Here is a 72,089-nt window from a genome sequence, read left to right as displayed (position 1 = left end):
TACTCCATGCCCAGGCTCCTTTCCTGCCAGCACACTGGTGATCCCATTTCATGGAAGAGCACGGGGGCACGGGGAGGTGGGAATCCATGAAATGGCACCGGGGTCTGTGCCCCCCCCAGGTCCTGGGGAGCCCTGAGCTGAGGGTGCCTGGGGGCTGAGGGCGCCCAAGCCAGTAAACGGAGGCCCAAGGGGCCCACACTGACTCCTTTCAGCTGGGACCAGCCGGGAGGCCTCAGGAGTGTCAGACCCACCCCTCACGAGTTCAGCCTTGACCTCTGCTGAGTCACTAAGTGACTCCCGGTCACTTAGTGGGGAATGGCTGGGCTGGGTCCCTGGGTCCACCGCCACCCTGAACCTTCAGCACCATCATCAGCCCCCTTCCCCAGCAACACCAAAACAGGGTGCGTCTCAGCAGCTGGACTTGAGCTGGGAGCTCCTCAGCCCTGCTTCCTGGATGGTTAGACACCTCCACCTGGGGCAAGGGGCACCTGGGGCAAGGGGCTCCTGGGAGACAGCAAAGGCCACGGTGGTGCCGGGAGCCACCACAGGCCACGGGAGGAAATGGTGCAGGCTGCCCTGTGGCTTCGAGTTCCCCTGCTGCACTCACGGTGGGGCTGGGCTGGGCTGGACTGCGGCTCCAGCTCCCATTGGGATTAGCGTGCTGGGCATAAATAAATGCTACATAAATGTCGCCTTCAGTGTCCCTGCTGCATTTTGCCCCACACTTCAGCCTGTCTGCAGAAGAGCGACCGCTGCTGTCCGTGTAGCCTTCACAGCCCACGCACACTTTCTGCTACGATGGAGAGGGTGCAGCATCACACTGGAGTCGAGGAAAGACAGGATTCTTCAGTGAGCACCTACTGTGTGCTGGGGGCAAGGGAGAGGTCACCTGGAGGGGCATGCCACCGTTGGACGGGGGAAGATGGTGGGTGCTGTGGGATTGGGTCAAGCCAGGAGGGAGACACCCAGGAGAGGGTAGGAGGTAAACCTGGGGGGATAGAGGGTGGGAGTGAGGCTGGAGGCTGTTCCCCCTTCCATCCTTCTCCTTGGGTCAGGATTTGGGTCAGCCCTTAAAATCCCTGGGCAGGGCAAGGATTAAAATGTGGTTGGGAAAGCAAGAATTCAGATTAGGGTCAGGATTGGGGTCGTCTCCTATATTTGCTGACTGCATAGACCACACTTCAAGGGACTTCCTGTCAGAGCTTTCTCAGCTGCATCTACAGCTACCCCAGCTGCCTGGTCTTCCCTTCAGGTGGCCAGGGCACCTCCCAGAAGGGACAGAGCTGGCCAGGAGGCCAGGTCTCTGCGCCTTCCTCCTTCACCTGCAAGTGGCACAGCTGGAAGTGGGTGGTGGTACATGGCCCCAAGCTGGGTATCCTAGAGGCATGACTGCCCCTTGATGCCCAGCCGCCACCCCCAGGCAAGCAAGCTCATCTCCACAGGCTCTGCCACCTCGGTGCCTTATCAAAACCTGGATGGCTCCAGGTGTGATTCCAAATGGGCACTTTGGAGACTGAGACACCTGTGAAGGGGGCAGAAGGGGGCCTGGCACACAGTAGGTGCCACCTCAGTGTAGCCAGCACTACACCTGCCCTCACTTTCTGTGCTTCTCTGTGACTTGACAGGTGAAGTACCTTGCCCAAGTGTTTCTGACGTGGGGCTCCTGGAGCCAAGCAGGTACTCTTCGGTGGGTCTGACATGCAGGCAGTGGGCAGGGAAGGTGGAATGGGTGAATCCCTCAGTCTCTCTGTCTGCAAAAGGGGACAAGACAGTAGCTACCACCTGAGCTTGTGGAGAAGATTTTAACAGTTGGTGAAATGGTTGACCCAGAGACAAACACTAGGAAACAGCATTAAAAACATGACGGAGTGAGTGGGTATCACATGTTTGCTGGGTCAAAATGTAAAAAGTACTTCTTCCCAGCGTGAAGATGAAAAAGCGTTGGAAACCACTGACTTCAGGGTCAGAATACAGGGTCCCTGAATTCAGAAACCCACTAGGACTGTGCAGTCCCTGGTGGGGTGCCCCTTAATGCATCATTGGGTAACCTGACAGTCAGGGACAGGGCAGCCCTAAGGGCTTCAGTACTGAGTCTGCTGTGCTCTGTCTGTGAGAAAGTTTGCACTGGGTCAGATCAAAGAAAACCACATAGCAACAGCCCTGCATGCAGGGACACCCCCGACCTCATGGCCCCTCCCTGCCCCTCATCTGTAAGCACTGCATGCCATCTTGGTGTGTCCAAGGGCTCACCATCCCCATCTCCACCCCTGAGCCAGCACACAGTGGGTGCTCAGGGTGTGTGTACTGGGATGACATCACCCCCAGAGGATATGACAGCAGCAGGGAGCTCGTTGAGAAAGTTGTAAGTGGGCCACAGCATTACACCCAAGCAACAGTGGAGGCAATGGTGTGTTCCAGAGGGGACAGTGGGTTTCTGTCTGCTTCTTCTTTTTTATTTTTTTTGAGATGGAGTTTTGTTCTTGTTACCTAGGTTGGAGTGCAATGGTACGATCTCGGCTCACTGCAACCTCCGCCTCCTGGGTTCAAACAATTCTCCTGCCTCAGCCTCTCGAGTAGCTGGGACTACAGGCTCATGCCACCATGCCTGGTTTTTTTTTTTTTTTTTTTTTTTTTTTTTTTTTTTTTTTTTTTACAGATGTCCAGGATGGTTCTAATCTCCTCACCACGTGATCTGCCTGCCTTGACCTCCCAAAGTGCAGGGATTACAGGTGTGAACCACCGCACCTGGCCCACACATTTGTTTATCTGCAATTTAAATCTTAAATGGACATCCTGTATTTTATCTGGCCACCCTACTCAGGAACCACAAGGACCACCAGGGTGAGAGGAACAGCTGGGTCAGGTCAGTAGGGACCCAGACAGTTCCACTCCAGAGCCATGGCATCCTCAGCAAAACCTGGGCCTGGGAGGCCGAGGCTCTGGGGACAGTAGCCAGGCCAGGATCATCAGCTTTGGGCAACTTTCTCCCAGCCCTATTCCCCCTGACAGAAACTGTTTCAGGATGTTCCATCTCCAGCAATGCCCTCGCTAAGGCCTGCTCCCTGGCATGGCGACTAACTCTGTTCAGAACAGATTTCCATATTTGATTAGCAGGTAGGATGTCACATAAGACCTTCGTTTTGGGGATTTTCCTATAATCTTGGATTACAGGCATGCACCACCATGCCTGGCTAATTTTGATATTCTTAGTAGATACCGGGTTTCACCATATTGGCCAGGCTGGTCTCAAACTCTTGACCTCATGAATAAAAATTCTCAACCTTTTCGTAAAAGGAAAGCATTCAATAAACTAACACAAACAAATAAGAACTTTTCCTTATGGCCAGCGATGTCCATACAAGACAGCACAAACAGGAACGTTCTTAGTCAGCCAGCAACATCCACACAGGGTGCCATGAAAAGGAACATTCTAGTCAACACATGACATCCCCTAAGTGAGCAATGGTCTCTCCTGGCTCCAACTTAATATTCCAACCAAATCAAACCTCCCTGAAACATGTCTCCCTTCCAGCTAAAAAAAGAAAAAAGTGCTAAGGCTCCCCACTGCCGTCCCCTGGTTTTAGATTTCTCAGCCTAAGAGGGATGGCATTCCTGCACTGCCCTCCTGACCTCACTGCTCCCCTGACCTCCCTGCTCACCCCACACATACAGGATGCTCATGCCTCTGGGTGGCTGCACCTAGCCAGCCATGGGGTCCTCCCTCTTGCTGTTCCTTCTCCATGAGGCCCACCCTGCTACTGAAGTGAACAGGGACCTGGGCCTGGCCAACCAGAAAACCCCTTCTGTTTGGCAGCTCCTGATTCAGGTGTGAGAACAAGACCCAGCAACCAGGTTTACCCAGGAGTTTTCCTGGAACCATTGGGCAAGACTCAGGCTTCCCACAGAAATCACAGGTGTCAGGTTGTGTGCCTGGGGTTACTGGTGCCACCTCGGTCACCACAATGGGAACCACACCTGAGAATAAGGTCAGTTTGAGTAGCAGGGAAATAGAAGCATCAAAATATCGTAATGTGCATCATGACACCTGAATCCTGTTTCTAAAGGCCCAGGCATCCCTGAACTGGCTCTTAAGAGCATAACTCCTGGGCTGGGTGTGGTGGCTCACACCAGTAATCTCAGCTACTCAGAAGGCTGAGGCAGGAGAATCTCTTGAGCCCAGCAAGCAGAGGTTGCAGTAAGCTGGGATTGCACCAGTAAACTCCAGCATGGGCAACAAAGTAAGACTCCATCTCAAAAACAACAACAAAAATAAATTATTCAAACATTAGCATAGAGACAGAAAATAAGAGAACAAAGAGAGACCTGTGCAATAACACCCAGGCCCATCACACATGACTGCAGAGACCTGTGGGACACCATGGCCATGATACAAGTGAACACAGAGACCTGTGGGACACCGTGGTTGTGATATGGGTGAACACAGAGGCCTGTGGGTAACATGGCCACAATACAGGTGAACACGGAGACCTGTGGGACACCATGGTTGTAATACAGGTGAACCCAGAGACCTGTGGGACACCATGGCCATGATACAGGTGAACACAGAGACCTGCGGGACACCACGGCTGTGATGCAGGTCACTGCAGAGACCTGTGGGTCACCATGGCCATGATCCAGGTGGATGGAGAGACTTAAGTGATGACACCCAGCACATGGCACATATACCAGAGACCCAAAAGGAAGACAGAGCAGAAAATCACAAAAATTTGAAAAATATTCTCCCAGTAACTGAACTCTAAGGAAGAAAAAGAAAACAAACATTTTCAGAAATAACGATCAAGACTTGAAAATCTGTTAAAATGCACCCACCCTCAGGCTGATGTCACTCAGTTCAGAAAACTAGGCCCAGGTACATCACAAACTGTCAAAGTCTGAAAAATACCATAAAATCATGTATACGGTCCACAGAGATTTCATATTTATAGGGTCCAGCCCTATAGGGTTCGATGAGCCCCTCCCTGCAGGTGCAGAGATGAGAAACTGTAGAAATAAAAGACACAGACACCGAGAGAGAGAAGAGAGTTTGGGGGTCCATTGCCAGCTGAACTGTGGAGACTTGCAGTGGCCCCAAGTGCCTGAATGCTCTGACTTAATTTATTGAGTACAAAGCAGGGGGAGGGGAAGATCAGGGGAGGTAATGGTGGCCAGTGACAGAGTCAGGTAAATCTCGTGTCTTGGAGACAGGTGGCCCAGGACTTTCACATAGCCGAGGCCAGGAGAAAACTGAATGTGTCAGCCCTCTTCATGTGTTTGTCAGAAATATGAAGGACATTAAGATTATGTTACTATTATTCTTACCTTTCAAGAAAAAGAGCAACCAGGTGCAGAAGCAGGGTGTCAGAGTGGATGTGGAATGTGATCGCTGAAGCCAGCATCACATAGAGACAATTAAGCTGCTGGATGTCTGTGGGTGTCCCTGACAGACATCAGGCCCACCGCAGGAGCTTGGGGGAGTGGAGTTTTCTCCTGCCTTCCCCAGGAAGGAGACACCATGGCCATTTTGAATGCCTCCTCCCCTAGCTGGCTAAACGGCAGGCACTTCCCCAGCATGGGCAATTCCCCAGCGCGGGTGCTGCCACAAAGCCGAGGTGCCCTCCAGCAGCCCTATGTGGGCATGACAGAGGGCTTAGGGCATCATGACTTAGGGTCACTTTGTTCACAGTGTCATCTCAGTTCCATGCTTCGTAACCCGAGAGTAAGATTAAAGATTATATTGAATATATATATTTATAGGTAACTGTAAGATTATATATGATTATATGAAGGAATAACTATGTGTCTACCTTTCTAATTCTCTTCTAAATCAGTGTTTATATGAGAACAGGCTGAGGCTCCAGATCCTTGCCAGAGCATTTTCAGGGTTTACTCCTACATATATTAAGAAAAACAGAAGAATGAGAAAATTCCTCATCAGAAACAATAGAGAGCAGGCATGAATAGAACTTTAACACACCAAAAGAAAAAAATTGTCCACTCAGAATTCTGTATCCTGTAAAAATCTACTTCAAAAGAGAAGGAGGAGCGGAGTGTGTTGACTCATGCCTGTAACCCCAGTGGTTCAAGACCAGCCTGGCCAACATGGAGAAACCCCACCTCTACTTAAAAGTACAAAAATTAGCCAGGTGTGGTGGTGTGTGCCTGTAGTCTCAGCTATTTGGGAGCTGAGGGAGGAGAATCGCTTGAACCCAGGAGGCAGACATTGTGGTGAGCCAAGATTGAACTGCTGCACTTCAGCCTGGGCAACAAGACGGAGACTCCATCTCAGGAAAAGAAAAGAAAGAAAGAAAGAAAGAAGCTGTTGAACCACAAAAAGATATGGAGGGGCCTGAAATAAATATGGAAGAGGCTGGCCTCAAAGGCTACACACTGTCAGTGTCCACCACAGAACGTCCTTGTCAAACTGCTCAAAACTAGTGGGACCGAAATGTCATCAAAGCTAGCAGAGAAAAAAACCAAGAGAGGACTAAAGGTTTTCCTTGCGAGGTAGGGTGAGCCAGAAGACAGAACACCTTCCCAGTCTGAAGGGAAATGTAAACCAGGGCAGGGCATGGTGGCTCATGCCTGTAATCCTAGCATTTTGGAAAGCCAAGACATGTCAATCACCTGAGGTCAGGAGTTGGAGACCAGCCTGGCCAACATGGTGACACACTGTCTCTACTAAAAATACAAAAAGATAGCTGGGTGTGGTGGTGGGCACCTGCCATTCTAGCTACTCCAGAAGCTGAGGCAGGAGAGCTGCTTGAACCTGTGGGGTGGAGGTTGCAGGGAGTTGGGATCATGCCATTGCACTCGAGCCTGGGTGACAAAGGGAGATTCCATTTCAAGAAAAAGATGCTATACTGAAAACCATAACATTGCTAAGATTAAAGCTGTTACGAGAGAGGTAAAAACCCACAGAGTGGAATATTAATTCTTGCCAAACTGAAGATTCAGTGCAAACCTAATCAAAACCTTAGCAAATATTTTTGAGGTGACTGACAAGTTGTATATCTACCTAATTTTTAAGATTAAAACTTGTCAGGGCTGAATGTGGTGGCTCACACCTGTAATCCCAGCACTTTGGGAGGCCGAGGCTGAGGCAGGAGAACCACTTGAACCTGGGAGGTGCAGGTTGTGATGAGCTGAGATTGGGCCATTGCATTCCACCCTGGGCAACAAGAGCGAAACTCTGTCTCTAAAATAAATAAATAATAATAAAACCTGTCAGTTGCCAAAAAAATAATTTTACTCAAACTTATATACATACTATGAAAACTTACAAAGCTGGAAGACTTGCATCATCTCGGACTTACATGTAATGTGGAACAATTGTGACAGTGTGGCATGACTCAGGGTGAGAGAAGGGAGACACTGCACAGACACTTGATTTATCACAAAGGCATCACTGCAACTCAGTGAATGGACTTTTTTTTCTTTTGGAAACAGAGCCACCATGCCTGACCACGGTCTTCTCAATGTGTGGTGCTGGAGCAACTGCATGTCAGTATGGAAACACAGTTCCCCAACCCACACTTCATACCTTCTAACACCATACACCAAAATTCATTCATTTATTTATTTATTTATTTAAATTTTTCTGAGATGGAGTCTCTGTGGCCCAGGCTGGAGTGCAGTGATGCAATTTCAGCTCATTGCAACCTCCACCTTGTAGTTCAAGTGATTCTCCTGCCTCAGCCTCCCTGTATCTGGGACTACAGGCAAGTGCCATCACACCTGGCTATTTTTTTTTTTTTTTTATTTGCAGTAGAGACAGGGTTTCACCATGTTGGACAGGCTGGTCACAAATTCCCTACCTCAAGTGATCCACCTGCCTCAGCCTCCCAAAGTGCTGTGATTACAGGGTGAGCCAAAGCCCTGGCCACCATACACCTACATTTAAATTAAGTTTGATCACAGTCTTAAATGTGAAAGGAAAACAATAACGCTTCTAGAGTGAAATATGGAAGAATACCTTCAAGAGCCTGAAAGTAAGCAAAGACTCTTAAATAGGACAAAAACACATTACTTTTAAAATGAAGAGCGGTAAGCTGGACTTTACTGAAGACACCACCAAGAGAGTCAAGGGGAAGCCATGAACTGGAGCAGACAGCAGCAGTGAGCAAAGCCCACAGACGACTTGCTTCCAGAATGCATGAGTCACTCCACAAATCAGAGAGAAAGACCACCCAAGTCAGAAACGGGGAAAGCTTTGGGAATTCACAAAGAGAATATCAAAATGGCAAGCACACTCTCCAGGGAAATGTCAATGAAAGACATGATGCGACAAGAGTTTATCTCAACTCAGGCAAGTTCACGATTGGGTTCAAATGCTGAGAATGTGAGCGACTCCCACATGTAACCCCAGCACAAGCCTACAGTGCGACTACCTGCTGTCCATAGAGAACTGAGCGCTCTATCCACAAACCAGGAACAAGGGCATTCATGGCCCACAATTGGACCCAACCATGACAACAGCCCACGGCAGGAGGGGTGGCCAAACGTGGCACCCAAACCAAGCACCATAGTGCAATATACGAGACACAAGCACACAGATGACTCCAACAGCACAGACGTCACACAGAGTGGGAGCAGCCAGCGGTGTCCCATGGCTGCAGTGCTGGCTGCCAAGGACGGGGCACCCTCATGGGTTGAGTCAGGGTTGGGAAAGGGCCCTGACAACAGGCTCCGAGTCCAGGGTTCCACCCAGATTGTGACTGCAAGTGCCTTTTCTGGGTGAGGTTCCCAGGTCCCCTTTGACCCTGTTTTCTGAATGTCCCAGCTTGGCTGCACCTACCTGCCTCCATCCTCCTCTCACACAGGTCCATCCCAGCCATGGAATCACGTTGGAGAAGGCTCTTGAGCTAGGAGCACTGGTCCAGGGCCTCTGAGGGCTCCAGGGAAAGATAAGACCCAAGTCAGTGGGCAAGTGAGTCCATGCCTGGAAGGGGCCAGAGAGGCTTGGCTCTGAACTCTAGTGCGAAAAAGATGAAGTTCAGGTCTAGGACATGGCATGCCCTGCAGAGGTGGGGAGGCAGGCAGGGGAAGCCGTGCAACACCCAGCAGGTCTCTCTGGAGAACCCATCTGACCCGGGGCTCCTGAGGAGGTGCCTTGGGGAAGAGAGCTGGTGAAGGCAGTGGCCCTGGCTTGGGGGAGATGGCTGGAGTCAAGGGCAGGACAGGATGGACTGCTGAGGGTTTGGCTGCACAGGTTGACAGGAGCAGACCCCAAGAGACAGACAAAGCTGGGCAGAGTGGGCAGGGCCAGTCATCGACAGGCCCACTGCAGTCAAGAGAGCCTCCACTTCCTGCAGCCACAGGCTCTGCTGCCCAGCAAGCCACAAAAGTCGGGCACCTGACCAGGCTGGGCCCCTCAGACTGCCCAAATATCTGCCATCCAACTGGACCACTCCCCTGCAGAAGTAAGTTCCCAGCCTCAGGCCTCAGGCACTCTTCTCCCAGGGCCAGTTCAAGTGCAGGCTGCTGAGGTCAGCTTGGAACTGAGGTTCCACCATAATCTCCTGCAAACAAGGGCCTGGGAATCAGAACACTGAGGAAGCATCCAGCACAGGAGGGAGGCTGGCTGCCACATGCTGTGGCCCACTAGGACAGAGAGGCCACCATTCAGACCCAAGGCCTATGTGTGTGATTGACTTGCTAATGCCAGTTCTGGGGTATGAGGATGAGAGGTAGAGGCCTGTGTGAGTGAGGGGAGGCTGTGCCCTGGCACTGGCCTGGCAGGCTCAGATAGGATGTCAGAGGGGAGACACTCTTAGCCAGCAGAAGGAGCCGGGGCCCCGGTCCTGGCCTACTCCGGGGTTGAGCAGCACGTCCCTCCTCTGAGAAGGGGCACACAACCAGGGACAGGGCTCAGCAGGAACCCACTGTGGTGACTGCAGTTGATACAAGGTTGGGGAGAAGCAGAGCCACCTACCTTCTTACATTTGTTGGCAGGAAGGGAGCCCTCCTCAGTGTCAGAGGAGGCAGAAGAGCCAGGCAATTTGACTTTATCAGCCAGGAAACGAGCTTTGGGAAAATGGAGGCAGGTCCTCCAGGGTCTCCACTGCTGGCAGCCTGCACAGCCCGTTCTCCAGGCAAAGACCCTTCACTCTCACTCTCCATCCACCTGATCTCCAGGCTGTGAAGCCCTCCCTGGCCAGACACTGGGACATGGATGGGCACAGAACCCAGGACCCGGGGTGCATTCCGAAGAAAGAGGCCTTCCATTTCCTTCCCCTCCACGTAGCTGCTGTACTGCTGGGCCCCAGCCGTCAGCTCCCAGGAAAGCCAGTGCACAGGCCTGTGGGGGAGGATGGCTATGGGGATGCTGTTTCTAGATCTGCTATGGAAACCAACACATTACCTGCTTGTTTAAACTGAATCTCTGACAGTCCCAGCTCACTGGCGAGGATGGGGCAGAACAAGGCACCCCCAGCACTACCAAAGCATCCCACCACGCAGATCCCCTCATCTGTGATGAGTTCTTGGCCTGCACCAGCCCCAGGACCCTTCATAAGCATCACCCCTGCCTGGCCTGGGGCCTGGGCACGGGAGAGGATTGGAACAGAGTCACCCACATCCACACTGGTTTGGGAAGAGGTCACAGGCCTCGTTGGAGGTCATGATTGGGGTGAGGTCATCAGCAGATGGCTGCATGTCTTCTTCTTTCCCTGAAAGCAAATCCTTCAATATTTGTTCCTTTTAACGAAAAAGTAAAGAACATTTTACAGTTTAGCAGTCTCGGGATAACATTAACGATAACAACAGTGAAGAGGCTGGGGGCTCCCTCAGGCTCACGTGGGGCCTATGCCCATTCTGCAGAAAAGAAAATGAAGGTGGCTGAGGGTGCACAGTGTTGAGGGGAGGGAAGTGGGAGTGGGACTGGACATGTGTGGTGCTATTTATATTACACAGGTAAAGAGCTGGAGGTACCCAAGGGTGCACAACGCAGGGAAGCTCACACCCAGCCACCAGTGCTGGGAACAGTCGTAGACACCACTGGACACTGCCAAGAGCACGTGGCTCTTTCTTGGCCGTGCATTTGCTGTTAACCTTCTGCAGTGCAGCCTTCCCCTGCTCCAAACGCCCAGGCCTCGAGTGGTGACCTATGGGTACCAAACGTCAGAGAGCTCAGTCCTGGGGAGGCGGCCAAGTCATGGTTCCTCTGCCTTCCCAGGTGCACTTCTCCATGATAACACCCACCCACACTAGAAGGACACGTGGTGTGGGGTTAAGGCTAGGGTCCAGCCTCACATCCATGGCCATTCCAACCTTGGCAGAGTGGTACAGGTGGCCACATTCAACTTGTTCTGGGAACCTTTGTGCTCCTCTCACTGAATGCCCCGTGCTGAGAGGCAGCCCCAGTCTCCGCACCTCTGCTGGGGGCCAGTTCCAGGAAAGGTACTCAATCACCATGTCCAGGGTCATGTCCGGGAGGTTGGGAGTCACATCACCACCCTCACTCTCCTGATCTGAGGTGGGGTCTGAGGCCTCATAGCCATAGAGTGCAAGCAGCTCATCGAAGGGCATGTTGCTGCTCTGAGTTAGGGAGGGGAACAGGGCCCTATCAGGAGGGACTACTCAGGGGGCTCCTGTACACTCTCCCTTACCTGAGCCTTGCTGGCCACAACCAGGGCTACTCTGACACACCCACAGCAGCTCCTGACATGCAGCACTCCCCAGCCAGACCTCAGGCTCAGTCCCTCATTCGAGAGTTCCTTCACAATCCCTCAGAAAGACATTGTAACACAGGGGTCACCAGCTGAAGAATAGGGCACCACCCTGCCTACAGTGCCTCCTCGCACAGGGTGAATGACAGGAATACAAGGATGGTACTATTTTAACTCAACATCAGTTTATCAAAGGGGAAAAGCATAACCTGAAAGCCATTTGGTAAAATCTGACATTTATTCCTGATTATATCTATCTATCTATCTATCTATCTATCTATCTATCTATCTATCTATATTCCTCAGAAAACTACATAAACAGGTCAGACACAGGGGCTCACACCTGTAATCCCAGCATTTTGGAAGGCCAAGGAAGACAGATCACTTGAGGCCAGGAGTTCAAGACCAGCCTGGGCAACATGGCAAAATGCCATCTCCACTAAAAATAAGTTACATGCCTCCTATCATCCCAGCTAATTGGGAGGATGAGGCAGGAGAATCACCTGAACCTGGGAGGCAGAGGTTGCAGTGAGCCAAGACCGCACCACTTCACTCCAGCCTGGATGACGCAGCGAGACTGTCTCAAAATTAAAAATTAAGAAAAAAAAAAAAAAAAAAAAGAAAAGAAAACAAGTAAGCAAACAGAAGTATGCTTCATAAATACAATGGAGAAGCTGTTGATTTACACTGGGTCAAAAATGAGTAACCAGATAAATCTACATCACGAATGGGAACAAGAACCCACTGATGAATACATACCTTGATGTTGAGCCCGTGTAGGCTGCAGGAGGTAGAAACAGGGCATGTAATTCCCCAGAAGGAAGAGACGTCACCCTCTCCAGAACTGCTTTTAAATCCCCAGGCCCCCATCATCAGAGCCTCTTCACCACTGAGGTTGCAGCTGCCTGCTCAGACTCCACCCAGCCCTGGGGTTCACTCTCAGCATCCACCTTCCTGAACTCTTCCTCTCATTCTCTCAGAATGTCAGCATTGGCCTCTCCTCCACCCCAGCTCCTGCCCAGACTGCTCCTGGGGCTTCAAGTACACAAACAACCTCCTGGCCCATTTGCAGCTCTCGTCCCCAGGTGAGACGTCCACAACAAGTCCCCATTTAGTTCTCACAGGACCCGGCAGACAGAACAGATTCTGTATGCCCATGACCACCAGGAGTGTGCGGGTGGGAGGGCTGACACGGTGGTCCCAAGGCCCCTGGGTGTCCCAGGTGAAGCCCTGTCTGAAGAGCACTAAGCCCTGGTCTCTGTGCTGAGCCTCACTGACTCTCACACTAATGGTGCTGCACCAGCAGCCAGCAACAGCCCATCGCCCGTGGAAGCCGCCCCAGGTGTGGCACCACTGCCCATACCTCACAGACCAAAAGCAAACTCCCCAGTTTCACTTCAGAAGACGGTGGGCACATTCTGTGAAGTTGCATCCTGAGCACACACCTCCATGTTCTGTGTAAGGGCATGGGAAGCAGAGCAGCTGCCTACCAGGATGAGGGGCTCCTTCAAGGAAGCATGCGTGGAATGGGTGTTGAGGCGAGGGGGCTCTTCCCGAGGTGGCTCCTTCAGGGAAGCAGGTGTGGAATGAGTGGTGAGGCAAGGGGGGCTTTCCTGTCCTTTCACCTCAAGAGTGCTGGCCGACTACAGCCACTCAAACAGGAGCCTCACAGGCAGGCAAGGGGGGTTGCTACTTCAGAGGAAACAGTTGACCTAACTGCTGCAACTGTAGAACTCAAGACTTGGCCAAAGAGTTTGACAACATAAACTTGCCAAATTTCCAACGTTTACAAAACTTGTGATGAGGTCGGCAGTGACATTAACGGTTACAGTCAACTCTAACCCCCAATGCGACTGTATCTGGAGAGGAGGTGTTTAGAGTGACTAAGGTCCAATGAGGCCATGAGGGTGGGGATCTGATCCAGTAGGATTAGTAACCTTTTACGAAAAACACCAGATGGCTTCCTGGGGTTCTCTGTCCACCACGTGAGGACAGAGAGTAGCACCAGAAGCCACTCTGCGGGACCTGTTCACGGACCTCTCTGCCTCTGCAACCGTGAGTTTCGCTGGTAACGGTCTCAGACTGCACTCCACAAAACTACCATTTGCTGAGTTTTGCTGTGGCATCAAAGAACACCCCGTTATCTGAAAAACTATTAGATACACCTTTCTTTTCCAACAATAGTTCTGTATGAGGCTGTATGTATACTTCAACCATAACACCTTATCACAACAGACTAACATCTCCCTTAAAAGGCAGAAGTGGGCTAGGCATGGCTCACCCTGTAATCCAAGCATAAAATGCCGAGTTGGGCAGATCACTTTAAGGTCAGGCATTTAAGATTAGCCAACATGTTGAAATTCCATCTCTACTAAAATCACAAAAATTAGCTGGGCACGCTGGTGGGCACCTGTAGTCTCAGCTATTCGGAACGCTGAGGCAAGGCAAGCACTTGAACCTGGGAGGTGGAGGATGCAGTGAGCTGAGAATGTGCCACTGCCCTCCAGCCTGAGCAAAAGGTCCCCACTCTGTCTCAAAACATAAAAGAAAGAAAGAAAGAACTTGAGTCATGTACGGTGCCTCACACCTATACTCCCAGCACTTTAGGAGGACTAGATAGAAAAATTGCTTGAGGTCAAGAGTTTGAGACCAGACCTAGCAAAATAACCAGACCTCTACAAAAAAAAAAAAAAAAAAAAAAAAAAAAAAAAAAAAAAAAAAAAAAAAGTCAAATAAAAAGGTTATGCCAGGCCCAGTGGCTCACAACTGTAATCCCAGCACTTTGGGAGGGTGAGGTGGGTGGATCATGAGGTCAGGAGATCGAGATCATCCTGGCCATCATGGTGAAATCCTGTCTCTACTAAAAATACAAAAACAATGTTAGCTGGGCATGGTGGTGTGCACTTGTAATCCCAGCTACTTAGGAGGCTGAGGCAGGAGAATCGCCTGAATCCAGAAGGTGGAGGTTGCAGTGAGCTGAGATCACACCAGTGCACACCAGTCTGGGTGACAAGAGCAAGACTCTGTAAAAAAAAAAAAAAAAAAAAAAAAAAAAAAAAAAAAAAAAAGACTGAAGCTGGACTTTCATATATGCTTCTATATTCAAAGAGATTTGGAAAACTAAAAATTCATTCTTTGCACTAATTGTTTTTTCTTTTGGAACACAGAGGTTTTCTTTCATTTTCAAAAAAGTATCTATATTAACATGTAACTGACTTGTTCAAGCTATTTTATTCATTTATTTATTTAACTTTAATTTTTTTTTTTATTTTTCTGAGACCACTCTGTCACCAGGTACCAAGCCGGAGTGCAGTAGCACAATCTCGGCTCAATACAACCTTTGCCTCCTGGATTCAAGCAATTCTCCTGCTTCAGCCTCCCAAGTAGCTGGGACTACAGGCACATGTCACCATACCTAGCTAACTTTTGTATTTTTAGTAGAGACTGGGTTTCACCATGTTGGCCCGGATGGTCTCTAACTGTTGACCTCATGATCCACCCACATTAGCCTCCCGAAGTGCTGGGATTACAGGATTGAGCCACAGCACCCAGACGTATTTTTATTTTTTTGAGATGGAGTCTTGCTCTGTTACCCAGGCTGGACTGCAATGGCACAATCATGACTCACCGCAACCTCCATCTCCTAGATTCAAACAATTCTCCTGCCTCAGCCTCCCAAGTAGCTGTGATTACAGTCATGCGCCACCGCGCCTCACAGTTATTTTTAATTTTTTAATTTTTAATTTTAATTTTTTTTTTTTTTTTTTTTTTTTTTTTTTAGTAGAGACAGGGCTTTGCCATGTTGATCACGCTGGTCTTGAACTCCTGACCTCGTGATTCTCCCGCCTTGGCCTCCCAAAGTGCTGGAATTACAGGCATGAGCCACTACACCTAGCCTATTCACGTCATTTTAAATGAGTTATGAAATAACATTCCTACATGTCAATTTTAACTTTTCATGTAGTAAAAAAGCAATAGATAAAACCCATTAACAAAGCTCCTTAAAACTCTGAATATATGCATATATATATATATATATATATATATATATATTTTTTTTTTTTTTTTTTTTTTTTTTGACACTCTGACAACCCAGGCTCCAGGGTAATAGTGCCATCTCAGCTCACTGCAACCTCCACCTCCCAGGTTCAAGTGATTCTCCTGCCTCAGCCCCCTGAAGAGCTGGGACTATAGGCCTGTGTGACACGCCCAGCTAATTTTTGCAATTTAGTAGCAGTGGGGTTTTACCATGTTGGCAAGCACTGGTCAGAATCTGTTCGGTGAGCAGGGAAGAGGCTTTGTCTCTGCCTCTGAGGGCTGGAGAGCACTGTATGCAGCACATGTGTGGGGCCACCACAGGTGCCACCTCCCACCCAGCATTGCTTGCAGGGTGAAGGCTGTTTCACCCCAGGCAGGACATGCATTGTGTGACACTGAAAACAGCCCACAAACAGACCTCTGTCCTGACCCCTGCTGCAACCTGATGAAGCTCAAGAACAGCATGCACTGGTGGGGAAGCCAGACACTAATGGCCACGGCAGAGGGTCCACTGATACATAACGTTCAGAACAGACTATTCCACAGACAGAAAGAGGCTCATGGGGGCCAGGAGCCAGGAAAAGGGACAGAATGTTTTCGATTAGAGTCAAAACCTGCGTGATCATAGATACACTAAAAATCAATGAATTATAAACTTCAAAGTAGGCGTATTTTTTGTTTTATAAATTACCTCAATTTTTTTAAATACAAAGGCAAACAAAACCATAAGTTATCATTATTACAATGTTCTCTCTCTCTCTCTCTCTCTCTCTCTCTCTCTCTCTCTCAGGCAGAGCCTTGCTCTGTCACCCAGGCTGGAGTGCAGTGGTAAAATCTCAGCTAACTTGAACCTCTGCTTCCCAGGTTCAAGTGATTCTCCTGCCTCAGCCTCCCAAGTAGCTGGGACTACAAGGGTGCACCGCCATGCCTGGGTAATTTCCGTATTTTCAGTACAGATGGAGTTTTTTTAGTTGTTGTTTTATTTTTCTTTCTTTTTCTTTTTTTTTCTTTTCTTTTTTTTCTTTGAGATGGAGTTTCACTCTTGTTACCCAGGCTGGAGTGCAATGGTGCGATCTCAGCTCAACGCAACCTCTGCCCCCTGGGACAATTCTCCTGCCTCAGCCTCCTGAGTAGCTGGAATTACAGTCACGTGCCACCATGCCCAGCTAATTTTTGTATTTTTAGTAGAGAAGGGGTTTCACCATGCTGACCGAGATAGTCTTGATCTCTTGATCTCGTGATCCACCCACCTCAGCCTCCAAAATTGCTGGGATTACAGGCGTGAGCCATTGCACCTGGTCCACAGATGGGGTTTTACCAAGTTGTCCCAGGCTGGTCTTGAACTGTTGAACTCAAGTGATCCACCCACCTCAGCCTCCCAAATTGTTGCGTGAACTGCCACAGGAACCCACGACATTGCTCATGTACATACAAAAACCCTCAATAAAATACTGGCAAACTGGATCCAGCAATGTATAAAGATGATCATATGCCATGAACCAGTAGGATTTATCGCAGGAATGCAAGGTTGATTCAAAACCAAAACTCCATTACTATAATACACCACATCAATAAAATAAGAAAACCAAAACATGGGATCATCTCAACACGTCGAAATCAAAAAAATCCAACACACTTTCATAACGAAAAATACCCAATGAACTCAGAACAGAAGGGAACGTCTCAACCTGACAAAGATCATCTAGGGAAAATCATACTCAGCACTACCCTCAACGGTGAAAGGCTGGATGCACTCTCTAAGCCACCACGCGTACAACCACATGTACTCTCACCTCTGATGCACCACGGAGAGTTGCAGGATGCAGTCGTGCAACAACATGAAATAAAAGGAACCAAGATTGGTAAGGAAGCCAGGCACGGGGGCTCACACCTGTAATCCCAACACTATGGGAGGCCAAGGCAGGTGGATCACCTGAGATAAGGAGTTCAAGACCATCCTGACCAACATGGTGAAACCCTGTCTCTATTAAAAAGAAAAGAGAGAATAATCCAATAGATACAATAAAAAATGATAAAGGGGATATCACCCCCAGATTACATAGAAATTCAAAGAATCATCAGAGATTATTACAAACAACTCTATGCACATAAACTAGTAAACTTGGAAGAAATTGATAAATTCCTGGACACTTGCATCCTTCCAAGCCTAAATTAGGAAGAAGTCGAAAGCCTGAATAGACCAAAAGCAATGTCTGAAGTTGAGGCAGCAATTAAGAGCCTTACTACCCCAAAAAAGCTCAGGTCCAGATAGTTTCACAGCCGAATTCTACCAGACATACAAAGAGGAACTGGTACCATTCCTTCTGAAACTATTCCAAATAATCCAAAACGAGGGAATCATTTCCAAGTCATTTTATGAGACCAATATCATCCTGATACAAAAACCCAGCAGAGGCTCAGCAAGAAAACAAAATTTCAGGCCAATATCCATGATGAACAGAGATGCAAAAATCTTCAATAAAATACTGGCAAGCCGATTGCAAGAGCACATTGAAAAGCTTATCCGCCATGATCAAGTAGGATTCATCCCGGGAATGCAAGGCTGATTCAACATATGCAAGCCTATAAACATAATTTACCACATAAACAGAAGCAAAAGACAAAAACCACATGATTATCTCAATTTATTCAGAGAAGGCCTTCGACAAAATTCAACGGCCCTTTATGCCAAAAACTCTCAATAAACTAGGTATTGACAGAACATATCTCAAAACAATGAAAGTTACTTATGACAAACAAACAGCCAATATACTGAATGGGCAAAAACTGGAAGCATTCCCTTCAAAATCTGGCACTAGACAAGGTTGCCCTCTCTCACCATTCCTATTCTATATAGTACTGGAAGTTCTAGTCAGAGCAATCAGGAAAGAAAAAGAAATAAAGGGTATTCAAATAGAAAAGGAGGAAGTCTAATTGTCTCTATTTGCAGGTGATATGATTGAATATCTAGAGGACCCCATCATCTCAGCCCAAAATATTCTGAAACTGATAAACAACTTCAGCAACGTCTCAGGATACAAAATCAATGTGCAAAAATTACAAGCATTTCTATACAGCAATAACAGACTTAAAGAGAGCCAAATCAAGAACGAACTGCCATTCACAATTGCTACAAAGATAATAAAGTACCTAGAAATATAACTAACAAGGACCTCTACAAGAAGAACTACAAACCACTGCTCAATGAAATAAGAGAAGAAACAAACAGATGGAGAAATATTCCATGTTCATACTTAGGAAGAATCAATATCATGAAAATGGCCATACTGCCCAAAGTAATTTACAGATTCAACACTTTCCCCATGAAGCTACCAATGACCTTCTTCACAGAACTAGAAAATCCACCTTAAACTTCATATGGAACCAAAAAAGAGCCCACATAGCCAAGTCGATTCTAATCAAAAAGAACAATGTGAGAGGCATCACACTACCAGCCTTCAAACTAAACTACAAAGCTACAGTAATTAAAACAGCATGGTACTGGCACCAAAACAGAGATATACACCAATGGAACAGAAAAGAGACCTCAAAGGCAACACAACTTATCTACAACCATCCGATCTTTGACAAACCTGACAAAAACAAGCAATGGGGAAAGGATTCCCTTTTTAATAAATGGTGTTGGGAAAACTGGCTAGCCATGTGCAGAAAGCAGAAACTGGACCCCTTCCTGACACCTTACACTATAATTAACTCCAGATGGATTAAAGAATTAGGCATAAGACCTAACACTATAAAAACCCTAGAAGAAAATCTAGGCAAAACCATTCAGGACATAGGTGTACGCAAGGACTTCATGACCAAAACACCGAAAGCATTGGCAACAAAAATCAAAATAGGCAAATGAGACCTAATCAAACTCCACAGCTTATGCACAGTAAAATAAACTGTCATTAGAGTGGATCAGCAACCAACAGAATGGGAAAAATTTTTTGCAGTCTACCCATCTGACAAAGGGCTGATATCCAGAATTTACAAAGAACTGAAACAGATTTACAAGAAAAAAACAAACAAGCTTATTCAAAAGTGGGTAGAGGATATGAACAGACACTTTACAAAAGAAGACACACAGGAGGCCAACAAACATATGAAAAAATGCTCATCATCACTGGTCATTAGAGAAATGCAAATCAAAACTATGTTGAGATACCATCTCTTACCAGTTAGAATGGCAATCATTAAAAAATCTGGAGACAACAGATGCTGTAGAGGATGTGGAGAAATAGGAACATTTTTACAATGTTGATGAGAGTGTAAATTGTTCAACAAGTGTTTAAGATAATGTGGCAATTCCTCAAGGACCTAGAAATAGAAATTCCACTTGACCCAGCAATCCCATTACTGGGTATATATCCAAAGTATTATAAATCGTTCTACTATAAGGATACATGCACACGAATGTTCACTGCAGCACAGTTTACAATAGCAAAGACCTGGAATGAACCCAAATGCCCATCGACGATAGACTGGAAAGGGGAAATGTGGCACATATACACCATGAAATATTATGCAGCCATCAAAAATGATGAGTTCGTGTCCTTTGTAGGGACATGGATGAACCTGGAAACTATCCTTCTCAGCAAACTGACAAAAGAACGGAAAATCAAACATCCTATGATCTCAGTCATAGGCAGGTGTTGACCAATGAGAACACATGGATACAGGGAGGGGAACATCACACCCTGGCATCAGTTGGGGAGAAATAGGGCAAGAACAGCAGGGGTTGGGGAGTTGGGGAGAGATAACATGGAGAGAAATGCCAGATATAGGTGATGGGGAAGAAGGCAGCAAATCACACTGTCATGTGTGTATCTATGGAACAATTTGCATGTTCTTCACATGTATCCCAAAACCTAAAATGCAATTAAAAAAAAAAAAAAAAGAGAAAAGAAAAGAAAAAGAAAAAAAAAGTACATCCATTCAATGAAATGTTTTTCATCAAGAAAATTGAGTGACCTACAAAGCAATGAAAAAACATAGATGAATCTGATATACATATTACTAAGTAAAAGAAGCCAGTCTGGGTGGGATGTGGTGTCTCACGTCTTTAATCCAGCACTTTGAGGCCGGGGTTGGTGAATCACCTAAGGTCAGGAGTTGGAGACAAGCCTGATCAACATGGTGAAACCCCGTCGCTACTAAAAAGTACAAAAATTAGCTGGGCATGGTGGCGGGTGCCTGTAATCTCAGTTACTCAGGAGGCTGAGGCAGGAGAATCACCAAACTCTGAAGGCAGAGGTGGCAGTGAGCCGAGATCACACCATTAAACTCCAGCCTGAGTGATAGAGTGCTGCTGCTTCCTTTCTTTTTCCATCTCAGAGGATGAAGAAAGGAGGAGGAGGAGAAGGAGAAGGAAAAAGAGAAGGAAGGAGAAGGAGAAGGAGAAGGAAAAGGCGAAGGAGGAGAAAGAGAAGGAGAAGCAGGAGCAGCCACCAGTCTGAAAAGATCACATAAGGTATGATCCCATTTCTGTGACATACTGGAAAACTGCAACGATGCCTTGTTGCAGGCTCAAACTCTGGGCTCAAGCAATCCTCCCACCTCAACCTCCCGAGTAGCTAGGACTCCAGGCAAGTGCTGCCACATCCAGCTAATTTTTTTTTTCTTTCTTTCTTTCTTTTTCTCTTTTTTTCTTTGAGACAGAATCTCCCTATGTTCCCCAGGCTAGTCTTGAACTCCTGCACTCAGGTGAACCTCCCAGCTTAGCCTCCCATTAGCTGGCACTAACACCATGGACCACTACATCCAACTAATTTTTTTTAGAAAATGATAAAGACGAGCCCTAATATGTTGCCCAGACTTATCTCAAACTCCTGGCCTCAGGCAATCCTCCCCACTTGGCCTCCCAAAGTGTTGGGATTACAGGCATGAGCCACCTGATTTTTTAAATAAGTTCTATTTTTATTGTTGAGCTATGTGACTTGTTTTATACGTTTCTGGATATTAACTCAGTTATATGACTGGCAAATATTTTGTCCCATTCCATAGGTTGACTTGTCACTCTGTGGATGGTCTCCTTTGCTACACAGAAGTTTTTAAGTTTGATGTGCTCCCACCTAATTTTGCTTCAATTGCTTGTGCCTTTGGTGACATGTCCAAGAAGTCACTGCTCATTCCAATGTTATAAACAGTTTATTAATTTTTTTTCTTGGAGTTCTATACTTTTAGGTCTTAAATTTCAGTCTTTAATCTGAGTTAATGATAATAGATAATGCATTATGCGGTAGTATTCCATATAATGGAATTATATGGTTTGGATTTGTGTCCATGTCCAAACCTTATGTTGAAATATAACCCCCAGTGTTGGAGGCGGGGTCTGGTGGGGGTGATTGGATCATGGAGCCAACCTGTTATGAGCAGTTTAGCAGCAACCCTCTTTGGTAATGTGTAGCGGGGTACGGTTAAAAGTGTGCAGTCCTGCCCCCAGCATATTTCTCTCCTCTTCCTCCTCTCACTACGTGAGTGCTGATTCCCCTTTCTCCTTCCACCATGAGTGTAAATTTCCCAGGAAGCCAAGCAGGTGCCAGCATCATGCTTCCTGTACAGCCTGCGGAACAATGAGCCAATTACATCTATGTTCATTAAATATTACCCAGTCTTGGGTGTTTCTTTATAGCAGTGCGAGAATGAACTAATACAGACTCCAATTCCCCAAGGCTCCGTTATCTCCTTGCAGGAGGCTCTGGCTGCAGTTTATCTGTGAGCCAGGAGAGAGCAGGGGCAGCTTCCTTGTGGAACTTGGGTGCCTCTGTTCTGCAAGTCCTCCTGCCCACTGGCCTCTCCCAGGGCCATCGCCAAGTCATTGTGCAAGAGCAGGTGCACCCTGGAGCCTCTGCAGCCCAGCCTGAGTGCACTTCTCCACCTGAGTATCTTCCCCATGACCTAGGAGCACATTGGACTCCCCAGAACAGCGAGAGCCCAATCCCAAGCCACAGGAATTCCCAGTGTTTCTAGGACTGCGATACAAAGCTAGGGATACCTAGGGGGAGATCTGACAGCCAGCACTTGAATGGGGGAGGAGACCCCACTCTCAGAGCACTGAGAGGAATGAGACACATGGGCTCCTGGGCAGTGGAGGTTTGAGGCATGCCTCCCACCGGAGGGCCAGTCCAGAAAGGGAGCGACCTATTCAGCCTCTGCCCAAGGGAGCCCCACAGCCGAGAACAACTAAGGAAAGAAATGCAGGCAGGCGTCAGTGATCACAGTAGGCTCCCCCAAGGTCCAGGACATGATGAGGGTCCATCGCTCTCTGGTATCACCACAAAGCAAGCCTGAAAACGAGAAGTACAAAAAAAGCCATGCAGCAGGGGGTTAGCGTTGCTGCCAGGGATTAGCCTAGCAGCCAGGATTAGCCTTGCAGTGGGGGATTAGCCTGGCAGCTGAGGATTAGCCTTGGAGCCGGGATTAGCCTAGCAGCCAGGGATCAGCCTAGCAACTGGGATTATCCTTGCAGCAGAGGATCAGCCTTGCAGCCAGGGATCAGCCTTGCAGCCGGGGGTCAGCCTTGCACCCAGGGGTCAACCTTGCAGAGAGGGATCAGCCTGGCAGCTGCTCCTCTTAGGCGCCATTTATTGAATCACAGCCCTAACTAAACACCAACACTGACCTGCTAATAAAGTACCTGTGAAACGAAGCACAGGTCCCCACACAGAAGGGTCCCGGACGGAGCCCTAACTCCCTGTCTAATGCAGGAGCGAAGCAGCTGACTAGACCCAATTTACACCACAGCGAATGCAACACCAGCCCTCCCGCATGAGACTGAGCGTAAGAACGCTAACAATCCAAAAAGACGCTGTAACCCCTCAGAAGACCCAGGCCTGCGGAGGGACGTGAGGCACAGCCCCGACCCCCAGCTCAGTCGCATACACCTGGGCTGGGGAAAACGGAGTGACGAAAACCGCGAAGCTGCGTCTGCGCGCTGGACGATTCCAGTCCCACACATAAAAGCCAGGCCTCTCCGTGACCTCCTGAGCCCGGAACCGGGTTGTGCCTATGACTGACAGGCAAAGCTCCGCCCTACTCCCCGCCCCTTTAGCACCTCTTGACTGCCGATTGGAGGGATCGCCTTGGTCTCAGCGCTGATCGGCAGCTTGTGCCAACTGAGGGCTATGGGCTGGCGCTTCGCCCTCCACCACGTCTCACACCCTGAGGGGTGCCGAGAGGACTCCCGGCCACAGTGGACACTGCAGCAGGAGAGCACGAGAGACTGTGAAGAGCACGGGGAGCCTTTGTCTTGCAGCGTGAAACCCTGTAAACCCTCTGCCCGAGACCTTCATATTTTAGCCTGGAAGACCCCCAATCCTCTCACCCTGAAAAGTTCCAAATCCTCTCAGCCTCCAGAGACACCAAATCCTGTCACCTTGAGGGACATTTTTCTTTTTAGATGGAGTCTCGCCCTGTCGCCGGGCTGGAGTGTGGTGGCACAATCCCAACTCACTGCAACACCTTGAGGGACTTTAAATCCCCTCAGCATAAAATTCCGATAAAGTACCTTAGCTCAGAGACCCCAAATCCCTTTACCCAGAGGAACACCGAATCTCCTAATGATTAGATCCCCAAATATTCGGAGCCTGAGGAGCCGTAATTCGCCTCACCCTAAAGCACCCCAAACCGCTCAGCCTGAGGAACCCTAAATATCTCACCCACAAAGACCAAATTTCTCCAACCTCAGATAACCTAAATACTCAGCCTGAAAATCCCAATCCCTTCAGCTTCAAGGACTAAATGATCTCAATGTCAAAGACCCTAAAGCCCCTTAATGAGAAACCCAAATCTCCTTAACCTGATACCCAGAATTTCCTCAGCCTCAAACATCCCAAATTCTTTCATGCGGTGAAACTCCAAATCCTCTTAACCTTTCCAAGACTCAAAGATCCCAAAGGCTTTCATCCAGAGGAACCCCAAATCCCCTCAAATCCTGTCAACCTGAGCACCCCCTTCCTCCTCCTCACCCTCTACGTCCCTCCCCTCCCACATCTCCTCTCCTCTCCCACTCCACTTCCCCACTCCGCGCCAGGCGGGATCCACGGCCACGTGACCCGCGGCCAGGCAGGGATGCGCAGGGCACAGTGTCGGGGACCGCGGGCATGCAGCTGAGGTGGGTCTTCGTGCTGCTGGATGTGCTGTCTTGCTGGTCAGTAAGAGCTGCGGGGCCCCGGGTGTGGGGACCGTCCCAGGACGGACACTGCCCCGGCTCCAAGAAGGTTCGCAGCGACTGGGAGGCTGCTTGCCCTGGTCCCTCCGCGGACCTTGGAGGCCGCACCTCTCGCCACGTGCTGCGCTGTGCTCACCTGCCATTCCTAGGGGTCCTGGTTCCCCGCGTCTCGGGCCCAGGGGGCTGGAGGGTCTCGAAGCACCCGGGTCGCCAGGGCTGCGTCCACCGCCGGCAGCAGGAAATGGCCGTGCAGGACCGCGCGCACCTCTCTCTCGCTGCGCCTGGCCTGGGCAGTGATTCACGCAGATGGCGGGCCTCGGGGGTGGGAGCCACCGCGGATCTCCCAGGACGTTCCCGCCTCCACCCCTGGGTGGGCGCTCTAGTTGTTCGGCGGAGGGGCTGACCTGGCCTTGGCGCCCAGCGCGTCTATGGTATATGAACCCTAGTCCTAGGGCGGGAGAGACACTTCGAGAGAAAAGCTGGGTCCCAGACTTCAGGGCCTCGGGAGACCCAAACCTGTCCTGCAGGTTTTTGGACCGGATAGGGGAAGTGGCGCCCCGAGGTCTCCACCACCAGGGTCCCCCGAACAAAGGCTGCGTGCTTGCTCTAGTGGCTGAAGGGACAATGGCTCCGCACTTAGGTCACTGCGGGGGGCGGGGGTGTGCTCCTCCCCAGAGCCCTTTCCTGGTTCTCTGACCAAGCCCTCTGACCTCTGAAGTAGACCGTCATTGGGGGGTCCAGGGGACAGCACCAGGTCCCTGTGGGGTGTCCTGAGCAGCTATGCTGTCAGTTACTTAAACATGTGTGTGGCACTTTCTGGCTGCCAGGCGCTCAGCGGCATACAGATAACCGAAAGCGTTCCCTTAAACGGCCTGTGAGGGAGGTGCAGCCTCATGGAGTCACCTGCTGGAGTCCACACAGCCGGGAGGTGCTGCCACGGTGGGGTTGGGTGTGGCTGTTGTGTTCCAGGGGTGGCGGCCAGGCCGAGGGCACCTCCATCTGGAAGCTCTGGCCCCTCACAGTGCAGTCCGCAGGTTCCAGATGGGGCTGTGGGGGCAGTGTGAGGGCGGAAAGGCCCCCGGGGGTCAAATGAAGAGAAGGTGCCTGTTCCGGGGACCCCAGGATGAGCTTTCCAGGCAGAGGGAAGCCCGGGGTCGGTTGTCATGGGGGTGTCTGTCTCTAGCTGTAGTTACTGGGGCAGGGAAGTCAGAAATGGAGGCCAACCGGTGTGAGCCTCTGCCTGCTGAGAGCTGCGGGGAGCAGCTGCAGTCCTGTGATCCTAATCTTCCACAGAGCAGCATTTGCAGGACCCTCCTCCCTCATGTCTGCCCTCAACAGCGGCGCCAGCCACCCCTGCGCCCCAGCATAAGCTGGGCTCTTACATGACAGCCCCCTCTGCCCCAGCGCTCGCCTCTCCAAGCACTGTCCTGGCTCCGGGCCCCTGCACTGCCCGTTCTGTTTTGCATTCCCTCTGCCTTTTCTGCCCTGTGAGGCAGACCTCTGCTGTCTTCACTGCTTTATTTTCACAGACTCAGCCAACATCGAAGGCATGCCATGTTCTAGGACCCTTGCAGCTGGCATGCAGGAGGAGTGTGAGGCTCCCTGTCCCTCCTCAGACTCTCAGAATTCAGAAGAGCCACACTTTTTTGTCTTTGCCCTGCTGGGCCAAAGGATGCCCCTGCCTTCTTTTCTCTCTGGGGTAGACACCCCACGCTTTTGCTGTGCACCTGCCACGTGGACCAGGGAGTGGCCCCTGCCCCGGCTCTCTGTAGCTGACTACTGCTTCCCTGGCCACCCTGGGCTCAGCAGGGCCCCAGGAGACCCAGTGCCATGTGACACCTTCTGTAACTGTGGAATTCAGGAGAATGTGCTTTTGATCCCTGAGTCACTGCCTAGCTGGCATGTGCCCTGGCGTGAGGGTCATTGACAGGCAGGGGTGAGCATGAAGTCACCTCCACTATGCCCCTGCTTTGGAGCTTTCCTGACTTCTTTGCGCAGCTCTTAGGTTGAAATAAGTCCTGCCTGTTTTAAAAGATGTTTATTAAACATCCGCCCTGGCCAGGCCCTGAGCGGCTTCCGGGGTCTCTGTTCTGAATACAATAGGCCCCTCCTGGTGTTGGCAGGCTGAGGGGGGGAGATTAAGCCCAGTGTCCCACAGGTGACTGCGTAATTCCACATGAGACAAGATGGAAAAAGAGCAAAACTTCCCTTTATTATTTATTTATTTATTTATTTGCTTTTTATAAACTGAGACAGAGTCTCATTCTGTCACCAGGCTGGAGTGCAGTGGCACAATCCTGGCTCACTACAACTTCCATGTTCTGCTTTTAAGCAAGTCTCCTGCCTTAGCCTCCTAAGTTGCTAGATTACATACATGGGCTGCCACACCAGGCTAAACAGACTTTTCCTTTTGTGAGAGGGACACCTGTGTGGATAGCTGGGAGGGGAGATGAAACTGAGTAGAAGTGAGAGTCACTTTGGTGCCCGGCACCTTGTCTCACACCTGTAATCTTGGCACTTTGGGAGGCTGAGGCTGGGGGTTCAATCCAGCCTAGGAGTTTGTGACCAGCCTGGTCAACATGAGACTCGTGTCTCTACTTTTAAATATAAAAATAAGATATTTTGGGCAAAGAAGTGCCTGTGCAAAGGCCCTGAGGTGAGCGTTTGCCTGGTTTGTTCAAGAAGCAGAGGGAGGGTGTGAGGAGGAAAAGGCCTGGGGACTTTGTGCTCATGTGAGGGCGATGGGAAAAAGGTGTCACTTGGGCCTCTCACGTTCTGTGTGAAGAGCTATTCCTTGCTGTTGGTGGGAACAGCGGTGAGAGGCCTCGAGGCAGGGCAGTTGTGGGTTCCCCACAGTCCAGTTGGTTGGAGAACCTCGCAACTCCCAGGCTCTTCTCCCCCTCCAGCCTCCCTGCCCTTTGCTGCCCTGTCCTTGGTTGGTGAATGCCCGTATAAGTGAGGATTTTGCTGCGGGTATGATTTCATCCAGTACCCCTACCAGCCAAACACCATCACCCATGGGCTCATGGCTGGGGTCACCATCATGACCACTGTCATCCTTGTAAGGCAGGAGGGGTTCAGAGGGACAAGGAGGGTGACAGGTTGGGGTACAGCCTAACACTGGGTTCCTGATGGGGGTGACCTGGAGGTCTGTGGTGGGCTGGGGGACACTGCCTTGCCCTGAGTGGTACTTGTGGGTAATAGGAACTCACTTTTGTTTTTTGAGATGGAGATTCACTCTTGTAGCTCAGGCCGGAGTGTGATGGCAGGCTCTCCGCTCACTGTAACCCCCATCTCCTGGGTTCAAGTGATTCTCTTTGCCTCGGTCTCCCCAGTAGCTGGGACTACAGGCATGCACCATCACACCCAGCTAATTTTGTATTTTTAGTAGAGACGGTTTTCACAGTGTTGGTCTGGCTGTTCTTGAACACCCGACCTCAGGTAATCTGCCCACCTCAGCTGGGATGGCAGGCATGAGCCATCGAGCCTGGCTAGGGCACCTTTAGAGTTCCCAGCTCTGCAGCAGCCTTGGGGAGGCCTGTGGGGAGGACTGAGGCTGAGTTAGGGCCCATAGGCTGACCAGGACCCCCGCTGGTCACTGTGGCTGTCTGACGTGCAGATCTCGGCAGGAGAAACCTACCTGGTGCACACGGACCAGCTCTATTCCCACTCCGAGGTCAACAGCTACGTGGCTGTCATGTACAAGGTGTTGGGGACCTTCCTGTTCAGGGTGGCTGTGAGCCCGTTTCTGATGGACTTGGCCAAGTACACGATCGGCCGCCTGTGCCCCAACTTTCTGGCCATCTGTGACCATGAGTGGAGCCGGGTCAACTGCTCGGTCTACATGTGGCTGGAGATGGTGTGCAGTGGAAATGCTGTTGATGCCACCAAGGTCAGCCAAGTGTGGACAAGCATCATTCACAGTGGGAGCTTGTGGGAGCTTTCTTGGGAGGCAGTGGGAGCTGAAGAAGCAGCAGAAGCCAGATGGTGAGGATCCAGCAGGCAGGTGGTCAGGCAACAGGGAGGCCTCAGGTCTCCCAGCACCCTGCAGACAGCAGGAGGCTGGGGGGAGTGTGCTCTGTCTCCCCCGCATCTCACCCCTGCCCTGCTCTGTGCTGTCTTCTTACCATCTCTACTGATAGGTCCTTAAATGTGTCAATTCATCGTTGTCCTTTTACAAAATCAAAATATTGACTGACAAGCTTAGGGTAATATCAGACCAAAAAAAAAAAATAAATCAAAATAAAATTTGTGTAAGATAAAAGTCACCATTTCATCAATTTTAATGTGTACAGTTCATTTTTAGTACATTCACAATGCTATACAGCCATCTTCTCTACCTAATTCCAGAATATATTAATCTCATCAGAAGGAAACCCGCAGCATGGGTAACATGGCAAAACCCCATCTCTATGACCAATCAAAGAATTAGGCCGGGTTAAGTGGCTCACGCCTATAATCCCCGCACTTTGGGAGGCTGAGGCAGGCAGATCACCTGAGTTTGGGAGTTCGAGACCAGCCAGGCCAACATGAAGAAATCTTCTCTACTAAAAATACCAAATAAGCCAGGCATGGTGGCACATGCTTGTAATCCCAGCCACTCGGGAGGCTGAGGCAGGAGAATCACTTGAACCTGGGAGGCGGAGGTTATGGTGAGCTGAGATTGTGTCATTGCGGTCCAGCCTGGGCAACGAGAGTGAAACTCCATCTCAAAGAAAAAAAAAATTAGCCAAGCCTGGTGGTGGGCACCTGCAGTCCCAGCTACTGGGGAGGCTGAGGTGGGAGCATCACTTGAACTTGGGAGGTAGAGGTTTCAGTGAGCCAAGATTGTGCCTACCTCAGGCTGGGTCTCAGAGTGAGACCCTGTCTCAAAAAAAAAGGAAAAGAAAGGAAACAACCCTTGTACCCATTAGCTGTCACTCCTCCCCCAGCCCTTGGCAACAACCACTATCCTATTTTCTATCTGTAGATTTGCGTGTTCTCAATATTTCATATAAACGGAATCATACACTATGTTGTCTTTTATGTCTGCCTTCTCTTTTTCTAATTTTTTTTTTTTTTTTTTTTTTTTTTTTTTTTTTTTTTTTTTAAGATGGAGTTTCACTCTTTTTGCCCAGACTGGAGTGCAATGGTGTGATCTTTGGTTACCACAACTTCCACCTCATGGGTTCAAGCGATTCTCCTGCCTCTGCCTCCTGAGTAGCTGGGACTACAGGTACCCACCAACACCCCTGGCTGATTTTGTATTTTTTACTAGAGACAGGATTTCTTCATGTTGGCCAGGCTGGTATCGAACTACTAACCTCAGGTGATCTGCCCACTTTGGCTTCCCAAGTACTGGGATTAGAGGCATGAGCCACGATGCCCAGATTCCTTTTCTAATTAAAAAAAATTTGGAGGGCTGTGCAAGATGGCTCACACCTGTAATCCCAGCACTTTGGGAGGCTGAGGTGGGCAGATCACATGAGGTCAGGAGTTCCAGACCAGCCTGGCCAACATGGTGAAAACCCATCTCTACTTGAAATACAAAAATTAGCCAGGTGTAGTGGTGTAGCCTATAATACCAGATGCTCAGAAGGCCGAGGCAGAGAATTGATTGAACCGAACCTGGGAGGCAGAGACTACAGTGAGCCAATATGGTACCATTGCACTCCAGTCTGAGTGAGAGACTGAGACTCTGACAAAAAAAAAAAAAAAAAAAAAAAAAAAAAAGAAAAATTGGTCAGACGTAGTGGATCACACTTGTAATCCCAGCATTTTGGGAGGCTGAGGTGATCAGATCACTTGAGTTCAGGAGTTTGAGACCAACCTGATCAACATGAAGAAATCCCATCTCTACTAAAAACACAAAAATTAGCCTGGACTGGTGATGGATGCCTGTAACCTGAGCTACTCAGGAGGCTGATGTGAGAGAATCACTTGAACCTGGGAGGCAGAGGTTGCAGTGAGCTGACTGTGCTTCACCCCAGGAGGCATGAGACTCTGTCTCAAAAAAAAGTTGTTTTTGTTTTGCTCAAAGCTACAGGAAAAAGACAAATAAAAAGAAAAAAGAGGATAAGTGAATAGAATAAAAACAAAAATTGTTTTTGTATGTTTTTACTGTTTGAACACAGTGCATTCTTGTGTTTTGGAAGTTCATGTTGTAATGTTCTGTCCATTTTTGCTTTATGTATTTTGCAGTTCTGTGGTTTACTACATTTACCTTTATAATTGCTATATATTTTTAATAGACTATCCATTCATCATCGTAGAATGATACATATGAGTTTTGTCTCAACAATTTTTGTCTTGATGTCCATTTTGCCTGATATTAGTATAGCTATTGTGGCTCTCTTTTTGTTACTGTTTGCATAGAATATTTTTTTTTTTCCAATCTTGTACTTTAAACCTATTTATGTCTCTGACTCTAAAGTAAGTCTCTTACACCTAGCATAAAATTGGGCCTTTTTTTTTTTTTTTTTTTTTTTTTTTTTGAGACAGAGTTTTGCTCTTGTTACCCAGGCTGGAGTGCAATGGCACAATCTCGGGTCACTGCTACCTCCACCTCCTGGGTTCAGGCGATTCTCCTGCTTCAGCCTCCTGAGTAGTTGGGATTACAGTCATGTGCAACCATGTCCAGCTAATTTTTTTGTATTTTTAGTAGAGAAGGGGTTTTCACCACGTTGACCAGGATGGTCTTGATCTCTTGACCTCGTGATCCACCCGCCTCGGCCTCTCAAAGTGCTGGATTACAAGTGTGAGCCACCAAGCCCGGCTGGGCCGTATTTTTTATGTGTTGTCCGGTCTGATTTTTTTCAGACAGAGGCTCACTTTGTTGCCCAGACAGAAGGACAGTGATCTCAGCTCACTGCAGCTTTGCACTCTCAGGCCAAGCCATCTTCCAGCCTCAGCCTCTCGAGTGGCTAGGACTGGTCACCACGTTCAGCTGCTGTTTATTTATGTTTTTCTGTAGAAACAGGGTTTTGCCATGTTGCCCAGGCTGGTCTTGAACTCCTCAGCTCAAGCGATCCACCCTCTGTGGCCTCCCAAACTGCTGTGATTATAGGTGTATGCCACCATGCCCAGCCAGAACTCTGACTTTTTATTTTATTTTATTTTATTTTATTTCCAGCATATGTTAATCTTTTTATTGAATTAAGGCATTTAACGAATCGCTGACTTTCAGTTGGAGTGTTTAATCTATTTATAGTCAGTGTAATTACTGATAAGGAAGGCCCGCTGATTTTCTTTAGGGTTGCCTAGGTTATGTCTTCCTTTTTCAGTTCCTTGTCACTGTGTGTGTGTTTTTTTTTTTTTTTTTTTTTTTTTCTTTTTACTGTTATTTTTCTCTTTTAGTGATGAGTGTCTTGCTATCTTGCCCAGGACTTGAACTTCTCGACTCAAACCATCTCTGCCTTCCAAGTAGCTGGGACTACAGAAATTACAGATGTGTATCACGGCACCTGGCTAATTTTTGTATTTTCATTTTTATGATTTTTATTTATTTATTTTTTAAGACAGAATCTCACTCTGTTACTCAGGCTGGAGTGATCATGATCTTGGCCCAGTGCAACCTCTACCTCCTAGGTTCAAGTAATTCTCCTGCCTCAGCCTCCCGAGGAGCTGGGACTATGGGCATGTATGGGCATGTACCAGCACATCCTGCTAATTTTTTTGTATTTTTAATAGAGATGGGGTTTTGTCATGTTGGCCAGGCTGGTCTCAAACTCCTGATCTCAGATGACCCACCCACCTTAGCCTCCCAGAGTGCTGGGATTACAGATGTAAGCCCCTGCGCCTGGCCCAACTGAAAAATCTTAACTGATCTATTTTCTTTTCTTTTTTCTTTTTTCTTTTTTTTTTTTTTTTTTTTTTTTTTAGATGGAGTCTCACGCTGTCACCCGGGCTGGAGTGCAGTGGTGCGATCTTTGCTCACTGTGACCTCTGCCTCCTGGGTTTAAACACTTCTTGTGCTTTTTTTTTTTTTTTCTGAGTGCCGGGATCACAGGCATGCACCATCACACCTAGACAAGTTTTATACTTTTAGTAAAGACAGGGTTTCACCATGTTGGCCAGGCTGGTCTCAAAATCCTGGCCTCAGGCAAGCTGCCTGCCTCAGCCTCCCAAAGTGCTGTGATCACAGGCATAAGCCACCAAACCCAACCTGTTTTATTCCACTCTGGAAATAGGAGTTTCCCTACTCCTAAGGGTGTGTTCTTGCTCTTTGTTGCAGTGGTTTTTTGTTTAATGACTTTTCTGATTGTGAAGTCTCTATCTTTTGTTATGGGTAGTCATTTCCTTCTGTTCTTTTAGCCTGGTGGTCAGCTTGTCATATGACAGAGATTTCTTTAAACATCTGGAACCAAAAAAAAGAAAACAAAAACAAACAAACAAAAAAACTGACAACACCCTCCTGAGTCAGTAGAAGGGGTCTGTGTGCCTGTGGGGTCAGCCCTTCCACAGTGAAACAAGCCTTCTCTGCCTTCACTTTCACTTCCTGCTTGTGCAGAGCTGGAAGGCCAGCCTGGGGCCCTCGGAGGCCTCTTCCAAGCTCCTGAACTGCTCTGGTCTTATAGGTTACAAGCCTTCATTCCCCAGAGTGTTTTATTCCCTGGCCTTTCCTCCCAGCTGTTTGGCTCATCTATTTTTGCTTCATCTGCTCTCGTGGCCCCAGGCCACAGAGACTAACAAATTTGTTGTGAACGTTTCCTACAAATGTCCTCCAGGTAGCACTTCCGCACTGGTAGAATGTCCAGTCAGGTGAGATCAAGATCATCCCTGGAGACGTACCCTAGTCCACAGTTGCAAATAAGGCCCCTTCTCAGAAACTGTGCTGGGTGTGTGGTCTGTTACCCTCAGGCCACCACAGCTAGGCCATGGGAGAGGGACCAGGATGAGTTAAACCACCACAAAGCTATTTGTTTTGTAAAAGGATTATCTTTTTTTTTGTTTGTTTGTTTTGTGATGGAGTCTCACTCTGTCACCCAGGCAGTGGCATGATCTTGGCTCAAACAACCTCCAACTCCCAGGTTTTCAAGTGATTCTCTTGTCTCAGCCTCCCGAGTAGCTGGGATTATAGGCATGTGGCACCACGCCTGGCTAAATTTTGTATTTTTAGTACGGATGGGTTTTCACTATGTTGGTCAGGCTCAATCTCTTGACCTTGTTATCCACCTCCCTCGGCTCCCCAAAGTGCAGGGAATACAGGCATGAGCCACTGCACCCTGCCTCAACTGGATTATATTAATCAAGTGATCCTCTGGTTCCTGCAAGCTTTTGATTAGTTCCAAAAAGTTAATTGTGACTTTTTTTTGCCAGTTTTTTGTTGCTTCCTATGTTCTATGTTTCATTCATGTCCTTCATGAGATCTCAAATTTATATGAAAAGAAATATTCCCTCAGTTCCATAGATGGGAGAAAATCCTGAAAAGAAATTCAGTGAAAATAAAACCGGTGTTGCCTGCTTGCTGGACACTACTGTCTGCTCTGGGTGTTGGGTTCAGGCCTCAGAGTCTTCATGTGTGAGGCATCTCATGCCACAGACCCAATTGGAGACTCTGATTCCATCATCAGATAACTGGAAAGGACAGAGGGAGCAGCCTCTGCTCCTGGGATTTGGTGGCCTGTAACATTGGCAGCTCTGGTGTTGAACCCTTCCTTCTGTGGGAGGAGTGGGGGCAAGGCGAGATTGGAAGATGCCAACTGAGCCATCTGCCCTCTGACCTGCTGCCTCTCCTTCCCCATGTTGTCTTTCTACTCGGGACACACCTCCTTTGCTATGTACTGCGTGGTGCTCCTAGCAGTGAGTCCATTTTTTGGGGGCTCACCTGTCAAATCACTCCTTTCCCTGGACCTCGGTTTTTCCAGCTGTAAAATGGGTTGTGGTGGTGATGTGGGTGCTCACTGACTTGTTTGTGAAACAGGAGGCCCTGGGTTGGCCAGTTTTTTGCCCACAGCCTCAGAGCTACCATCTGTGCAGTGGGTGTGGGAGGGCCTAGCAGGGCACAGGCTGAGGCTCCCTCTCCCATCCCAGCTCTACATGCTGGCACAGGTCTGCTAGAAGTGGGCAAGGTTCTTCCTGGTGGCCTTTGCCCTCTATGTGGGCTACACCCACCTGTCTGATCACAAACACCACTGGAGCGACATCCTTGCTGGCCTCCTGCAGGGGGTGCAGGTGGCTGTTCTCACTGTGAGCTACTGACCCTGACTCACCCTCTGTGCTGTCCAGAAACCACTCCCTGCCCAACCCTGGTTTTTGCCTGTGCACTCTTGCCCCAAAGAGTCATCCCCTGGGACCCCTTAATCCAAATGCATTCATTCCCTGGGACCCCTCCTTCCCCCAGTTTCTCCCCTGGGACCTCTACCCCAAACTCCAGTCTTTCCCTGGACTCCTCCTTTCCCCCGTGCCTGCCCAGCCCCTGCCCAGTCTCACCTTCCTCCACTCTGCCAAGTCGGCTACATCTCAGACTTCTTCAAAGCCCGACTCCCACAGCACTGCCTGAAGGAGGAGGAGCAGTAACGGAAGCCCAGCCTGTCACTGACAGTGTCACTGGGGAAGGCTGAACACAACCACTATGGGTAACCGCACTGCTCCTCCTGAGGCTGGACCCCACCCAGGCAGAGAGTGGCTGTGAGTCCAGCTGAGGCTGGCCCCCCAGGTTTTCCCTCTGGCCCTGGGTAGGCAATGAGGGCTCTGAACGGGCTCCACAAACCCTGAGCAGGTTCTGCTGCCCCTGCCCTGCACTGGACCAAGGATCTGGGGAGGCCTAGGTAACCATGAGCATTTGGAGGGGGACCTGTTTCTGTAGCTTCCCAAATATTCCCATTCTTTTATGGAGTTAAGAAAGGGACTGTTTTGTAAAATGTAGTGTACATGTGGTTTTTGGTAAAATGAGGCATTGGTGTGACGAGTGGTCTCAGTGCCTCTGTTCCTTATGGCCGTTCTGGGATGGTGTTCCTCCTGTCAGAGGGCTCCGTGGAGCTCAGGCATCAGGCAGACTCACCCGCTGTGACGGTGGAGGACAGCAGCCAAGCTATCCCCTTGTGTTTCTCACTGCATGGTGCTGGGGTCAAGGGTCAGATGGGTCAGCACATCCTTCCCCTCTGCTCATGTCGACCCTGTGCACCTGGGGGCCACGCTTCTGAAATGAGTAATTCAGGGGCTGGTTTCCCTGAAGTGGTGACAGAACACACAGAGCTTACGTTTTCAACAGGAGGGCAAAGGGTACATTTGTTTTTTGTACAGGCGGTAACTTAAATATCTGCTGATGTTTTGTTTGCACCTGAAATCTCTCTTATTCCCTCACCCTGCAGGGTGTTCCTATCAAGTGTTAGCTTTCGGGAAGGCTGGTGTAGCCCTGGGAGACAAAATTGCAGCCCAGGAGCCCCACCCAAGGGGTTGTGTTGGATACCTGCCCTTGGTAGTTGGGAAGGAAGGTGACCCAGACCCTGCAGAACGCCAGCTGAACGTCAGGAACTTGCCTCCATGCAGGTGTCAGATGGGATCCTGGCCAGGAAAGTCACACTGAAGACTCCCAGGTATTCTAGGGTGCCACAGCAGGCAGTGATGCCTGAGGACTGAGGCAGCTGTGTCTGGGCTCAGAATGTGAGTCTCTGGCAGTGGATGGGAGAGGGGTTCCCAGCCAGATCCCACAGGGAGAGTCACTGCATCAGCAGTAAATGGAAATAACCCAGGTGCCCTGACAGCAGCCAACACCTCCGTCTCCTCCCAGGTGCAATGGCCTTGAAAGCCAGGACCACAGTGAGGGTTGAGCATGAGTGTGTGGGAGCAACTACAGTGCACAGGACTCCGGTGTGGTCTGTTGAGGGCAGGTGGCCATGTTGGGATGAGCAGTGAAGACTGAGGAGTGAAGGAAGTTTGGAGTGAGGGAGAGGACATGGCTGAGTCTGGCTGCCTTCCTCAGCTGGGAGAGTCTCAGTGCTTCAGAAAGAGCATGTGCACCTCACAGCTGGGTGTTCTGTCTCACCGTTTGGGTGCTGCCCAGCTTGGCTATGCATGCACTGCTCTGCATCTCTTGAGAAAAGCTGGGATGCAGGGTGTCAGGCTCAGAAACTCTCACAAGTTTCCAGTACCAAGATGGCAGGCAGGGCAGCAGTTAGGACACATTTCTCCACCCACACAGAGCTCTGGGGAAGCTCTCATGTGTAATTCTCCATACCCATATGATTTCATGGAAAAAAAAATAGTATTTTTTTAAAATCTTTTGGCCTTCCAAAAGGTTTGAGACTATAAATTTCTAACCTTCACTAATATTTCCCTCCTATTTTGCCAGCCACCTTGAGTAAATCCCAACACACCATGAAAACCACATTTGGAATCTTTTAGCTGCTGGCTGTGTGGAAAATCACTTGCATTCCCAGCATTCAACTATAAAAAGACAAATATTTATACTGAAGAGCACAGAATTTTGTGATTATAATAAAAGATAATATGAGAGACTCCTGGCAAAATTTGATGCATGAAAATGCTCATACATAGATTGCAGACAAACATATGTACATGTTAATGGAAGTACCAGTCACACTTTGGATCTTGTAATCAGGAGCCGTCATCGCACACTGTGAATATGAGAACCTAGTTCCAATTCAGCTACTGCTGACAAACCTTGGGTCTTGTGCTTGTTCACAGCCTCCGCTAGCCTCATAACATTTGTCATTTATTTTTATTTTTGAGGTGGAATCTCGCACTGTTGCCCAGATTGGAGTGCAGTGGAGCGATCTTAGCTCACTGCAACTTCTGCCTCCCTGGTGTTGAAAATTCGTACTTTGAATGAAGAGACCCCCGAGACAGGCTTTGTGTGGGCAACGTGGCTGTTTATTCACCTGGGTGCAGGTCGGCTACGGCCGAAAAGGGCGTTAGCAAAGGGCAGTGGGATGAGAGTTAGTTTTACAGGTTTGGGGCAGGCAGTAGAAAGTCACAGATTAAGATCAGTTACTGTGGTGGGATAGGGGCAAGGAGTGTACATGACCACAAGTTCAGTTACAGTGGCGGCTGCGGGTGAGGCAGAATAGAAGTTAAGATGACAGGATGGGTGAGAGGCATTCATATTATCATAAAAACAGATGAGATGGCAAGGTTGGGTGAGGGACTTGTCTGGGGACGCTCCACTGGGCGCTAAGAGAAAATGGCGAACGCAAGTGGTGGGGTGGGAGACAATCAGCCCAGGCAGGCAGGATTTCAGGCTGGCATATGGAGACCTGACTTACCTGTCTTTTTATATATAGAGAGAAAGAATTAGAGAAGAGGGAGTGAGCACAGATTTCTGGGGGTGAGTGTGAATTTTCTTAAGGTTACTTCCTGCCTGACAGGACTGTGGGGGCACCTAATTTTTTTTTTTTTTTTTTTTTTGAGTGAGGAAGACAGGGTGGAAATCAGAACAGGACACATGTGCTAATAAGGAAGGTCTGGACTATACGTTCTGCCTTACAAATGCTTAAGCTACTGTGGGACTTAGAGGCACTGCGCAGTACTGTGGGTCATCCAGAGCAGCATCTGCCGACTTGTGATGGCCTGGATGTGGTTTTGCATGAATTGAGAGACTAAACAGAAGATATAGGGTCTGAACAGGAGAAGAAGAAAGATGGGTTTAAAGGAGTAAGGATTGGGAGGAGCTGTGGCTCCAATTAGACAGCATCTAGCTCATCCAGCCAGATCCAGAATAACCATTTGCCTGATTCATGTGCTTTTGGGTTCTCTTAATTTATTGATGGCATTATATATGAGGCCAGGCTGCTTTATATAAAGACAACATTTTTTTCTGGAACTTTGGACCTTAAAGACAAGGGAACCAGCAAGGGCTGCTGCCATTGCAGGGCTTGATGGGGTAACTGTGTAGAGGGAGAGCTTTTGTTTTCATGGTTTGTGAGGAAGTGTGCAGTATCTGTAAGCAACCACTCACTTTCATTAACAAGATTGTGTTTGAGCAGAGAACGGGAGCCAGATGAAGAGTGAAATATCAGCTGTAACTGCCTGGAGGAAACATGTAAACCGGCAACTTAAAGAAAAGCAGGGCATGTAAAAGTAAATGAGTGCAGTGAATTTGGGCAGAGTTAGGAATAACAGAAACAGATTTTTTGAGGTGTGGTATAAGCAGTAGAGGCGACTGCTTAAAGCTGGAGAAGGCAAGGGGCTGAAGGTAAGTGTTTGAGGTGTAAAGACAAATCTTTGAAGGTGGTGAGAGCTAAAGAGTAAGTGGGGTGGAGCCTGTGATTTTGAGGGATTCTAAGCGTATCAGTGCATCAGCTGCTGCTGCCAAGTTGTCATGAGGGCCTGTCCAGGGCTGTGAGGTTAAATTGTTTGCATAAAAGGCTGCAGGCCATGGGCCTGGCTCCTATATGAGAATCCTGACTGCATAGCCCTGGACTTTAGAATCATAGAATGAAAAAGTTTTGAGACAGGTTAGGCAGAGCTAGGAAAGGAGCTGCTTTTAGAGCTGTTTTTTAAGGAGCAAAAGGAGTGAGGAAAGGATTTAGGATTAACAGAGTTGGATAAGTTTTCTTTAGTGAGTTTATACAATGGCTTAGTTAGAATAGCAAAACCTGGTTTCCTGAGGTGAAGTAGCAACCACACCCAGGCAGGAGATAAGCTGTTGTTTGGTGGAGGCGGTTGGGGTTTGGGAAATTTACTGGATGTGGTTGTCAGGGGGAGTGCATGTATGCTGGCGAAGGATTATAACAGATGGGAAGAAATTTGGGCTTCAGAATGGAATATGTGATTTCCCTTTGAGTATAGATGCCGAAGAAGCAGGAGGGTGAATTAAAAGGCCATGTTTCAATAGACAGGTGATAATGAACTTTACTTTTAAAGGCAGTTGTGGGATGGTGTACGGGGCTGGGAAGGGTAAGGGTGGTTAGGTTCTAAGGGGTTGAGGAGGGGTGAGTGACTTGTAGCAACGGATTGGAAGGTGGTGTTTTACACCCTAGGCTTAAGTTTGGGGGATGTAAGGAGAGCTATTGAGAAAGGTACGGGTTTGGGGCATGGCTGTAGCCCAGAAACTGTCAAGGAGGCAGACAATTTCCCTAGGATATCCCAGCCTAGCAGAGGAACTGGACAGGTGGGGATGATCAGGAAAGAACGTGGAAGGGAGTGCTGGCCTGTAGTCTGTGTGGAATATATAAATGTTCCTTAATGTGAACATTTTGACCACCTAGTGATCTTTATTTTGCTGTGATATGGTTGGCACTCCTTTGACTCCCTTATTACCCTAGAGTTCTTTTCATGTTAAGAGCCCAAGAGGGCAGAATAAAGAAGTAGGTGAGCAATTAAACTTTCTGAGTGAGGAGAGATTCCCATTGTGTTAAGCAACATTGAAGAACATTGTATGTAGTCATCCAGCAGATGAGCCAAGTGGTTGCTGAGCACACATACCCACTTGCTGCTGTGAGCTCGGACTCCCTCACCATTAGTCTTTTCTTTTTCTGGAAGGAATTGTAAGGGCCACTTATTAACCTGTAAGTCATAGAGAGTTAAATGTGTTTCCCCAAAACACTGAGAACAGAATGAAAAGTGAGGAGTGTTAGCCACAGCTCATAAGTGCAGAAAAGTCTCTCGATGTGGGTTGTTGGAGAAATGCAGGTCTTTTTTATACATTTCAGGGAGACATGAAACCAATCATTATGTGTAATATGTACATTGGTTCATTCAAGAAAGGTGAGAAAACTTGAAGAGAAAGCCAAACGAGGGCATTCTAGATCATAGTTAGATAAAGTTGAATGCTTTTATTCTTTTGAGTTTGCTGATTACCCTTTTCAAATGAGGCAATCAGATATGCATTTATCTCGATGAGCAGATGGGTGGCTTTGGATAGAATGGGAGGCAGGTTTGCCCTAAGCAGTTTCCTGCTTGACTTTTCCCTTTAGCTTAGTGATTTGGAATCCCCAGGATTTATTTTCTTTTCACCAGGTCAAACATGTTTTCCTATGAGCATCAGTTATTCATTGTGTATTTTATTACAAAACTAAGGTAGAGATTTTTTAAAAACTATCAACTTCATGACTAGCTAAATGGACAGAATTACGTAGAAGTTCAACTAGATTTGGAAACATTCCAGAGTTTGGGTTTCCAATAAGTCTTTGTGATTATTTTAAGGCTAAAATATTTTTCCCCATAAAACATAGCAACATCTAAAATCACTCATAGGATGTCCTGCCAATTTTCTTTCTCTAGTTTCCTCATTTTCTGCAAAGCCTTATTGAGGAAATTGACTTTGAATATCCTTTTAAACTTTTCTGTTTTAGGAAGTGTTGTGGTGAAAAATTGAATTATCATGGTTACAAGTTCAGTTCACATTCTTTTTTTCTTTATTTTTTTTTCCCCCAGTGGCCAATATTTGATTCTGGTGTATTATGGCTAAAAGGTAGACACTGGAAAAAAAATACAGACAAGAAGTATTTGGAATAAGTGATCCAGCCACAATGAGTCAATCAGCCATTGGAACATATACAAAGTCACTCTTGTTAAAATATTTATCCATGAATTGAAATAGAATCTGTAAGGTTATTTTTTTTCCTGGTCTAAGGTGAACAGCATTTTAGAGAATGAAACCAGGACACATCCACAGCACAAGAAAAAAATGTGAAAAATAAGTTTACACATATGTAATGTCCATACTCGTGGAGTGAGGTGTTAGCTCCACCTTCTTGATGTCTGACTGTCTACATTAAGAATTTGGAATTCTTTTGCAAAGGAGATTTCTATTCAACTCCATTTGCTTATTCACCCACATATACTAATGGAGACACCTAGTTAATTACTTGAAGCTTTAGTTAGTATTAAACACTGCAGCATTATGTTGAACAGTTCACTCCTGTGTTGGCCAGCGTAGCTCTTTTTATTGACTCCAATTTTCCTTCAACATATTTCAGGGTTTTTTTAGTACTTACTTACTTTCTGATACGTCAAGATGTTCCTGGCTCATATAATTACTGTCTCGTGTTCTAGTATCAGACATTTCTTCAAAGAGCATGATTTCTTTCAGAATGGTAGGAAAACTTATATCTGACTGCTGAGTGAGCACATTGTGTCTTGTCTCTCATTAGCAATGCTAGGAAGTATTTGTGTGTATATCACCTACCTACACACACCTAGTTAGGAAGGTTTTGATGTGGAACTGTATGTATCTGTATTAAACTAAACACAAGTTTATGTTGATGTCTTCAACTCTGATCTACTATCTCATGAATATTTCTACCCTTCTCCACTTGCTAATTTATAACGTCCCACTTCAACACTGAGGGACCTGGTTTCTACTATCTGTGTCTTATATAACTCATTGTTTGATTCCAGGTACCAATACTGTGGTTTTACAATAGTTCACCATTATCCCTGTTGGAAAGAACTTTTTTTTTTTTTTTTTGAGACGGAGTTTCGCTCTTGTTACCCAGGCTGGAGGGCAATGGCGCGATCTCGGCTCACCGCAACCTCCGCCTCCTGGGTTCAGGCAATTCTCCTGCCTCAGCCTCCTGAGTAGCTGGGATTACAGGCACACACCACCATGCCCAGCTAATTTTTTGTATTTTTAGTAGAGACGGGGTTTCACCATGTTGACCAGGTTGGTCTCGATCTCTCAACCTCGTGATCCACCCGCCTCGGCCTCCCAAAGTGCTGGGATTACAGGCTTGAGCCACCGTGCCCGGCAGAAAGAACTTTATAAAATGGAATCCAATGATGAAGTATAGTTTATTTTCCTTCAGCCTACAGATTCTATTCATTTTTAAAGAGACTTAGGTCAGCACCATTTTCCCTACACCTTCAGAGAGTTGTTTCCTACATTTGTGTGTTAGTCCAATTTGTGATTCTGTAACACGATACCTGAGGCAGGGTAATGTGTAAGTAAAGAAGATTAATTTGGCTCACAATGCTGGTGGCTGGAATGTCCGAGATTGGGCAGTGGCATCTGGTGGGGCCTCAGTCTTTTTCACCTCATGGGGGAAAGCGGAAGTGGAGCAAGGAGTGTAGCAGAGATCACAGCAAGAGTGAAAGCACAAGGGAAGACAAGAAAGCAAGACTCTTTTTGACACTCTACTCTTGCAGGGATTAATCCATTCCTGTGAGAGCAGACAGAACTCATCCTCTTGGGAGGGCATTAATCTATTCAGGAGGGATCAATCTCCATAATCCAAACACCTTCCACTAGGCCCCACCTCCCCACACTGCCAACTTGGGGGTCAAATTTCCACATGAGTTTTTTCAGGGACAAACAACATCCAAACCATTGTAATTTGAAACATAGTTAAATTATTTTTCACATTATGGATTCTGTGCTGGGATACTCCACACCCTGAATATTATTATTAATTTGAATGGAATTTGATTTATCTGTTTAGCTGTAAAATTCTTCATTTTTTGATGAAAGGATAGTGGCCAGTATATACTATTAAAGTATCATATGGAACACCTCAAACTCCAACCCCATGCAGCCAATGGCTTCCCATCTGTGTAGTTTCCCTTCTCTGGAATCTCATGAAATGAGGTCACACTGTATGGATTCTCCTCACACTGTCTTCTTCCACTTAGCTATGTGCATGAAAGATAACTCATGTCTTCGTATGAGTTCATAGCTTGTTCCTTTCTATGGCAAAATAGTATTCCATTGCATAAATGTATTACAATTTGGTTATGCATTTCAGGGACCAAACCTTCCTCTTCTTTGTTCCAGGGTTGGAAGCCTTCAAATTATCTGACAATAGTTACATTAATAAGGGAGACAATGCTTGGCTGCTTGTTCCACATGTATCATCGTGTGAAAAAATTCATCAGATGGCAGAATCCAGTTTACAAAGAGTTAAAAATAGCCCAGAGAAAAGAAACAAGACTAGAATCTGATATCCCACAAGGGCTATAGTTTTCCTATTTAAAAAAAAATTTTTTTTTGAGACAGGATCTGGCTCTATGGCTGAGGCTGGAGTACAGTGGTGCAAGCTCAGCTCACTTCACCCTCTATCTCCTGGGTACAAGAAAGCCTCTCTCCTCAGCCTCCTGATTAGCTGGGACCACAGGTACATGCCATCATGCCGAGCTAATTTTTGTATTTTTAGTAGAGATGAGGTTTTGCCGTGTTGCCCAGGCTGGTTTTGAACTCTTGGCCTCCCAAAGTGCTAGAATTGCAGGTATGTGCCACCATGCCTGGTTGAGTTATAGATTTTCATTGAAACACAAAATTTCTCTCGGTAGTAAACATCATTTTTGATCATATATAATCAAAGATTATTCTTGTTTTAAAAATAAGTCTAGCTTTGTTAGATTTTGCCTGATTATTTGTGTAAGTGCAGGAAGAAAAGGAGCTGACCACATAGATGTGTTCAAGCTTCTTTGCTGCAAGTTTTCCTACAGAATCTCAGATTGGAGTTTTAAAGGCCTCATTGAGGCTAAAAGCCAAGCCAAGAACATACTATGAAATTTCAGATGCTGTCCTAATAGCTTTGAGTGTATTCCTCTCTTCTTGAGGCTCCCAAACTATCCCTAAATTTCTGGGCCTACAAGAAAGGACCTTTCTTACAACCTGTAAGGATGTGAATCCTGTAATCTCGGTATCAGGCTGGCTTTTCTGACTGCTTTGTAAGGATTGGGTCCATAAAAATCAACCTTAGTTCCTTAAAATTGCTGGTCATAACTGATCTTAGGTACACTATTGCTAAATATAATATTCCAGTAAAAGCCTTGATAATATAAACAAAGTTTCCAATTATATCCTTTCTAAGGTGAATAGATTCTTATTGGACTTCTGCTAACAGCTATATTGTCATGAAAATAAGAGTGTTCTGTAAGAATTTCAAAATTCTGGAGAAATTGGTTGAGGAAAAAGAGAAATGCTTCATTCCTATTTAAATAAATGTAATCTACTAAATTGTTGTGAGTGATAGTTAGCTTAAGAGAGCTTTCTTAAATCCAGAAACTATAACATTAAAGAACCAGCAATGCTGAAAAGAAGCTATAAAATTACAATCGATTTTCATCCGTTTATTCAGTGCCCTATGCTCACTTCCAGTGTTGCTGAATCTTGGGTTAGCAGTGTCATGAACCCATCAGTTTCTCAACTAGACTTCTGGAAGCTTCAGTGAGTCAAGTGTATAATCTTAAAGTTATTTGAGCAATTTCATCAGAAGCCTGTAACCAGAGTACCGATCATAGTCTTTTCTGTGAGTCTCAGAAGGAGTCCTGTGTTGGAGACCAACATTCTGATCCACAGATGATTGCAGCAGCTTTTAGGAAAGCATCAGGCCTAAATGATATCTAAATGACAAAGAGCATGAAATGACTATGACAAAAGATCTGAGGAGAGTTCATTATACCACAACTGACAAGGATATTCAATTTTGTCAGTGGCATATGACATTTAAAATAACTGAAAATATGACTCATAATACCATATCACCACATATCAGGGATAAGGAGGATGCTGACAAATTTCCAGGGATTTAATATATTTTCTGAAAACATAACATTTTGCCAATTCAAAGGGAAGGGTAGATATCTCTTTTTACTTTTGTATTTGTTGTAGTTTTTCTTATAAAAAATACAACATACTTTATTTGCATACCTTGCCCTACATTTTCTGCATAATTTGCATAGAGTTTCTAGTTATTCTATCATTTCTAGTAATTTTATTTATGTATAGATTATATTTTTAACACTTAGTAATCTTCATTTTCCTGAGTAAACTAGGAAGTAGAAAATTTTAAATTGTCATATATTAACATTTTATAGTAGATTAGAAACTGTATGAGTATATGATCTCCCAACATCTAGAGTGATGTTTCCACATAGTACAATTTCTCAGCGTTGTGGACTCCCCCCAAAAAAAAAAGAAAAAGAAAAAGGTTTATTAACAGGCCAAAATATCTTTTTTCTCTCTGTAGAAATAGGGGGACAAAAGTGTATATAAAATTGAATTAGTTATGTTTGGTAATTAATATTTTAGTATTGTAACTTATTTATAAATCACCTAGATATTTAATGTGAATCTTTTAATTAAATTAACTTTAGTACTTTGGAAACTATTATTAGGCAGATTTACTATAAAAAATTATTATTGAAATAATGATTTTTCTAAGAATAACAACTTGGCCGGGAGCGGTGGCTCAAGCCTGTAATCCCAGCACTTTGGGAGGCCGAGGCGGGTGGATCACGAGGTCAAGAGATCAAGACCATCCTGGTCAACATGGTGAAACCCCGTCTCTACTAAAAATACAAAAAATTAGCTGGGCATGGTGGCGCGTGCCTGTAATCCCAGCTACTCAGGAGGCTGAGGCAGGAGAATTGCCTGAACCCAGGAGGCGGAGGTTGCAGTGAGCCGAGATCGCGCCATTGCACTCCAGCCTGGGTAACAAGAGCGAAACTCCGTCTCAAAAAAAAAAAAAAAAAAAAAAAAAAAAAAAAAGAATAACAACTTAATTAGAATCAATCTATAAGCATTAAGATTTTAAGTATCAGGCCAGGCGCGGTGGCTCAAGCCTGTAATCCTAGCACTTTGGGAGGCCGAGGCGGGTGGATCACGAGGTCGAGAGATCGAGACCATCCTGGTCAACATGGTGAAACCCCGTCTCTACTAAAAATACAAAAAAAAATAGCTGGGCATGGTGGCGCGTGCCTGTAATCCCAGCTACTCAGGAGGCTGAGGCAGGAGAATTGCCTGAACCCAGGAGGCGGAGGTTGCGGTGAGCCAAGATCGCGCCATTGCACTCCAGCCTGGGTAACAAGAGCGAAACTCCGTCTCAAAGAAAAAAAAAAAAAAAAAAAAAGATTTTAAGTATCTAATAAGTATAATATTAGCTTATTTGAGTAGAACTCACGAAGAATAGAAATTCATGTTTGTTTTATATTTAATAGTGATAGTTCTGATGGCGTAGTTGTTTTATTACACCAAAAATATTAATTTGGTCTTATTTAACCATGTTTTATGTAAATTGTGTTAACTTGAAAAACATTTATATCAGTTTCTACATTTCTAGGAGTTTGGGAAATATTTATGTATAAAGACTTATTTTTTTTTTTCCAAGCTAAGTTAGAATAGAGCATTTTTAGAGAATTTTATAAATGAATTTTGCTTTGCTATCTGGTGTTAAGAAAATATCACATATACATAACATACATTAATAGACAAAAAACACAAATAGATATCTCATAGGTTTCATTCTAAAATTTTAGGCACGAATCAGGCATATGTATTCTCATGATTAATTTTAGATATCTGGTTGATTGGATTAAGAGACACGTAACTGGTAAACCACAGTTTCAATATTTCTACTCATTTGATTACAAGTTCTCCTGTATCGAAACTAATTAACAAATGACAATTTCTAGGACTTCTGTAGGAGAGTATGGAAGGAATTTCGAACTTTGTAATACTGTCAACTGAAGAATGATGAGGTTGATAAATTTGGAAAGGAGTGATTTCATTTATTACGTTTTTATTTATTTTTGTTTTTTTGAGAAGGTGTTTCGCTCTTGTCCAGGCCTGAGTACAATGGTGTGATCTTGGCTCACTGCAACCTCCACCTCCCGAGTTCAAGCAGTTCTCCTTCCTCAGCCTCTCAATTATTTGGGATTACAGATGTCCATCACCAAGCCTGGCTAATTTTTTGTATTTTTAGTAGAGACAGGGTTTCACCATGTTGGCCTGGCTGGTCTCAAACTCCTGAACTCAGGTGATCCATCAACTTTGGCTCCCCAAAATGGGAAGCATAGACTCCAGCCAGAAGCCAGAAGCAGACACTTTAAGAGAGAGATAAAGACAACAGAAATTAATGCTGAGTGGCATGGTCAAATACAAATATTTAATAAGCTCTAGAAGGAGTCATGAATATTTATAAAAGGAGAAATGAGTGCAATCACAATTGAGTTTCTTACTTCCTCATGGGTCCCATGTACAATGGGTGGTCTTTTATCAGGCAAGAAAGGAAAGGCAGCTTCAGGCAGATGGTTGATATCAGTGGCGAAGTCTTTTGAAGGGGCTGGTTTCTCTTAAATCCTTTGGTTGGGTGTCTGTTTGGATTTCTGTGCATCTTTAACTGGGCTGCTTTATTTGGTTTTAAGATATTTTTATATATTGAATACAAATTCTTAGATCTGTATTTTGCAAATAGTTTCTTACAATATGTGCCTTCTGTTTTTATTCCCTTAACAAGATCTTTTCCAGAGTATACACCTTTAATATTAAAAAAATCCACCTAATTCTTTCTTTGGTGTGTATTGACAGTTTGTGTTGTTTGTTAAAATTCATTACCAAACCCAAGAGCAGATAACTTTTGTTCTATGTTTTCTTCTGGAAATTGTATAGTTTTGCATTTTTAGTGTAAGGATGATTTTGAGTGATTATTTGTGTAAGTTGCAAAGTTTTCATCTACATTCGTTTTATTTCCTATGGTTTCCAATGAATTGTTTCTTCACTTATTTTGGGAAAGACACATGATAGTGGGCTCTGTTAGAGTCGGTAGATAGCTAGACATGAACATGATGGAGACAGAATCTCACTCTGTCACTGAGGCTGGAGTGCAGTGGCACAATCTCAGCTCACTGCAACTTCTGCCTCCCTGTTTAAAGAGATTCTTCTGACTCAGCCTCCCGGAGTACAGGCACACACCACCACGCCTGGCTAAATTTTTTTGTGTTTGTAGTAGAGACAGTGTTTAACCATATTGGCCAGGCTGGTTTGAACGCCTGACCTCATGATTTTTGCCTTGGCCTCCCAAAATGCTGCGATTACAGGTGTGAACCACTGTACCCAGCAAGAAAATTGTTTCTTAATGACAAATGGGTAAATTCATCAGGTGTCAGGGTTTTTAGGGTTTAGTGTTGGGGTTTAGGATTCGCAGTTGAGAATCTAGGAGTTAAGTTTTGGGCTTCCTCTGGAGTCTACATGGTGTCAGAAGAAAAAGAAATGAAATACTTCAGGCTTAATTGTACTTCAGATTTTGATCTTCAGTCTGCCTTAGTTAAACACACATTTTTAGTCTTTGAATCAGCTGCTCCATACATTCTAGGATTTACAGTTGTGGGAGAGACAAGATGTCTTCTCCATCTTGCCCAGAACTTGAACCCCCATGCAAAATAATCCTAACGTCAAAACTCAGTGCCATAAAACAATTATAGTGTTTTATTTCCAAAGGTTCAGGTTTAGATGTCAGGTTTGGGATTGGGAAATTGAGTTCAGGTTAGGGTTCGAGTTAAGCCTGAGCATCTGTTTTAGAATTAGTGCTGACATCAGGGATTGGGTTGGGATTATTGTTGGGGTTCGGATTCATGCTCAGATTGAAGGTTTTTATTTGTTTTTTGTTTTTAGATGAAGTCTTGCTCTGTTGCCCACGCTGGAGTGCAGTTGCATGATGTTGGCTCAACACAACCTCTACCTCCCGGATTCAAGCACTTCTTCTGTCTCAACCTCATGCACTACCATGCCCAGCTAATTTTTGTATTTTTAGTGGAGTCGGGGTTTCACCATCTTGGCCAGGCTGGCCTCAAACTCCTGACCTCAAGTGATCCACCCACCTTGACCTTCCAAAGTGCTGGGATTATAGGCATGAGTCCCCGCACCCAGCCAGATTAAAGGTTTTGAATTGGAATCGAGTTCAAATTTAGGACTGAAATCATAGTCAGGGTATAGGTTAGGTTTAGGATTGGTTGGGTTACAGGCATGGGTTCAGGTTTAGGGGTTTTGGTAAGATTCTAGCTCAGGTTTGAGTTTAGGCCTGGAGTGTAGGGGTTCCATTTCAGGTTAAGACTCTAGCTCAGTTTTATGGCTTAAGAATTTGGGTTCAAGTCTGGGTTAGATTTTGAGGTTGCAATTAAGGTTTATATTTATGGTTAGAGTTTATGGTATAAAGTTTGGGTTAGGGTTAGTGTGGATGTTGAGACTGAGTTTTGGGCTTAATTTGAAATGTGGTTTGGGCTCAGCTTTGTACTCTGACTTGAGTTTGATTTTAGGGTTTATGGATGCACACTTGCATTCTGGTTCATGTTCCGAGTTTGGAATTATATTTGGGTTTAGGATTTGTGGTTGGGTGAAGGGACATGATTGAAATGAGGTTTGGTTCTGGGCTAGAGCTGAGGCTGGGATTTGAGGTTGGGGGTTGGTTCAGTTTGAGGTCTGCGGTGAAGCTCGGGCTCTGAATCCAGTTCACGATAGGGCTCTGATCTGAGCTCAGTTTGGGCTAGAGCTTGGGCTATGACTTAGATTGAGGTTAGGGCAGAGGCTTAGGATGAAGCTAGGTGCAGGATAGTTCTCCAGATATACTTGGGCAATCCCAGTTCTCCTCTTTACTAGCAATTGTCAAGAATAATTGTAAAATATCTGGGAATGCAACACCCTGAGATAAGAAGAACCAACTGGAACAGCCCAGGCTTCGTTCCAGTGCCCCTTACCCAGAACAGGATGTCATACAACACTTTAAATAAGTAGTTCCTGTACTCTCCAGAGTATACACTCCAGAGCAGACAGCTTTCTAGGATCCTTCAGTTTCAGTGCAAGTGAGGCATACACAGGCAGGACTCTATCTATCTGTCATGAGCAGCTTTCCTGAGCCTTGGGGGACTGGCTCACAGTAAATCCTAGGCTTCTGTTTTCCCTTGCTGCCTATTTATAATTAATAAATGTGCTTCATATAACTTGTGTCACCAGACCCAGACAACTGGTAAGCAGTGCACAGTGAACCTGCTTTATACTAGCTTAAGGTGTGGGCTGAAAATGCTAATAGGATTGGGATTAGCTGGGTTTGGATTCTAGTTCAGGTTCAGATTTGGATTTAGAGTTTTCCTGTTCAGGTTCAGGCTCTGACTTGGGTTTGGAGTTTAGTGGTTTGGTTTCAATGTTCAGTTCTGAATGCAGATTTACAACTTAGGGTTTGGGTTCAGGATTATGATTTAGATTTGAAGTCAGTGCTGGAGTGATTCACATTTGGGCATGAGCTCTCACTCAGGTAAGTTTTAAATATTATGCCTGTGGTCTCACTGTCATTCAGATCAGAGTTCAAGTGCAAATTTGATTGGAGTTTGGTTTCAGATTACAGTTAGTGTAAAGGTTGAGTTCAGGGTTTAAGTTGTGGTTTCAGTTTAAGTTTAGATTGGATTTACAGTTTGGGCATGGGTTTGGACTCAGACTCTGGCAATACTTTTATGTTTAGGGATTTAGGCTTGGGTATGAATTCAGGTAAGAGTCTCTATTTGGCTCCAGGTCAGACTCAGGGCATGGGTCAAGTATTGGGTATATGATTGGACTAGAGCTCCAGGTTTGGGTGTGGGGTTGTGTCTGGGTTTAGAATGTGGTTCAGTTTAGAGTTTTGGGCTTAGGTTTGTTCTAGTGCTCTGCTTAGACTGGAGTTGGTGCCATGGATGGGGATGGGGTTTGGGCTGGTGTTGAGGCTGAGTTTGATTTTGGGACTATGGGAAAGGTTGAAGTTGAGGTTAACATTGGGATCAGGATTTGGGTAAAGAATCAGGTCCGGGTTTGGAATAAAGTCAGGATATGATCGCTCAACCTGGATCTAGCCTCAGTCCTGGTTTCAGGGTTTCGGTTTTGAATTCAGGTTAGTGGTCAGGTGCAGTGTTCTAGTTAGGTTTGCAGTTTGAGTTTAGGGTTAGAGTACCAGTTCGAGTTTGGGTTCATGCTTAGGCATTTCGGGGACCTTTTGAGATCAGGGTGTAGTTCATGCATAGGGTTTAGGTTTTGGTTTGGTTTTAGGATTCAGGCTTGGACTGGAGTGTAGTTAGGTTCAGAATTTAGGAGTTCAATTTTAGTTTCAGGTTCAGTTCGGATTGCAGTTCACATTCATGCCCAGACTTGGTCTCTGACTCCATTTCAATATTATGGCTAAGGGCTTTGGATTAAAATTTTGATTGGGGTTCAGGTTTTGTTTTTAAGTTTGAGTTAGGCTTTAATGTTTTGAGTTTTAGCAAGTTATGCTTTAATTTCAGTTTGGATTTAGGCCATATTTCATGTTTAGGACTTTAGTTTCATGTAGTTGTGGTTGGGAACAGGGTTTGTAACACAGGCAAGTTTGGTCCCAGGTTGAAGTCAGCATTGCGGTTGGGATTCAGGTTGTTGTTTGGTTCAAAATGGATTCTGGGATTTGGCTTTGGCTCAAGCTCAGGCTTATGTCTAGCTTGGCAGCTGAAGCTCTGACTGTTGCTGGGGCTGGGGTTGATGTCAAGTGTGGATGTGGGGTGTGAGGGTTAGGTTTGGGGTTAGGTTTGGGCTTTGGATTATTGGATTTGAATTGGGTTTGTTATTATGCTCAGGCTTGAGTTCTGACTTGGCTTTGTTTTAGGGTTTAGGGATTCCAGCTTGAGTTTAGGCTTTAGAAATTTGAGTTTAGTTCTAGTTCAGGTTTGTGTTTTTGGGTTTAGATTGGATGTTGAGGTTGGAGTTTATGGTTTTAAAAATTTAGGGTTGGGTATGTGGTAGGGTTAGGAACAGTTGGGCACAGAGTTTGAGTCAGGATCAATTTAGGAATTGGGGTAAGGGTTTGGACTCAGTCCTCAGGCTAGGGTTTGGCATGGGCTGGAGCTGGGTCTAGGACTTGGTCCGTTCTGTCAATGGACTGGGGCTAAAGCTTAGCTTGGATTTCGGATAAGGTTCAGGTTGTTAGTAGTGTCTTGTTTCTGATTGTGGCTGGATTAGGGTTGTGTTTGAGGGCAAAGTTTGGGGTTAGAATTCCAGCAGGAGTATTGATCAGGATTCAGCTCAAGCTGTGATTCAGGCTTGGTTTTGGCTTTTAAGGATATGAGTTCTTGTTCAAGTTTAGAGTTTGGCTCCTGGTTCATGTTTAGGATTAAGTGTTAGGGTTAAATTTCAGGTTCAGATTCTGGTTGAGAGTTTGCCTATGGATTTGAGTTGGCTTTATAGTTTAAGGATCATGTTTTGTGTTCTTTTCTGGATTTTTCTTTAGGGCTTAGATGTGAGGTCTGAGTAGGAGTCAAGTATGATTTTAAAATTTAGGGTTGGTCCTGTGATCAGGGTTGTTTTTGTTGTAATGTCTAGGTTCATGGTCAGGTTTATGCCAGGGCTGAGGCTAGGGCTTGGCTTGGGTTCAGTTAGGGTTAGGGTTTGGGTGCTGGTTTTGACTAAAACTTGGGCTAGAATTGAGTTGGGGCTGCTTTGGATTATTGTGATTATGTCCTGGAACCCCAAATTCAAACTCATGTACCCAATGCACAGCTGAGACCAAACACTGAGACACCAGTTTTTGGAGATAGAAGGAGGTTTATTAGATTTTGCCAAAGCAATAAGACGAGAGAGCAAGATCTGTCAAATCGGCCTTAACAAAAAGACACAACAAGGAGTTTTTATGCAGCTAGGGAATAAGGGAGGGGTTGTTTCAGAAAACTGAAGGGGAAGTCTATGTTTCTTCAATCTCAGGTAACACCTTGAACAACCAGACTTCCGGGCATCAGCAGCTGGTCCCAATGTCCTTCTAAACATCCATTCAGTTTGCCGTGTGTGTGTGTGTGTGTGTGTGTGTGTGTGTGTGTGTGTGTGTGTGTGTGTATGTGGCCCTGAAGTTATCTCCTCCTGCTTGACAAAGAAGTAATGTTATACTGGACTGAGCATAGAGAGTCAACACCAAGACAAAAGTATGCCAAATTGCAGGGTTTATTTTTGCAGGTGGCCACAGAGGACTCGCGTCTCTCCAAACCATGGCCTTAGAAAAAAGGAGGGTGCCAATACTTTTTATACCCAAAAAGCCACCTTGGGAGTGGGGGTGAGAGTGTGTGATGGGGTGTAGAGGTGAAGGTATTCAGACATTCTGAGGGCCAGGTGATTCCGTAAATCACTTCCTGGGCAGGGAAGAGGGTGCGGGTCTCTAGACATTCTGAAGGCTAGAAGACTTTGATTGTTACCTAGGTGGCTTACAGAAGTCAAGATAAGCGTTAGTTTGCACATTGTCTGAGTTAACATAGAAATAACATGTTTTAGTCAATTATTACAAGCTGCAGGAACCGGGATGGAATTAGATGGGGATGCTTATTCTGGTTATTACTGGTAAGCAAAGACTAGCAACTCTGGCAGTTACTGATAAACGGCTTTACTTTTTGCATTTTGCAAAGTAAACTAGCAGTTGTATTTACAGAGGTCAAGACCCACAGTTATTGTGAGGAGAATGGGGCAGCCTTTACAACTTATTTTACAAAAGCTTTTTCCTTTATAAAATGGCATTGCTCAGGTTCTAACTTTAGGCTACCTGTGCTACAGTAATATATCAGCAGTTTATAATCATAATGTGGAAAAAAGAAATAATGAACAAAAAAGTGAATAGTTAACATGTGTAAGCAATAGTCTGATCAGAATTTTCATTACTTCAATCACTAGAATGTTAGGATGCTGAAATTTCAAGGGGCCTGATTACAGTTGGATTAGGGTGGCATGAGGTCAAACTTGGGAAGAGCATTGGCCTTGATATAGACTGGTGTTCTGTTTCAGGCTTGGGCTCTCACTTTGGCTTGATTTTAGGGTTCAAATGTTCAGATTCAGGTTCTGACTTATATTCAGTGTTTGACTTTTAGTTGGGATTTGGAATTAGAGTTAGTATTAGGATGGGCTTGGGGTTTGGCTTGTTTGTCAAGTCGAGGTTAGAATTGGGTTTCTAGGGCTTAGTTTTAGGGTTTAGGGGTTCAAGTACATTTTCTGGTTCATATGTAAGTGTAGTGTTCTGGGATTTTGATGGGGTTCACATTTGGGTTTGATTGGGGCTCATGGTTGGGCTTGAACTTGGTATCTCACTTATGCTCAGTTTCAGTGCAGAGGGGAGTTAATGTGCTTGTTCAGGTTTAGTGTTTCAGATACCAGAGCCAAGATCACAGTAGTAGGGAACAGATTTAGCCTAGAGAAGGGAAGACATCAGAGCACAGGGGCAGGGGTCCTGAACTTAAAGGCTGGTGCTGCCCTGGAGTTACAGCAAAGACCCTGGACCCATATGGCAAAGTTGTGGAAACAAAAGGCTGAGCCACATGAGCACAGGCAAAGGGCTGAGCTTCAGGCCCAGAGTGAGGAGTTTCGTCCTTAGATGGAGGAGCAGTGGGTGAAGCTGGGAGCAAAAGAAGGGGCCATTCCCCCAGAGGGCAGAGCTACAGGCCCAGATGTCATTTTTATGGTTAAGGGCTTGATTTTGCATTAGTTTGGGATTCATGTTTGCAGTTAAGTTTAGGGGTACAGTAATGATTGTAATTGGAGTTAGGACTGGGTTTGGGTTTGAGTTTGGGGTGTGGTACGGTTCAGATGACTGGGTTTGGGTCCTGACTTAAGCTTGGTTTTAAAGTCTAGGAGTTTGTGCTAGGGCTTTATTCAGCTTCAATGTTTGGCTTCAGGTTTAACTTGGGTTTAGAGCTTAGGTTTTGGGTCAGGTTACATTTGTTCTAAAGTTTGAGTTTGTGTTCAATTCTGGTTAAGGATTTTGGATTTGTATAGGGGTCATGGGTCAGGTCATAATGTGTTTGGAATTCAGAGTTTGGGTTTGAGTTCAAGTTTGGGATCAAGGTTTATGATAAGGGTTAGGGTTGGAATTGGAATTGGAGTTTCATTCAGATTTGGATTACAGTTTATGTCCTGGCCTGTGCATAGGCTCTGACTGAAGCTTGACTTCTGAGTTTAGGGGTTTGAATCAGGATGTTGTTTCATGTTCATAATTCACCTTCTGGTTCAAGTTCAGGTTGGTATTGGTGTTATGGTTGGGATCAGTTTTGGTGTCAGTGTCTGATTGGAATCTGTTTGGGGTTTGGGATTAGACTCTGACTTGGGCCTGGTTTTTAGGGTATAGGACTTTGGCCTCAATTGGGTTAGGGTTTAGTGTTTAGGACTAGGGTTCAGATGTGGATAGGATTTGTAGTTTTGTATTCGAGTCAAAATTATGATTGAGAAATAGGTCGCATGAAGAGTTTAGGATTGTGTTTGGGACTTGGGCTTAGGCTCAGGATAGGTTTTAGTGGTTACAGTTGGATCCTAGTTTACATTTAGATTAAGTGTCAAGATTTCTGGATTTGGGTTCAGGTATGGGGATGGTTTTGTACGAGTGAAATGACAAAAAAAATAATGATAATAATTTAAAAATTAAACTAATTTATCTAATTCTATTTTTGTTTAAGGGGCCTTTACGCAGTCCGGCCCCTAGGCTAGGATAATTTTAGAGCACTGAGATAATATGGAAAAAACAGCAATCATGTAGCTTTTAAAACAAACTCTGGAATTAAAGAAAATGCATGTAAACAACTAACTATTTTATTAATGATATATAGGAGCATTTTGACCTGACCAAAGACTAAGAATTTCCCAAACTCCTTGCGTCCTCACAGGCACCCAGATATCTGAAGTTGTTGGGCCCTACTGGATCCCAACTCTTTCCTCTACACTTTGTCTTTAACATAAAAGGTACCTAAAATTTGTGGTCACTTGAGATGGTACTTTAGGATGCTAGCATGTCATCTTCTAGGTTTGCTGCCTTTCTTAATAAACGTGCTTTTTCCTCTCACCAACTCCTGTATCTTGAATTTTGTCTCAAGTAGCTAGCAGCTGAACCTGGGGTCAGTTAAAATTTCAGGGTACACTCTCAAAGTCTGGTTAAGAACTTATGGTAGGAGTTACCACTAGGTTTAGGGTGAAATTGATGTTGAGTTTCATTTCAGAATAATATTGAGTTTTGATTATGTTTTTGGATTTAGCCTTAGGCTTAGCTAGTGCTAAGAATAAGGTAAGAGGTACACTAGAGTGGAACTGGGGAATATTGGGTTAGGGTTAGAATCAGAGGTCAGGGTCTGGTTAAAGGTCAGGATCAAAAATTGGGTCAGGGTCAGGATTGGGGTTAGAAATGTGGGTTGGGGTTGGCATCTGGGTCTGGGTTGGGATTTGGATTGGGATCGAGGTCAGGGTTTGATCAGGGTCAGTGTCAACATAGGCTTAAGTTTAGGAGTTAGGATTAGGTTCTGGATAAGTGTTGGGATAAGGATCATTATCATATTTTTCTCATGACTTTAGCTTTGTAATATGTGTTGGGGTACAGGTGCATGAGGCCTTCAAGTTTTGGTTTATTCAATATTGTCTATTATAGGTTTAGAAACAGTTTGCTGGGAATTTGATTGAGATTAAACTCAACGTATAAATCAACTTAGAATTGTTATCTTAACTATGTCTAGTTACTAATGGTGAATAAGGAGTATCTCTCAATTTATTTATATATTGTTTCTTTCAACTGTGTTTCCAGGTGGTATGAATGCATATGTGTAGCTTTTAAAAATATGTATACTTAAGAACTTTAATTTTTAGTCCTTTTGTTGTAAATGATATAAATTTTTTTCTTTATTATGATTATTTTTAATGCATTTTAGGTTTTGGGGTGCATGTGAAGGACATGCAAGATTTTTGCACAGGTCACACATCCCAGTGTGATTTGCTCCCTTTCTCCCCATCACTTATATCTGGCATTTCTCCCCATGCTATCCACCCCAACTAACCACCCACACTGTCCCTCCCCTATTTTCCCCCAGCAGACCCCAGTGTGTAGTGCTCCCCTCCCTGTGTCCATGTGTTCTCATTGTTCAACCCTCACCTATAAGTGAGAACATGCAGTGTTTGATTGTCTGCTCTGTGTCAGTTTGCTGAGAATGATGGTTTCCAGGTTCATCCATGTCCCTACAAAGGACATGAACTCATCGTTTTTTTGTTTGTTTCATTTTGTTTTGTTTTGTTTTTTTTACAGTTTACACATCTGACCAAGGGCTGATATCCAGAATTTACAAAGAACTTAAACAGATTTACAAGAAAAAAACAAACAACGCAATTCAAAAGTGGGCAAAGGATATGAACAGACACATTAAAAATGATATAGATATTTTTAAATACCAATTCCAGTTTTAAAATTCCACTTGTATCCATATATAATTGCTGATAAGTAGGACATCAGATGACTTTTGTCCATCGGCAATCAACTTTGCTTTTTATCTCTATCCATTCTGTTCAAGGCGGGGGATGGTAAGTTCTCTTTCAGTTTTAACTTCCAAAATCATGGCAAGAGATTGTGAGAAAAATGGATTTCGGAGATTCACGGGGACCACAGGAGAGGTCCATGGGCACCACTATACAGCGAGCACTTCAGCATCCTGCGCTGCCCCAACAGCCTGTAGGGGTCACACAAAACCCCAAAGGATTATAAATCATTCTTCTATAAGAACATATGCACACAAATGTTCATTGCTGTACTGTTTACAATAGCAAAGACCTGGAACCAACCCAAATGCCCAATGATGATAGACTGGATAGGGAAAATGTGGTACATATACAACATGGAATATTACGCAGCCATCAAAAACGATGAGTTCACGTCCTTTGTGGGGACATGGATGAACCTGGAAGCCATCATTCTCAGCAAACAGACACAAGAGCAGAAAATCAAACAACGCATGTTCTCACTCATAGGCGGGTGTTGAACAATGATAACACATGGACACAGGGAGGTGAACACTACACACTGGGGCCTGTTTGGGGGAAACAGGGAAAGAACAGCGGGGGGGGGGTGGGGAGTTGGGGAGAGATGGCATGGGAAGAAATGCCAGATATAGGTAATGAGGAGGAAGGCAGCAAATCACACTGCCATGTGTGTACCTATGAAACAATCTTGCATGTTCTTCACATGTACCCCAAAACATAAAATGCAATAAAATAATCCTACCTTTTTGGACCTTCCCCCCATGTTCCCCACACAGATATCTGGCACCTCCACAGTAAGGATTAAGCTTTGTTCTCCTCAGGTTTCATCCAGAAGGTGCCACTATGGCTACGGACACCTGGGGGCCATGACTAGGTGGGACCCAAATCTCCTTCTCCTCAGGACCCACCTGGGAGAACCCTCGGTGGCTAAAGAACAGCTGGGGGCTATGTTGGTGCAGCTTCAGGACACCAGAAGGTAAGTAAAAAGCTTCCTGTATATGCTCTGAGTGCAGAGGAAGGAACACTGCCATGTTTTACTTTCTCATGTCGTTAAGGATTTTTGGGGTGTCCCTTTTCTGGCAGGAAATCTTTCTGACTATTGGCACCTTTGCCTGAGTTTGTTCTGACCTGCTGAATTTGTTCTGCTCACTTAGCCTGGTAGGCTGCACTTGGCTCATGCTATGGTCCCGGAGTTCATGCCTGCCAAGGGCAAGTCAGGCATGAAATGGTGAGGGTTGGGTGAGCAAGTGTAGGGTCTGGCTACTGCACAGTCAGACACACCAGCTGCTGCAGTGGGGTGGGCAGCTACAGGTGCCAGCATGGGTGCTGGCTCTCTGCAAGGCTGTGGCTGGACCAGACACACCACAGGCAGCTTCCACAGCTGGCGCCGGGGAATATGGTGGCACCCAGAAGCTTGGAGGTGACAGGAACTGCAAGACCCCAAAGAAGAAGTCACAGCCTTGGTAGCTCCCAGTTTGGTGCTCCCCAAAGGACTGCAGCTCTTCTCTCCTTCTCTTCACTCACAATGTGGCAAGCAAGGGGCACGTCTCAGCCCTGTTTGTGTTATAGGTCTTTTATCCCTGCCACTGGTGGATTCCAAGTTCTTGTTCTGCCATCAGGAAGAATGAAGTACACAGACAAGAGAGTGAGCAAGTCAAAGAGAAGCTTTCATGAGTGATAAAACAGTTCAGAGGAGACCCACAGAAGGTAACTCCTTTCCATGGCTAGGGGATCTTGAAGAGTGTTAAGCTCCTAGTTGAGAGGGTAGCTCCTCTCTGCAGCTGGCCACCCCATTGTCTGCTCTGCTCTGGCTGAACCTGGGGATTTTATGGGTCTCTGAGGGGTGGAAGTGGATGCCAGTTGGTCTGTGTGTGGCCATGGGCAGGCCTGGAATGGGCACCAGAAGTTAACAGCATAACTGGCAGGCCAGCCTACAGCCTTCAGGCCCTCTCTGGCCTGAAGGTGGGGCCTCATCAGGGACCTAACTCCTTATGCCCAGGAGCATTTCTGACTCCTGCTGCCATCCGTGGAAACTTGCTTATGGTAAGGGTCACCTACAGGCCAGCACCAAGCCACCCTCAGCCCACCCCAGCCCTTGTCTGTGTCCAAAGTGCAGAGGGAGCCAAGGTGGCAGGGGGCTGGCATGTAAGCTCTGCCCCTAACATATGCACACCTAGGCAGGCTGTGATAGCACCTGGCCTCAGCCCCAAACCGCCATCAGATTACAGCAGGTGCTGAGAGCCAGAGGCCAGGTAGTGGGAGCAGACACCCCCAAGCCTCTGGGGGCAGGTAAGACCCCCCTCCTAAGCCCCTGAGAGTGCAGAATGCAGAGATGACCAGGTCCTGTGCTTGGAGGGTCTGGCTCCCACTCACTCCATGGAGTGTACAGGCAGTCCCAGGTGCACCTCTTTGCAGCTTGGGGTGGGGGCTACAGGTCCTCACTGGGCCCCTCTTTGTGTGCCCCTTCATGCCCAACAGTGCTGCTCCCCTGACAGCAGGCAACTCAGCCCAGTCCCATTGTGGCAGCTCCCAGGACAGTGGGCTCCAAGGGGGCTCTAGTTTGTCCCTGGCTCCTGCTGGCTCCATGGAGTGCAGCACTGCCCCAGGCCCAGCTCTGCCTCCTCCCTGCACCCTGTCCACGGTGGTGTTGGGTGAGAGCCCCAACACAGGGCTAGGGTCTGGAGCAGCAGTCTCTGAAACTGGAATAAGGTCCCACCCAGCCACAAGAGGTTGGGGGCAGCACGTTTGGCTGCCTCTAGGACTCAGGGCACAGGGCACACAGGGCACAGCCTGATGCTGCCATCAATGTTATGTTTATTTTATTTTACAAAAGTGTCCCTTCTTTGAGGGCTTGATACTCAACATCACAGCAAGCCCAAGTATGTTTTTCCAAATTTGAATTTGCTTCTGGGGGAAATCTTGGTACAGAGAAAAGGGAAACCCTGAGAGCATCAAAGCGAGTCCCCTCAGGGCCCCCAGGACACACACTCTACAGACTTTCTTTTATTTGTATCTCATTGACTTATTCTTACAGTATTAAACTGCTTGAAAATATTGAAGAGTATGTGTCTTAAAACTCACAACATTATTTTAAGTATAAATAGTACACTTATGTCTGTGAAAAGAATTTTAGGCAAAATAAATTTAAACACAGTTTATTTGTACAAAAGAATGATTCATGAATTGAGAAGCACCGAATCAGAAAATGTGTTTTGGGCTCCACATTCACAGAGTGAGCAGAGCTTTTAGTGGTAGAAGCTAAGTGAAGAAATGGCCTGATTGGCTCCAGCTAGATGACTGCCTGATTTGGAAAATGGTTCTGTGGGTATCCCTAGCCATATAGCCAACCTACTGCTGGACTCTTTGTGATTGACTTCAGTTGGTTCGTTAATTTTTTTAAAGTGAGTTACTAGAAATGCATCCAGGTTAAGTTTGTGTTTGTTTAGGGAAGATCTTAGTGTAATGACCTCCTCCTTATTTGCTTTAACATGTCAAAAGAATAATTCATTTTCATTTTACTTTCCTGGCATTAATAGAAGTAAACTGACAACATTTTTGTTGTCATTCACAAAGCCAGTTTAATTGGCAGCATATTTGTAATGTTACATAAAAGAACGTGTGTCTTACAATCACTGTTATCTTAGATTAGATGAAATATGTTAACTCTATTAAGTTTGTTATTAAACTGTAGCACGAATTGAGTTCTCACTTTTCTCCTAGGCTTTGGTCATTTAAAATACACTCAACTGTCACTTGAGGAGGGGCTGCTTTCTGAGAAATGTGTCATTAAGTGCCTTTGTCATTGTGCAAACATTATGGAGTGTACTTGCACAAACCCAGATGGTATAGCCTACACCTAGCCACACCTAGGCTATATGATATAGCCTGTTGCTCCTAGGGTACAAACCTGTGTAACATGGTACTGTACCAAATAATATATGCAGTTTTTACTACAATGGGAAGTATTTGTGTATGTATTTAAACATAAAATAATGCTTTGAGCCATGAGGTTATGACATAATGACTAGGTAGAAATTTTTAAGCTCCATATAATCTCATAGGACCACCACCTATGTATGTGGTGTGTGACCATAACATCAGAATTAAATAAAAATATCAGCTTACATTAAGCTATGAACTCAGATGGTCCTTGGGTCTTTTCCATTGGGAGATCTTTAAGCACTGTTCCAAGCTGTTCTATGCTAATATTCATAGTTTCCTTAATTTAGAGTCCATTTTGTTAATGTGTATTTTTACTAGGAAATCGCCTGTTTCTTCTATGTTTCCAGTTTGATACAGTTGATTTCTTATTTGACCTTTGATTTCTCCTCTCTTACTAGTTTTATACAGAATTCTTGATTCTATATACTATTGCACTCTCTTTTTATGAGCAATAATTTTTAAAAATATATTTTTTTGCTTTTCTTAATGGAAGAATTGTCCTGTTTGATAATTTCTCATGACCCAATGATGATCTTAAATAATTGTTAATTAACTTCAGCTTAATAGGCTTTTTCAGGACCCAACTGTTAAAATTCTGTCACTTGACATGTGTAGGTTATGTTTATAACCACAGAAAAGAAAGTGACATAGAGAAAACAGAAGTGGAATACACAGAATACCATTGGTTACAGCCTGGATTTGTCTTTGTGGAACCTACTTTGAACAGTTGGCAGCCTAACATTGGCTAATGCTTGGCAGCTGTGATTGGTTTGGCCTCAGCTATTTGTTAAAAAGACAAGATTTCTAAGTCAGATTCTCAGTTTGTTTATATGCTAAGTTAGGTTGTAGTTCTTTACAAAACTCTTTGGAAGGCTTCATAAGCCCAAATTTAATTTAACAAATCCCCACTTTTGATCAGCCTTTCAATTTTCAGAAACTGACCAAAACTTTGGGCATTGATACCATGAGACTATTCTCTGTCATCATTGGAAATGGATTTACTTGGTCTCAGTATAAAGTTCAGAAGTCCTTATTTGGCCTCAGTTCTCACAGTGCAATAGCAGAATAGTGAGTTTTGTAAGATGGGAAGAAGGAAACAGAACAATGGAAAATAACAGCTGATTGACTATGTAAACCAAAAATAAAATTCTAAGGCCCCCAACCACCTTCTCTCAGCCAAGGGGATTCCAGAGTTAACCTGAAAATGTAGTTCAGGCCATTATGAAAGAGGGGGCTGGACATGCCTCGTTACACTCCTCCATCAGTAACATCAACACAGACTTAAGTCTGTTAAGAAAGGTTTATAATCTTTTTTTCTCTGAAGCCTGCTACTTCAAGGCTTCATCTGTATAATAAAACCTACATCCCCACAACCCTTTATCCACCCAGACATTCCTTTCTACAGAAGATAACTCTTTAAACTAATTGCCAATTCCAAAATTTTTAAATCTACCTGTGACCTGGAAGCTCTCACCCCTTGAGTTTTTCCACCTTTCCAGATCAAACCAGCATAAATCTTACATGTATTGATTGATGTATTATGTCTCCTTAAAACGTATAAAGCGAGCTGTACCCTGACCAACATGAGCAAATGTTATCAGGACCTCTCAAGGCTGTGTCACTGGTGTGTCCTTAACCTTACTAAAATAAGCTTTCTAATTTGACTGAGATCGGTCTCAGATATTTTGGGTTCACAGTTAATATCAGGTTACTTTAGGTTACTTTTTGCATAAGGGTTAAAGCAGAGGGGACTTCCTTATGCTAACTCAGGTAGACTGGAATGTAGTCTTTTTCAATAAAAAATGACTTGTTTGGAAATTTATCTGCTTCCTTAAATCTTCAGTTTGATTGCGTGGCATTTAGCATCACTCCATTCTGGTTTGGCCTGCTCTGCTGTGGCCTACTGCAGGAGCCCAGTCCAGAACAATGGCCTGCCATAATTTGTTTAAGAATTCTCCCCTTTTGGTCAGGTTCTCACCTAGGTGAGAGTGTGACCCAAACACTGGACATTAGTAGTATTCTCAGTTGCCATCATTTTGGTTTCTGGTCTCAATACATCATTTCAGTGAAGTCATTAATACTTTCTTCGATTATTCTTGCCAGCAGCAGCTATCCGAGTCACCCTGAATTACCAACGGTGAATCCATACGTATCTGCAGCAACTTCAGTTCTTGTATCCTCAGGAGAAAGAATTGCACTGAGGGACTAAGGTGGAAGGAGAAGCCAAGGTGAGTTTTAGAGGAGGAGTGCAAATTTATTTTTAAAAGGCTTTAGAACAGGATAGAAAGGAAAATTCTCTTGGAAGAAACCCAAGAGGGCATCTGAAGGTCAAAGACAGCATCAAACCTTAATCCTAGGACTTTATAGGCTCACCTCTCTCCCATAATTCTTCCCTTTGTGTGGGCTGCCCACATTTGCAGTGAGCACTTTCTGAAGCCAGTGAGAATTCCTGGCAAACAACTTTGTATCAACCGACTCCTTGTCCTTCTTTTTGCTTTAAAAACCTGCTTGTAACAGAAGTTGAATGGAACTTATATCTACAGATATTTAGCTCTGTGTCTTCTGGGTCGGTGTTTTTATCTTGGCTCAAGTAAACTCTGAAATTCTGTTTTGTACCTCATCTTCTTCCTTTAGGTCAACAGTATGAATATACTTTAACATGGAACATTTATTCCTGATGAGCTACTTCTGTTGTACAATCAAATGTAGGGAAGTGTCAATGAAGAGTCAGACACTGTAAAATATTTGAAGAGATTTAATCTGAGCCAAATATGAGTGACCATGGCTCAGAAGCAGCCCTCAGGAGGTCCTGAGAACACCTACCCAAGGTGGTCAGGGTGCAACTTGGTATTACACATTTTAGGGAGACATGACATTTCAGTCACATACATTTAAGAAATACGTTGATTTGATCTAGAATGGCAGGACAACTCGAAGTAGGGTGGGGGTTTCCAGTTTATGGATAGATTTAACATTTTTCTGTCTAACAATTAGTTGAGTTTATCTAGACACCTGGGATCAATAGAAAGCAATGTCTGGATTAAGATAAAGGATTGTGGACACCCAAATTCTTATTTGCAGAGGAAGTCTTCAGGCAGTAGGCTTCACAGAGAATATGTTTTAAAATGTTTCTTTTCAGACCTAAAGTCTGTGTTGATGTTAATGTCAGAGAGGTATAATGAGGCATATCCGACCCTCACTTCCCATCATGGCCTGAAACAGTCTCTCAGATTAAATTTTAAACAGCCCTGGCTGAGGAGGAAGTCCATTTAGAAGGTTGGGGGAGGGTTTAGAATTTTATTTTTGGTTTACAGAAGTGTATTTTGCTTTTGATATTATCAACTGTATTTCTAGACTAACAAGTTTTCCTCAGAGCATTAAATACTCTTTTGGGATTTTATTACACAAATAAGGCATAGATCCCATTTTATCATTACCTTCATTGCTAGATATATTGACATCATTTCAACTGAATTTTGAAACCTTGCAGAGTTTTATCGTACTGGAGCCAGCACAGAAAGTCAACAACAAGACAAAAGTATGCCAAATTGTAGGGTGTTTATTGCCTGCAGCCATGGAGGACTCACGTCTCTCCAACTTGTGACCCCGAAAGGAGGGTGTCAAGACCCTTTATACCCGTAAAACCACCTTGGGAGTGAGGGCGAGAGGCAAGGTGGGGGTGAGGGGCTTCAGACATTCCGACCGCCAGGGGACATTGAATATTCCGATTGTTACTTAAGTGGTTTACAGAAGTCAAGATAAGTGTTAGTTTACACATTGTCTGGGTGTGGTGGAAATTACAAACCTTAGTTACTTATTATAAGTCGCAGGGGCGAAGATGGCCTGGTTTTGGTCTGTTTGCCTGCCACATTAGGGTTACAGAGAGCAGTTTTAACAGAAAGCTGAGGTATGATCTAGGTATGCAGTTTTATGGAGCTTTTACCATGTCACAGTTTGAGCTTCTAATAATTATTTGTAATCCCCTAAAAGGTAGATTACATTTTTCATCAAGACATAGCAATATCTAAAATCACTCATTGAATGTCCCGCCACTTTTGTTTATGTAGTTTCATCAATTTCTCTAAAGCATCACTGAGGAAATTGACTTTGAATATCCCTTTAAACTCTTCTCACTCATAGATGGGTGTTGAACAGAGAACACATGGACACAGGGAGGGGAGCTTCACACACTGGGGTCTGCTGGGGGGAAATAGGGGAGGGACTGTGGTGGGGTGGGAGTTGGGAAGAGAAATCATGGGGAGAAATGACAGATACAGGTGAAGGGGAGAAAGGCGGCACATCACACGAGCATGTGTGTACCTATGCAACAATCTTGCATGTTCTTCACATATACCACAAAACATAAGATAAAATAAAAAAATAAATTAAAAAAAAAACTCTTCTATTTTAGAAAACATCACAAGAAAACATTTAATTATGCTGGTCACAAAATCTGTTCACACATTTCCTTTCTCTGAATATTTTTTGCAGTGACAAATATTTGTTTCTGTTGTATTACTGTTAAAATGAATGTTTGGAAACAAAATAAAGACAAAGATTTATTACAATAACTGATCCAGTAACAACAAATCAATTTGCTATTTGTACCTTTTCTTTCTTCAAGACAGAGTCTTGCTCTGTTGCCCAGGCTAGAGTGCAGTGGCACCATCTGGGCTCATTGAAACCTCTGCCTCCCAGGTTTTGTCAATTCTCCTGCCTCAGCCTCCTGAGTAACTGGGATTATAGGAACCTGCTACCACATCCAGCTAATTTTTGTATTTTTAGTAGAGATGAGGTTTCACCATGTTGGCCAGGCTACTCTCGATCTCTTGACCTTGTGATCTGCCTGCCTAGGACTCCCAAAGTGCTGGGATTAAAGGTATGATCAACTGCACTCAGCTCCCACCAACACATGCTTTTCTTTAAAGTTGTACTTTTGAAAATGTTCAGCCAAGAATTGAAATAGTCTCAAAAATGTGAATTTTTTCCTGATCTAAGCTGACTAGATTTCTAGGGAGTGAACCCAGGACAGAAACATACCACACACACACACACACACACACACACACACACACACAATGATTAATAAGTGTACACAAATGTGTTCTTTTAACATTAAAATGCAAAAGAGGCATTTATTTAGAATTATATATTACTCCACATTATATACTTGACAGCATCATGAATGTTCTTATTTTTTAAATATAGGACTAGTTAGTGTCAGTTACTACTACGATTATTACTACAAATAATTAGTGAACTATTGAAATGATTTCTGAAAGTACAGTCTAATTATTAGTACAAATAAACAGATGTTTGAAAAAATATTACAATGTTTTGAATAAAGTTATTATTTTAAAGTAATTTTAGATTCACACAAAAATTAGGAAGAAAATATATATCAGATGTCTTGTTAACATCTAACATCACTTGTTACAATTAATGACCAGATATTGATATGTTATCATTAAATAAGCCCACATTTTATTTGGTTTCTCTTATTTCTATCTTTTTCTATTCTGAGATCTCATGTAGGATTCCTACAGGACATTTAGTTGTCATGTCAGACTCTTCTTGCTTGTGACAGTTTCTCGGATGTTCCTTCTGATAGCTTTGACAGTGTAAAAAAGATTGGTCAGGTATTGTGTACAATATCTCTCATTGTGGTTTACTTTGTGTTTTTCTCATAATCAGGCTGGGATTATTGGTTTGGTGGAAGCAGATCAGATTTGTAGTGCTATTCTAATCTCTTCATGCTCTTAAGATGCATTGTCACCATTAGTGTTAATTTTCATCACCTGGCTGAGGTAGCATTTTTAGGTTTCTTACTGTGAAGTTACTTTTTCCCCATGTCCATACTGTATGTATTCTTTTGGAGGAAATAAACCTGCAGAGCCCACACTTAAGGAGTGGGGAGTTAGCTCTACCTCCTTGATGCCTGTCTACATCAGGTATTTGGAATTCATCTGTATAAGATATTTCTATTTGGCGCATTTGTGTATTTACTTAATCATTTATTTATACCAGTATGGACAACCAGATAGTTACTTCAATCATTTGGGTATTATCCAATTGTACAGTATTTTGTTGCTTTGATTTCCTACCTGTGACCATTGGGAGCTTTTTCCATTGGCTTCTGTTTTCCTTTGAGGCAACTGAATGTTTTGTCTTGTTTTGTTTAACAATTTCTGACACTTCAAGAGTATCCTGGCTCATATATTTACTGTCTTGGCCTGAGTTTTAGCTATTTCTTCAAAAAGCACTGTTTTCCCTCATTAGAGAATAGTTTCAAGTACTTATATCTGGCAAGTAAATATGCTCATTGCATCTTCTCCCTCACAGCTGACAATGCAAGGAAATATATATGTGTGTGTTCTAACCTACATATACACTCCTAATTATAAAGATTTCTATGTGGATCCGTCTGTGTATATATTAAGCTACATGTGAGTTTATACTGCTGTCTCTAATCAATGGACTCTGATCCATTGTCACAGGAATTATTCTAGCCTCCCCAGCCTTTCTTGTCTGTAAATTCTGACTCCAACAGCAAGAATTGGCTTCCACCATCTGCCATTTATTTAATCCCTTGTTCTAGTATAAATATTGAATTTCTTGTTGTTCATCCAAATTATAGGCTGTGATTTAATAACAAATATATGTTTGGTCTCTATTTCCTGGTGCAGAGCTCTCAAAACCCTTACAATTTCTTGAGTGATAGGGATGCTAACAGCATGTTTTGTTCTCATATTTGATCTTTGATCCTGGATTCCGACACAGAGTTTCTAAATGCCTTAAAAATCTCTTGGGTAATAGGAAGCCTTTTGTTCTACTAAGGACTCTTGGTTGGCTCCTGGATGGCTTCAGGATGGGGCACAGTCACCAGAAATACCAAGCCATGATTAGAAGCTTGTAACTTTCAACTTCATATCCTGACCTCTGAGAGGAAAGGGGGCTGCAGATTGAGTTAATAATCAATCTTCAGTGATAAAGCCTCCATATAAATCCCTGAAAGAGGTGGGAGGATCTCAGGAGTTTATGGCCAGCCTGAAAGACACAGTAAGACTTCATCTCTACAGAAAATAAGAGAGTTGGGTGTGGCAGTGTACACACATAGTCCCAGCTGTGTAGGAATCTAAGGCAGAAGGATTCCTTGAGGCCAGGGGTTCAAGGCTGCAGTATGCTATAATTGCACCCCTGCACTCCAGGCTGGGGGACAGAGCAAGACTTTGACTCTTAAAAAATCCTAAAAGATGGGGTTAAAAGAGCTTCTAAATTGATAAATATATCCATGTGTGGGGATCATGGAAACCCCAACTCCATGATGATAGCTTCGACACTTGAGACATTTCCAAACCTTGTTTTGTGTACCCCTTATCTGGCTGTTCATGTGTTTTCTTTATCATGTTCTTCATAATAAACTGGGGTCTTTCAGGTTGCGGTAACAAAATATTGTAGACTGGGTAACTTTTAAACAACATAAATTTGTTGGCTATAATTATGGAGCCTGGAAAAATCTAAGATCTAGTCACTGGAAGATTCCATATCTGGTGAGGGCTCATCCCTTAGAAAGTACCTTCTTGCCATGTCCTCATATGTCAGAATGGATAAACAGGCTCCTTACACACTGTTTTATAATGGCACTTGTCCCATTTATGAGGACAGAGCCTTGATGATGAATTACCTGTAAAAACCATCCTTTTATATGTTAGGTTTGAATTTTGGAGGGAGCAAATACTGAGATCATATTACCCAGTAAACATAAGTGTTTCACTGAGTTTTATGAGCCATCATAGCAAATTATCAATCCTGAGGAGGAGGTGTAGGACTGTTCAGCTTGCAGCCAAGCCATGCAGAAGTGTGAGTGAACTGGGGATTTACTCCTTGTGATTGGCATGTGAAGTGGGGAACAACCCTTAAACTATTAGGTATGTAATAACTCCAATAAACTCGTGTCATAATTGAATTATAGGACACCCAGCTGGTGTCCAGAAAATTGGAGAATTGGTCAGTATGGGAAAACACCTCATACATTTGCTGTCAGAAGTGAACTATTGAGAGTATAGATAAAAAACAGCATTTTTTTTTCTTTTTACAGGTATAGTGGTTTCAAAATTGACTATTAACCCTGTGGAAAAGAACTTTATAAAATAGAGTCCACTATTTATATGCAGTCTATTCTGCTTTTAGTCTATAGGTTCTACTCACTTCCAAAGTGACTTTGGTTAGCACATCCTGCTCAACACCTGCAGTGAGCTTTTACATAAATTTGTAATACAGTGAGATTCTTGGTCTCATTCTATATTTTATCATTGGATACTACTATACCCTAAATAATTTGATTTAATTTAATTTTAATTTGATTTAATTTGTGATTTATTTCTTGGGCTGTAAAATTCTATCCTTTTTATAAAATGCATAGTGTCAGGTAGCCACCATTAAAGTATCATACAAAATACTTCAAACTCCCACACTATGTAATCACTGATTTGTTTATATGTGTAATTTTACGTTTTCCAAAATATCATATAAAATGGGGTGAAATGGTGGGTAGCCTCTTCAGACTCACTTCCTTCACTTAGCAGTATACATGCAAGATTTACCCATGTCTTTGCATGTGTAGTTTATTCCTTTCTGTTTATGAATAGTACTCCATTGCATAGATGCACCCCAATTTCATTACGTATTCAGTTACTAAAGGAAATTCTGATTACATTTTGATCGTTATGAATAGAACTACTGTTCATAATTGCATGCTGTTATATGTTTGAACATTATTTTCAAAGCAATTGTCTAAATACAGGCAATTAAGGGGTGCAATTGTTAGATTATAAGATGAGAGTTGTTCAGCTTTGGAAACAAATGCAAAAGTGTGTTCCAAAGTGACTGTACCATTATGCATTCTACCAGCAATGAATGACAGTATTGCTTCTTTTTAAGAGTTCATTTTGTGTTATGATAATTTTTAGAGACAAAGTGTTGTTATATTGATCAGGCCGATCTCAAACTCCTAAATTCAAGCGATCCTCTCACCTCAGCCTCCCGATTAACTAGGATTATAGGCATAAGCCACCCAACCCAACTTCTTTTTGTATTTTTAATACAATTGTTTTCACTAGATTTGTATTTTGCAAATACTTCTTCCTAGTCTGTGTCTTGTCTTTGTTCTCTGAAAAGGCTCTTTCACAGAGCTGAAAATGTAGGTGTTTTGTTTTGTTTTGTTTTGTTTTGTTTTGTTTTGTTTTGTTTTGTTTTGTTTTGTTTTTTTGAGACAAAGTTTTGCTCTTGTTACCCAGGCTGGAGTGCAATGGTGCAATCTTGGCTAACTGCAACCTCCGCTTCCTGGGTTCAGGCAATTATCCTCCCTCAGCCTCCTGAGTAGCTGTGATTACAGGCTACCATGCTCAGCTAATTTTTTGTATTTTTAGTAGAGACAGGGTTTCACCATGTTGACCAGGATGGTCTTGATCTCTTGACCTTGTGATCCACCTGCCTCGGCCTCCCAAAGTGCTGGGATTACAGGCTTGAGCCACCACGCCCAGCCTGAAAACTTAGTTTTATAAAGTCTCGGTTATCAGTATTTTTTCTTCTGTGCTTTGGCTTTTGGTATTATGGGTTAAACGTCAGCGCCAAATCCAAGGTCATGCAGGCTTTCTTTTAGAATGTTTATAGTTTTGCATTTCAAATTTCAGCCTATGGACTCTTGCGAGTGAATTTTTGTGTAAAATTTAGTTTGTATGTATATTATTTTTATTCTGTATGGATTCCAAATAATTGTTCCATCACTACTTTTTAAAAAACACACAGGATGGTGAATTTCCAAAATGATGGCACTGTGTAAACGAATACTGAATGTTATTGATTTCTCAGGAGATCCAGGAGGGTGCGCACATCCAACGATAAACTGTGAACAAGAGCGGCCTCTGCTGAGTCCTGACGGCCACCAGATGGCAGAAGGCGGAAGACAAGAACTTCTTCCCTCAAGGCTCCAAGAGGGAGATTTTTAAAATTTATTTTAATTTTTTTTAAGATGGGGTTTCACCATATTGATCAGGCTGGTCTTGAACTCCTGACCTCAGGTGATCCACCCATCTCAGCCTCCCAAAGTACTGGGATTACAGGTGTGAGCCACCACACCTGGCCAGGAGGGAGATCTTAACTTGATGCTGTTCAGTGATGAATTAAAACCTTCCTGTCCACAACTTGGAGTATAATGGAGACAGTCTTCAGAGTATTCTGCAGAGGAAGGGTTCATGTAGAAATATATAACCTTAAAATTCCACTGTTGCCATTGCACCCTGAGATCATTCTTAACATCCAATATATATTCACACAATGGACTGTAGTAGTCAATATCCACTAATTG

The sequence above is a fragment of the Saimiri boliviensis genome, chromosome Y, assembly GCF_048565385.1.
Source record: "Saimiri boliviensis isolate mSaiBol1 chromosome Y, mSaiBol1.pri, whole genome shotgun sequence".
NCBI lineage: Eukaryota > Metazoa > Chordata > Mammalia > Primates > Cebidae > Saimiri > Saimiri boliviensis.
Note: the sequence above shows the minus strand (reverse complement) of the source record.